At 43.8% G+C, this 72,089-nt stretch overlaps 1 long non-coding RNA gene across 2 annotated transcripts; it reads left to right on the forward strand.

Annotated features, from left to right (window-relative positions):
• The first annotated feature begins 8,759 nt into the window (after positions 1–8,759).
• LOC146821792 (uncharacterized) lies at positions 8,760–27,211 on the forward strand. Of its 2 annotated transcripts, none has more exons than XR_014962776.1 (3): positions 8,760–9,066; positions 26,100–26,207; positions 26,739–27,211. It is a non-coding gene; the product is annotated as an uncharacterized LOC146821792 (long non-coding RNA). The 2 variants fall into 2 exon arrangements; XR_014962777.1 differs by having other exon boundaries at positions 26,156–26,207.
• Positions 27,212–72,089: the final 44,878 nt, after the last annotated feature.

The following is a 72,089-nucleotide window of genomic DNA, read 5'->3' on the forward strand; positions in this document are numbered from 1 at the left end:
CTTACCGCATGCCGTAGATTTACAGATGTGAGGCGTGTCTTGAAAACGGAGGCAAAATCGGAAATCCAAGCTGTAGAGGTAGATTGTGAAGTGCATATGATCTTTAAGAATCCGTTGACGAATGCCTTTCGCGTTGAGTACAATAACTGTATCTTGAATAAATCGGCGGCAATAATTTTGTAGTAATCGACGAGTCAGAGGTACTGGAAGAAGTGGTTTATTGCTGAAGATAAACAGCGGAGGCAGCAGACTGGAGAAACACCACTTACAGCAAACAGCTTTCCATGTTTCAAACAGTTACAAAGAATGCCCACACAGCGTTCCCAGGCAACTGCACTAACATTCTTTTCTTAAAGAACTACCACATGCGAACTACAATGTGGGGTATATAACACATTCCATGAAGGAAATGCTCCCTATTCTAAAGAACAGGACCAGAATTTAGAGTTCATAAAACTCATGAAGAGTTTGAATTCAAGAGAAACAATTGAGATAGGGAGAGCATAAAGCTCAAAATCTAATGAAAGCTGCCAAACTTCCCATTAAGGGTAGTTCATGAAACTTTACCAAGTCTATAATTCAAGCAAAAGCATAAGGTTGCAGTAGCAATCTGTCAAAAGTGAGCATCCATGATAAGGTCTTGGTTCACGTCAATAGTGGTTCGACAGTTTGAGGGGCCATTACAGTTAATGGGTATCACATCACCATGCTCTCAGTCTTTTCCAAACAAATGATCTCTGCTGCAACTGCTTTAAGACAGCCGGGCAGTCCTGCGGCAACAGGGTCAAGGGTGGTCGAGAAATATACCACAGGCTTTCAAGAATCACCATGCATCTGAGTTAGCACTGAGAGAGTGCAGCCTTCCCTCTCACTGCAAAAGAATATAAACTCTTTACTGTAATCTGGCATAATAGAACTCATGAAAAGTTCTAATTCTAAGGAAAAGAGTGCGATAGAGATAGCATAAAGCTTGAACTCCAATTAAAGCAGCCAAACTTCCCAATGACAGTAGTTCATCAAACTCAGCCGAGTCTCAATAATTTGAGCAAAAGGAACAGTTGCAGTAGCAATCTGTCAAAATAGAGTATCAGTAATAAGGCAAAGGAAGAATAGCAGCAGTGGTAGCCACAACTGTCAAAAAAGGGATATGGGAGTGGGTCTCTGGGAGTAGCTGTGTGGGAAAGCAAAATGTGTAGCAGGTCTCTCTTACTCGGATCCAATCGGAAACAAGCTTTCGCCTGAGAGTGAGGTCAGCTCATCCTTTCTCATGAACTAACATGCAGCTTGCAAAGTTTTATCACAAAGTTTGTTACACACTTTTACGTACATAGTTTTTTTGGTTCAGAGACCTCCGTTCCCATAGGCATCGGACACAGTTCATCCTTCTAATGTTAATGTTTTATTGCATGAACAATGAACTATACTAAAGAAAAGAAACATCAACTGGTAAAAATACTGTTTAGAAATGCATTTAATTAACACAAACAAGAAATACTGTTTTGAAATGTGCCCCTGTTCTATTCAAGCATTATGTGAAATATGGGGTAAATAAATTTAATTATCACACTCAAATGTTTCTTAGCAAACTTTAATACATTTGTCAAACTGGAACATTCTGCAGTGATAAGAAACATTTATAAGCATATCACATTATGGTCAAGTTTCTAAATTGTATCATGCACATTTCACAATTGTCAGATTCACTTCTAGCTGAAAGAAATATAGCATTTTAGAATTTCCGTGGCCTATACTAATAAATATGTCTGCCTAGTGCAGTCTGCATATTTCAAATGAGTGACATTTAATTTTGTAATTTTATGTTAATCATTGCACATATAGCTGTTATTCAAAATAATTTGCATCTTAATAAATTATCTTTTTTACCTTGCTTAAGGAATCCATCACCACCTGTAAGATTGTGCCGGTCATGAGTTGAGGTACTGACTTTATTCTTTTGCAGTTTGCCATACCAAACAAATCAACCTTTCTTGCCTCTAAGTGAGAGTAAGAGTAATCCTCGATTCTGACCAACAGCAGAGGATCCAGGTGTGACTCCACCATTAGGAAACCACTCTATGCTAACCTCAAAAAGAGATGGATAGATGAGGTAGATAGAAGTGACAGTCCCCATTTTGGTAGCTGTCCTGTGGCCACATTTCTCAAAGTTATACCCATTATTTAGACTTCATAAAGCATCTTTAAGACTGGACCTACTACAGATGATTATTTTAATTCAATAGTCCTTCTGCACTATCCATCTTGAAAATTGTTATGTTTCCTTGTTTGAGTCAAACTTGTCAAAATATGTAAACAAAAGATGTGTGGGCTGTGATTTTGAGCTTAGCATACCTATCCTGCAAACACCTCAGTCTGAGTCTTAATTCACAGATCTGTATGCAAACCTAAGATGCACAAATTTATATCTTTTAAGGACAACAGCTCAACTATTTAATCACATTATAAGAGTAGATAAGACTGCTGTAATCAGAAAAGGAATCTGTGAATATGGAAATGATGTCAGTGTAGTACAATTCACATTTGAAAATGTGTATTTCATTGGTACTATCGGGGTTCCAAGTAGGTCAAATCTGAAAGAGAATGTGAACAAATGCAAGCTCATTGATTTGTGAATATTCACTTTCCCAATACAAGTAGTTTCTGTACCTTTAATTACTAACAAATTCGATCCTGTTCAGGGCGGGATACACAATTTTTCAAAAGAAATTAAAAAGGAAGCTTCCCCAAAAATACTAAAGTGTAGAAAAAGGTGCTTCAGATGGAACAAAACATTTCCCTCTGGTGAAGCAAAAAATGCAAAACAGTTAAATGTAATAATGCACATTTGTATTAGATTTCTAACCACAAAGGTTTCCCCCAGCTTGTGTTGTACATGCATAGATTTCACTCGATTATTTACAGATAACATGTAAGTTAACAATTTGTTCTAAATGTGTTTGTAATCTTACAGGACCAGACCTCTTACTTTTATTTCCTACCTTTAGTGAATCAAGTGTCATGTTCCGTTGATATCCTACAAGATTATAGACCTTTTGCCACAATGTCAAGAGACCGCGTTTCAATGCTGGAATATCAATGTGCTAAAAGAAGTCATCAGTGCATAAGAGGTACATGCTATATATTATCACATTAAATTCAATAAAAGATTGTGAGAGGTCTTCTGTATTGCTATCTTTTTAATTGTCTTGCAAGGAGGTTTCACAATTGACATATGTTTCGTTCTGTAGCTGAAGACCTTTTCCAATGCAGTAATGCAATTTATACAAAGGAAAAAATAAACAAGGATGCACTAAAATGTGTGTGTGCTCAGAAGTAAAATACAAACATTTGACAGGGCATACCTTTCCTTTTCACCAGAGAAGTCGGCTTTAGGTAATTATTATGTAGAGGAAATATTAACTCTGAAGTCAACCACATTGCTAAAAAAAAGACCACATATAAAATTCTTGATCATGCTATCACTTTTCATCTTTTCAATTTTCAGAAACATTGAAGTTTCTCAGGGACTTAAATGTTACATATTTAGGTTATTATGTTAGTTTTTTTTAGTTCAGTGATTATTGCTTAGAAACGATGAATGGAAAGAATAGCACATGATAGGCTATCTCAAAGGTATTTGTTCCCTCTCATTGCCAGGAAGCATCCATGTTATAACATTTACTCATATCTTTACTTATTATGAAATGTCTGCACATTCAGTATAGGTGTGGATCTATACTTTTATAGTATAGGTCTGATGAGTCAATGGATAGAATTTTACAAGAATGTGCAGACAAGTGATGCCCTACTGAGGGTACAGGCCTATATATGGAATTACAGCCTAGATGCAGGACCTGAATATATCACCTGCACTGTTCAATAGCCTCTTCCATACGGCAACAACCACCCCCCATATACACTTCCTTGAATCATGGTGGCATGTTGATGTTGTATGCTATCTATTATGTGGCTGAAGGGGTAGCTAGTGACAAATAGAGTGATCGCTTTTGAATGAAGCAATAACATATTCTTTGTTTCGGCTGCAGGGGTGATGCAGCAGCATCTTCTGCATCCTTAGTTTATCAGCCTGGCAATTCTCTTCACCCCTGCATCCATGTCTGCTGTGACCCCTTGTGTGGCAAGTTGGTCCTTTAAAAGCAAAACATCTGAAAATAGCAAAAATAGCACTATAAAATCCATTTCTGTCCTGACCAAGCTCCGATGAAGTTTTAAAATGTTTGCTGAGGCTGCATGCCTAGATAAAAAATATAAATTCCAGAGAGTGTTCATTCTAGTTCCAGGAGACTCCTAGGGTCCTATTATGTAAAGAGTCCCTGGTGGTAGTGCAGTGGTGTGAGGCCACATTATGCTTGGCAGTGCCGCTGCGGCCAACACAAGCATATTATGATTTTCCTTACTGCCAGTATTCTCATGGCGGTGTTCACGTCATGAAACTGCTGACAGTGAGGAAACTAAGAGGGCCTACAGGGCTCCCTGTTGCCTCAGGCCACGGGGATGCATGCAGAGGGGCACATGTTGTGCCCCCCCTGTGTGCATGCACCCCTTTCCTGCATGGCATGGACTGCAGGGTCCATGCCGTGCAGGAAGGGGCTTCAGCATTCCCATTCTAGTGCCTTTTCCAAAGGCACAGCCGTGGGAACGCCGAAAGACTGCCCACCAGACACAGAGAAGCCCAAAATCTGGAGGGCGGCCGGTGGTGAGCTTTGGCAGTGTGGGAGTGGGGCGGTGGTGTGCTGCCCACTCCCGCACCGCCAAACTGAGAATCAGGCCCTTAGTCAAAAAGCCTTCTGGATTCTTGCAGCATGAAATAGCAAGGAGAGCATCTATGGTATGCAAGTAAACAATAAATATGAAATGAGCAGACCTGTAGTATTTTTTAAATCTGGGTGTGACTCTCAGATTTAGAATTAGAAACTGTAGAAAAAGAAATTGTTGTTCTAAAAAACACAATTTGCATGTAGATGACTTTCCCTATTTGGGAAATAGGTAATTGATGGTTAATATCAAGTTGTTTATCAATTTTTACTCATTTATTCAGATAATCAAAAGTATACAGGCCCTCGCTCTTTTTTTTAAAAATGATGCTGAGGTTTAATACAAAGCTATTCGTCAATATTGGCCTAGTTCAGAAAACTATTTTGCATATTTAACCGAAATTTTGAATCGTTGTGGTCATGAAACCCCATCTATGATGACAGTGTAGAAGCCATTTTCTGTATGATACCAAATGCAGTAAGCTTCTAGGCTCTGTTAAGTTGACATAATAAACACTGCACACTTGCACCTTTTTCTGCTTCAGAGAAACAGCTTTAGTAACGCAAGGCTTGCTCGAAAACAAGATACGTGGCAAGGGAAGATGCTCGCTTAGGCACGTACAAAGCAGCATCTCCCATTTCTCAATATGTTTTTGGTCATTACTATTATGTTGCAACTATTAACTGGAAAAGCACCAGACTTATATCTTACATTACAGTGGAGAGTCCCAGAAGCTGCCCACTTGGGTCACGTGGTCGGCAACAGTACATTTCGGACCTTAACCCCTTCCATGCTGCGCAGATTCCGCCGCTGTGCTGACGGAATCTTGCGCGGGCGTGGTCATGACGGAACGGTTCCGTCATGAGCACAGCTCAACCGTGACTCATGACGGAACCGTTCCGTCATGAGCACCGAAGGGGTTAAATGGTATATAACTGTTTAGGCTCTTGTTAATTGGTCAAATGAACTATGCTTAATTTGTGCTACGTATGTTATGATGCTACATCCTCTGCGGGTTGGACCTATAAAAGCTGTCAGGCACGTCAACTCTTTGGACATTCAGTGACTTTGCTGATGTCTCCGTGCTGCACGTTAATCTGTTTTTGTTGGTCTCCAATAAACTCTGCTATCTTATGTGCTCACTGAGAGTCGTATTTGTGGAATCATTTCTTATTTCTTATTTCAGCCTCTACAACAGAAAATCTGTCGGAAGTGGTAAGTATGGCTGGGGGGCTCATGTATGAGTTTTTGCTGTAGGGCAGCACCGCAGACCTTCCTGCTGCGCTGCCCTGCAGCAAAAGAAAGGGCAGGAATGCATCGTATCTATGCTGAATGGGGTGCTGTGCACCAACGCAGGCACCTTATCACCATGGTGCAAGGGTGCCTGTGTTGCTGGGATGATCATTTTTCTGCAGATAGTGAAACCGTCCTGCACAAAAACTGTCACAAGAGGCTTTTTCCTCTTTCTATTTTTGCTGCAGAATGCAGCAGTCATAGAAAAAGTAAAAACGAGGGAAATTAAAATATTTCTCCTCATTTTGACTCCCTTACACCTCCCCTGGGGAGGTGTAAGTTTTTGGCGTTACCTCAGATATACGATTTCTCGTAATACTGGGGCAGTGTGAAAAAGCCATGGATGTTTTTGGGAACACCCCCTGCAACACCCATTGTACACCCCTTTAACACAGAAAACTGCATTAAAAGGAACGATATTTACGAGGCAGCATTAAGCTGAACAAAAGTGGCCTAGTGCTGCCTCATAAATATGGAGCAGGCTTCTGCGCCACGGAACGTCACAAAAAGTGACGCTCCAGTGGCGGCTCATAAATTAGGCTCCTAGTTTTGAGAACATGACTGTTCTCAGGGAAGGAGCAGCAATGGCCATTACGAATGTGGAAACCAATCTTAGTGTTGTCACTTAGTGAATGTGCTGCATCATTCCAATATATTTTCTTACTCAATTTGCATTAATCACTTCAGTTTAAAAAAAATCTGTATTAATTGTGTAAGTTGAATGTGAAAGTGTCCTAAATACCACCACATGTTAAGTACATAGATGAAATGACTGCCTAACATAGATACATATGTTCCTTTAGGATAACAATAAAAGAAAAATGAGTAAGCTATATTTTTTGCCACATTTTCTATTGACGTTTTTACCTGCGTTGTGAACAATTTACAGCAATGCCCACTGGGGTAATAGGAGTACACCAGGCAAACTTCTTGGAGATGCGTAACTCCTGAAAAGTGAAACAAATTATGCTAATTGTAGGCGAGAACCTATATGCAGAGATTGTACTCATTTGTTTGAGACCCTCATATATTAACCGAACTGTGTTCTATAAGGAAATGATTAATTGAAAGGCTGCATTATATCACTGCTTAAATAGATTGTGGCTATCCATTTGAAAGGTTTTCTTGCACGGAATATTCTTTGTTGTAGTCTTGTGTTGGCGCAGATTTATCACTTATAGCTGAAGGTTGTTTCAGAAGGCCAGTAAAAGGCTCCTTAAACTATTTTTCACTAACTGACTCTGCTTCATTTTCCAGGATTCTTCAAATCTAGAGATTTCCAGTCCTGCTAAAACTATGTGTGCATTCATTTTATAAAAGTGATTGCAAAAACATTCACAATCTTAGTCTTTAGAATTCGAAGCCAGTCTACAAGGTTGCTTATGTTGTTTTGTTAATCTGTTGTTTGGCTATACAAATAATTTCAGGGACAGATGCACCATGTCTTCTCTTATACTTACCTCACAACCAAGCAAATTATCAGTGGTGGATATTAAGGGATGTGCATCATCAATCTTCTGCTCCAATGTATTATTTGTTTTTACTTGTTGTACAAAGCAGTGTGCATGTCGCATTTTATATAACATTGAAGACGTTTAACTCCTTCCTCTTTTGAGGCATGGCAATCAGCTTGTCTTATGAGTCTTGGAAATTGTTTCTTTGGAAAATTGTTATATTTCCTCATTTAAAAAAATACACCTAATGATAAAATCTTAGTAGACATTACGTTTTTAAAAAGCACTTGAATTATAGATTCCAAGTTATGACTCTGGCCCAGATGTTTTCTAATTGTAGGAGAAGGAAATGGTATGTTATCTGTCACCGAAATTATCCCCACTGTACACTTCTGACAAAACACAGTAATAGAAAATATTGAGATTTTGTAGCTATAAGTTCTTCCATGTTTTTGAGCACTGTCTCAGAAGCAGTATTTCCACCTGAGACATGAATTGGGTTATTTTGATCATCAAATGTCTAAAGCAGTTATATTATATATATTTTTTTACTTATCAGCAATAAAATGGAATATGTCTTTGTTCCTTCTTAGAGAGTTAAATGCATTAGATCATTCCAAAACACTCACAAGATTGTGAGAGTATTCCATCAAAGGAAGGATGCCCGTCAATGCCTTGGTTATAAATTTAGTTTTGGTGGGGTGAGCGTTGTGATTTTATGGGTTCATATAGTGTGGGTAAATCACATGATGAATGTATTCTTGTTCCTTAGTTCAATATTTGTTTTACTTTATGTGCAGAAAATGAGCAAGCGCATGCATTATTACAGAAAACTGTAATAATGCATGCGCTTGCTCTTTTTCTCTATGTTACTCATAATTTTGGTCCAAAGTTAATTCAATCCCTAGCAGTCGCTTTATTAAATAACACTGAGGAGTCCTCTCAGGTTCACCAGTCTTAATTACACCCAGGTCCCTCCTGTCCTCGTCCCCTTCATTAATAATAAGTGAGATAATCCTATCTCAGCAACAGAAAAAAAGAACAAAGGAATGCTGGCCCTACCCCTCCCCCCTCCCACTGGGAGTACATAAATGTACTCTATCCCAGCATTCCTTCTGTTCTTTTTTCTGTCTACTGACAGTAGGAAGGACGCGCAGGAGCCTGGGGGGCTCCTGCATTCTTAGCATTTTATCTGCTGCTGGGTGGCGGGGACGGGCGCTGGTTCCTGGACTCCTTTCCTGCCGGGCTTGGGGGGATTCCTGTTGACCCCTCCTGCGACGCTGTGTCCATGTGGTTACTGACATTCTTCTTCCTGGCTGATGGAACATGCAGGTGCAGGGGTCTGCGCCGTGCCTCCTGGGTTGCTGGGCAGGTTGGGGGCGTGGCGTTTCTGTGTATGGAGTCCCGATTTATCCCGGTGGCCCTTTGGTGTTTGGGCGCTTCCGGGTCGGAGTTACCTGACTTCCGTGAAGGTTGGAGATGGATGTCAGGCATTGCGGAGCGTTTCGGCGGCCGGCTGCCATGCACTTGAAATAGCCAGCCTGCCGTAAGTACAGCATAGCCGTTTCTTTGCTTCTTTGTCATTTTGCTGTGTTGTTGGGTGTTCCTGGATGCTGGTTTTGCCTGCACCTTTGCTGCCTCTTCCAGTTCAGTGCCTGTGCGATTTCCTTTGGCTGGGTGTGTGCTGGTAGTCCTTTCAGCCCCCTGCTGGCTCTTGCTATCTTTTGCTACTGGCTGTTGTGGTCAACTGGAACAGTGTTTTCTGGCCTGTGGGGGGGTTGGGGTTCTTGGTTTCCGCGTTTCCCCTGTGTGTCCAGTCATTTGGGGCACGGGAAAACATACCAGAAAGAGCAGGCATGTGGACTATTCCTCCTCTACCTCTGAGGAATCTTCTTCCTCGCCCTCCCCTGCATGCTCCAAATGCCGCAAGGAGAGTGATGATGCCAGGATTAAGCGTTTGAATAAGGAAACTCTGCAGGAGATGGGTAGTGGTCCCTGGTTCAAAAGCTCTGGGCATGATCCTCTTTCTCATTCCTCTGACTCGGAGGAGGATTGGAGGGGGGTGATAAACATAAGGGCAAGTACAAAGACAAGGATATGTTGCTAGACTTGCTGAAGCATGTCAAGTCCAATATGGGGTTTCCTTGCGACAAGGCCCCTGTTACTTCTGAAGGTTTATTGCTTCGACAGGTTCAGAGCACTGCAGAAGTTGATGTCCCTGTTCATCCCTACATCCATGAAGTTCTTAAACGGGAGTGGAAGGACCCTGGTCGCATCATATTTCCCAGGTTCATGGCTAAGCTCTACCCTCTGCAAGAACTGGCCAAGGATTTACCTGACTCAATTCCTATTGATTCTTTTGTGGCGAGTCTGGTGGGTCGTACTTCATTGGCTGTGGATGCAGTGGTCAGGGATCCAGTGGACAAGAAGGTGGATGCTTCCCTTCTGAAAGTTTATTCTGGTTCCCATCTGGCTCTGCGGGCCGGCATCTATGGGACTTATGTTGCTCAGTCACTGATTTCGGATATTAAGGCTCTGTATGGTTATATGGATGACTCTTATGACTGTTCGGGACTTTTAGAACTTATTGAGAGACATGTGAAGTTCCTATCTGAGGTTTCTTTCGACGTCGTGAGAGCTCTGGCCCTTTCAGGTGGGGCTTGTATGGCGGCCCGCTACAATTTGGTTCTCAAAGACTGGATGACAGATTCCACCCAGAAGTCCTCAGCCCGTCGGTTGCCCTTTCAGGGTACCATGATGTTTGGTGAAGAGTTGGAAGGGATGAATCATAGGCTTTTTAAGGAGAAGAAGCATTCCACTTCGTTTAAGCATTCTTCCTCTTTGGTGGCGCCTTCTAAGCCCAGGTCCTTCTTCCATCCTCCCTCGAGACTTCAGTTTACTCATGGTCATGGGAGGTTTTCCTCTGGTAGGGGGCGGTACAAGAAGGCTAAGTCTCCACCTGCAATGCCGCCTACCTGACTATCGGACGGCCGACGCTGGAATATTGGTTGGAGGTCGGCTTCAGCACTTTCTCCTGGCTTGGGTGCACTCCTGTTCTGATTTTCGGGTCCTGGACATTGTGAGGCTGGGTTATCTCATCGAATTCTCTGAGCCTCCTACAGATTCTGGCGTCTGCCTGACTCCGTGGCCAGATTGTCTGGTCAAGAGATCGGAACTTTGTCTGAGGATCCAGGCTCTGTTAGATAAGGGGGCTATTCAGGAGGTTCCTCCTCTGGAGAGGGTGGAAAGGTATTACTCCCTGATTTTCCTGGTGCCCAAGGTGAAAGGAGGGCTCTTTCTGGTTCTGGATTTGAAGGGGCTCAACAAATCTGTGTTGCGTCTGCCCTTCAAAATGGAGACCCTCCAATAAGTGATTCCCCTGGTTCTCCCGGGTCATTTCATGTGTACCCTGGATCTCCCGGATGCATATTTTCATGTCCCTGTTCACCCGTGTTCTCGCAGGTTCCTGTGGTTTTGTCTACAGGGCGTCATTATCAGTTTCTGCCCTTCGGCCTGAGGTCGGCTCCAAGGATATTCACCAAGACTGTGGTTCCCTTGGTGGCTTTGTTCCATCTTCAGGGGGTCCTGATGTATCCTTACCTGGATGATTGGCTGATCCATGCTGCTTCCCGGGATCTGTTGTTGAAGGATCAGGAGTTGGTGTGTTCAGCTTTGAGGGCCCATGGGTTTCTGCTTAATCTGCCCAAATGTCAGATGGCCCTGTCCCAAGACTTGCAATTCATAGGGGCTCATTCCAGGACCGATCAGAATCGGGGTTTTCCTCTTTGTATCTCGGTCGGTGACCTTGTGTTCCCTGGCTTGTCGGTTTCTGGTGGGGTGTTCCTTCCCGGTTCGTCTCTGGTTGCAGCTTCTGGGTCTTATGGCTGCAACGGTGTTCACAGTGCCTTGGACCCGGTTTCATATGCGGCCTCTTTGGTCACACTTGTTGTCTCATTGGGATCCTTTGTACTTCAATTTGTCCCTCCTGGTTCCGGTGCCTCTGTCTGTCCTCCCTGCTTTATGCTAGTGGACGGTGTCGGACAATCTCGCCAGGGGTCTGCCTCTGCAGCCCTCTCCTCCGGTTGTCCTTACAACGGATGCCAGTGCGAGGGGGTGGGGGGCTACATTGGGGTCAGTGTCCCTTCAGGGTCGTTGGTCCCTTCTGGAGGCTAGGCAGTCTTCAAATTTGAGGGAGTTATCAGCTGTGTTCTGGGCTGTCATGGGTTTCCGGGATCAGTTGTTGGATCGCAATGTGGTGGTTCATTCGGACAACATGGTGACGGTGGCCTACCTCAATTATCAAGGGGGTTTGTGGTCCCGGTCCCTGAATGGGGTGGCGGTCCAGTTGTTTTGTTGGGTGGAAGGCCACCTGTTGTCTCTGTCAGCTGTTCACATCTGGGGGTGGACAATGGGGTGGTGGATGCCCTCAGTCAGTATTTCCCAGCCTCCCAGGAGTTGTCTCTGACTTCGGTGGCCTTTCATCTGGTGTGCATGAGGTTTGGTCTTCCCTTTCTCGACCTCTTTGCTTCCCAGTACAATGCCTTCCCACTTTTACTCCCGGGTCCATCAGGTGGGGGCCGGGGGGGTTGGATGCCTTGACCCTTCAGTGGCCTTCTCGCCTGCTTTATGCCTTTCCTCCGCTGGCTCTGATCCCCAAGTTTCTGTCTCGTCTGTTGCTGGAGGATCGGGAGGGGGTGGTGCCCTTATGGCCCCAGTGGTCTTGGTTTCCCACTCTTCGGTTTTTGGCTGTTCAGGGTCCTTGGTTGTTTCCATTGCTCCCGTCTCCTCTGTGGTCCTCTCCGATGTTGTCCCTTCAGCGGCTTTGTCTATCAGTCTGGAAGTTGAGAGGCAGTAGTGGAGGAGTCAGGGTCTCCCCGAGCATTTAGCAGTAGCCATTCAGCGGTCTAGGAAACCTTCTACTCTCAAGTCCTATGGTCGACATTGGGGTTATTTTCAGCATTGGTGTCTGGCTCTGGAGTTGTCTGCTCGGCATTGTCCCCTGCCTGATGTCCTTCAGTTTCTCTGGGAGGGGTTTGAGAAAGGTTTGGCTGTCTCCACTTTACGTGCTCAGTGGGCTTCTATCAGAGCTTTCCGTTCTCCTTGGGGGAATTTGTCTAATGTGGACGATTTGGTTGGTCAGTTGCTTCGCAGTTTTTCGTTATCCGGTCCTCTGGCGAGGCTTTCTTTTCCTCTTTGGGACCACCCCTTGGTGTTGCGTGCTTTGGTGGCTGCTTACTTTGAGCCATTGTCGGACGCAGATATGAAATTTGTGACTTTCTAGGTTGTCTTTTTGGTGGCCATTACTTCGGCCAGGCGCCTTGGGGATCTTGGGGCCTTGATGGCTCGTGAGCCCTTTTTGTCCTTTTTGGACGATGGGGTGGTCTTTCGGTTGGAATCTTCCTTTGTTCCAAAAGTTTTTTCTCAGTTCCACTGCTCCCAGAAGCTGGTGCTGCCTGCTTTGGGATCATGGCAGGTGGCAGTTGGTGATCTTTCTTGGGATTTGCTTTGCGTTTGCAGGGCATTGTGGTTCTATTTAGACCGCACAGGTTCTTTTCAGTCTGACTCCCTTATTGTAACATTTGGTATTTTGGTGTTTCTTCCCGTGGGTGCCGGGCTTCTTCTTTGTCCATTGGGCGCTGGTTGAAGCAGTTTATCATGCTGGCCTACCCCCTTTCTTGCTCTCCTCCTCCGGCTGGGGTTTAGGGACATTCTACTAGGGGGATGGTGGCCTCTTGGGCTGAGGGCCAGGGTGTGCCCCTGTCTGAGATCTGTCGGGCTGGTACTTGGGCTTCTTCTAATGCCTTTGTGAGGTATTATCGCATTCAGAATGTTTTGGGGGATGATGCTAATTTAGGTTTGGGGTCCTTCAGGCTGTATGCTCCTTATTTCCTTCTTTCTGTGCTTTTTTCAATAAATCACTGGGTTTGCTGCTGGCTCTGTGTCCTGGGGGTAATGTCCTATTACTTACCGGTAATCTATATTACTCCTGGTCCCGTTGTCCTCGTTCCCTTTATTACATACCTCCCTCCCTCCCTGACTTGGCGGCCCTCATCTGGGGCTTGGTGGTTCAGGAGGAATGCTGGGATAGTGTACGTTTAAGTACTCACAGTGGGAGGGGGAGGGGTAGGGCCAACATTCCTTTGTTCTTTTTTCTGTCGGTGAGATAGGATTAGCTCACTTGTTATTAAGGGAGGGGATGAGGCCAACAGGACCAGGAGTAATGAAGATTACCGATAAGTAATAGGACATCAACAGCTGTGTACCCCAAAACTATACTCAGGAAGGAACTTCTTAATGTGCCACCTAATATAAACTCAACTTCATTCATAACAAGTAGTTTCATACTCAATCTATGTCATCATGTTTAGTAACTGGTGGTTGTGGTCCCAATTGTCTCAAAAGTTTATTTTTACTAAATGCAACCCTTACTTCTGAAGAGCCACAGGAGTGGGGTGAAAGAGATTCAAGGTGTGACTCTTAAAGCTCCATCCTCTGGTGTCTTATTCCATAAAAGTCCTAATCCTCCTTCCTAATCAAGGTAAGAGTTGCTGTTCATTGTTGCCAGGAACCACTTTTCTAGCGCCTTAGTGGTGATGTTCTTCCCCTTTTTTCTTTATTTGAGGGATACCCCTCAAATATTGATGCCAAGTTTGAGTCCCAGTTAGGTTACATTCATTCACTCTACCATAAACCTTCAACACATTTTACATTAGCAAATATTCTCTGATATGGAATAATTATTATTAAAAGTAAGGAATAGAATTCATTTATTTAGCTATATTAATGTAAAACATGCTGTTACACTATTTTTAAAATTCTAAGTAGAGTACTAAAATATTCTATAAATCAATAATAAAATGTGCACTATTTTGTATATGTTAATCTTAGATTAAATGTATTTATATGTTTAACAATTTTAAAACACTTATTCTAATTTAACATTATTTTCTACGGGGCTTTATTTTAATTCCCTACATCTATTATTTTCTACAGGAGGGTGTTTCAGTACCAGTGGTTGGCTGTGTATGGTGTTGGACTCATTACGTTTTTTTAGCAGCAACTTACCATCAGATTTTGTGAATAAGTAAAAAGTAGTAAATTTACTCAAAAATGTAATTTGATCAAAAGTGTAAGTTACCTTTGTGAATCAGCCCTAATGATGTGCTTTATGTCGCTCATGTCAGTTTTCTTTTGCAGTCCACTTTTGTCGAAAGGGGTGTGCAGGGAAAATCATCAGATAGAAATACAAGGGACAGACAGATTGGTTGTTGGCAATAGCTGCACCTCTGGCCCAATTCATTGACTTGCAATAGTAAGCCTAGAAAAACCTAGGATTGAAAACGGATTGTTTGAGAGTAAATTATTCACATAACCAAATATATATGGTTCTCAGAATGACATACACATTTTCAGATTTTAATAACTAATATTTCTGGGTCTGAATGTGAAGGCCAGTGGATTGATCAATTAAATAAAGAATACAGAAGTCTTAGATGACTGTGGGAAAAAAAGATCATCCAAGAGAAATGTAAGGGTAATGGCACGGTAGGCCAGAAGTCTTACTTGACACTAGCATTCCTAATTAACCAGACACCTGTGTGCCTAGCAAAACATTGGTTCTGTAGGCCAGACTAGCAATGCAGATGCTTTGTTTATACTTCTTTCAATAGGCATTTAAGGACTCATGTTCATTAACTAACCCATCTGACGTGTTGAATATAGACTTCTTGAAGTTTTGGGCATGTCAATCAGCACTCTTTCATCCTAACAAGAAAGAGACAAAATTGTATTTTGTTGACCTTCCACTCAACTTTAGCTGCACGCTAGGTAGTGCTTTTGGAGCAGGATGGGCAGTCATGATCCAACTAGGCTCTACTGTAGTTGCGACCTCCTGCAGTGTGGAGTGGTTTAAACCCTTTTTTCCAAGACTGATTCAGGTTTCCAGTCCAGCTCTATCTGCAGCAAAAATAAGCTTTCATGTAGGAATACCACCACAATGCACTACTTGTCAATGTTAGTGATATAGCTCATTGAGCCCACTAGCTTAGTTCAGAAGGATGCAGATTATTGCATGCAAGGATGAGAAGGTTGTTGGTTTGGAGTCACTTAAATGTGGAGTAGAAGGTATTGTGTGGGTGTACACTAACAGAAAATATTGTTTTTCATATCCCCTTACCAAATACTGACTCCAGGATATTGACTGCCACTTTCTGATGATGGTACATATATATATATGTGATCAAGACCATTGCGGTCGAAACCCGTTATCCTGCCCGAATAAAACAAAATTACTAACCGCATGCCAGAGTGGTTCGTTCTTTCACTAAGAATCAGTGGATACCCGGGGTGTACTAAGAATCAGTGGATTTCTTTCTGGAGATATAGATATATATATACCCGGGGTGCCCCTGTCCACTTATGAGCCTTTGATCTCTTTCAGTGAATATATCTATAAATATATGTTACCCACAGTTACGTGAGGTCATAAGCAGTGCATGGTAGGCGCAAGTTCTAGTTAGGTTTGCTAACTTTAACTGGTGTATTTCTGTGTTTATTTTAGTTCAAAACGTGAATGTTGTCACTGACATATGCACCTAACTATAATGTTACTTTAACCTTTGTTTTTTTTGGTGACTATATGTGTGTATGTGTGAGTGTGTATAGTCAAGGTACATAAGTGTTTAACTAATAATTGTAAAATGGGGTTGGGTCTCGGCTTCTTCTTTTGTTATCGTTTTTCTATATCACGAAAAAAGGATGGGGGCTGTGTGGCCCCTCATTCCCGGTCTGATTTTGGCTCCCGGGGCCTGCCCTTTTAAAAAACATTTTGTAATTTTATTTAAAACATGGGAAGGGGGCTGCACAGCCCCTGAACCGGGCTGATTTTGGCACCGGGAACCCCGTCCCCCAGGGCCTGGCCACACTACTGGGTGCCCTGGCCCCACCCAGGGCACCCAGTTGCTCATGTTGGGGACCACGGGGGAGCCTGAAGGCCCCGCAGACCCTGCCAGCATCTCACATCCTGCCAGAGCTGGCATTGCTTTTGGACAGAGGGAGCAGCTAACATGCAGCTGTCTCTGTCCAAAAGCAATTCTGCTCCGGTTCGTGCAAGCAACAGATTTTACATGCTCTCGCTTGCACGAAGCGGAGTAGTGTTTGGCTTGGCAGGAGCACCATAGGAAACAAGGGGTAGGCCTCCTGGAACATTGCAGGAGCCAGCCCTTGGGGGTCCCCAGGTCCCGAAGGCCCTACTTTGTTTATAGATAAAGCCATGCTGAGGTGGCGGTACCTGGAGCTGCAGGGGGTCTGCACATTCCCTGCATTATGTAAATTGAAAGCCCAGGGGAAGTAGCAGCCCCTGGAGCTGCGGGGGGTCCGCGCGGCCTCCCCACGTTGTTTATAGATGGAACCCCAATCACAAAAGTCAAGCTTTCTGGACCAACATCTAGCTTTCGGACAAATTGGTGTAATTCCATTCAGCTGTTCGTGATTTAGTCCTATAAAAAAAAATAATAATTCCCATAGGCATAACATGTAGAAAACACGTTTTGGGACCCCCATTTTGTCTCGGCCCCTGCTTGATGGATCACCCCAATTCTTCCAATACAGCAGTTGAACCAAAAAGGGGACGTTTTTTGAAAATTTTGTGAAGATTCATTAAGCGGTGCCAAAGTTACTGACAAAACAAAAAATGCTTTCCCTATGGAAACAGTGGTCCTAACTATAACTACCTACTGGTGACCACCAGTAGACAAATATATATATGCTGATTTCTCACCTTTGTTAAGCCTCTTTCTCCTCATTGCTGATCTTTATTCTGCCTCTTTCTGCTAATTTATGACCTTTTTATGCCTGCTTTTGCTCGTTTCTCACCTTTATTCTGCCTCTTGCTGCTCATTTCTTACCTTTATTCTGTCTCTATTTGCTCATTTCTCACCTTTATCTTGCCTTTCTCTGACCTTTATTCTGCCTCTTTCTGCTCATTTCTGGACTTTATTTTGCCTCTTTAGGCACTTTATGGGGCCTGCCGGGGGGGAAGCCTCGAAGCCCCTGTGGTCCCAGTTGGCTCCCTGCCTCCTGCGGAAGCCGGCATTGCTTTCACACAAAGGGAACTCCTAAATATGCAGCTCCCTATGTGTGAAAGCAATTTGACTGTTTCCCTGCTCACATGACAGCAGGCAGGGAAACAGATGAATGCTCCACTTCCCAGCATGTGAGAGCATTTTCACTACTCTCAGTTGCTGGAAGCGGAGTGTTTGTTGTGGCTTGGCGGGAGTGGTTAAAACTCCCAGCAAGCCACGGCAAACAGCTATGTTCTTTTGGTGGGCACCCCAGGACATAGCAGGAGCCAGTCCCAGGGTGGGTGGCGATCCCCCAGGCCAATTATGGCTCCATGAGGGGAACCCCACGGCTCCCCTCCATTGTAAAACTTTTCCCCGGGGAGGTGGTGGTCCCCAGGGCAGTGGGTCTGCAACACACTCCCTACATTCATTTATTTCAGCCCCGGGGAGGTGGCAGTCCAGGGGCCGCAAAAAGCCACGCAGCCCCCCCTTAAATGCAATATATTTCCCTGCCGAGGTGATGGCCCACCGCATTTATTTAATTTGACTAGCCCCAGGGTAGTCCCTGTACACGGGCGGGGCCATCAGGCCCCCACCACTTATATATATGTGCTAAAGCCCCGGGACCTGTCAAGAAATTAATCAATCAATCAAAAGTCATTTATAGAGTGCACAGCTGCTGAAAGCAAAACTTATGAAAAGGCCGGCCAGTTAGACTACGCCTGACTAAAGAGCCAAGTTTTTAAGTACTTCCTAAAACCCCGTTCTGTCTCTATCAGGCGAAGACCGTTTGGACCGGCCGATCCGTATGGGTAGGATCAACTCTTTGAATCTGCTAAGGGAACCGGCACTAGGACTCAGTGTCGACGGCGACCGGTACTGTTATGGCCCGGATCATAAGCAATGAGGGTTAATACTTGATTATCTTTATTGACACCAGAGGTACCCCCACATTTTTTAGGGTGCTGTAAGGGTGGTCACTTTTCACTTATAGTGCTGGGTGTCCACCACCAAAAAATGTGTAGGTAGTCTTCAATTAGGTCCTGAGGAATTGCCATCGATTTGATAATAGGGCAAGAAACATGTCGACCTCAATTTTTTGCGTATAAATACACAACATAGAGTGACTATACGCGACTCTTTAATTTTAATTAGGGGAGTAGCCAACTTCATTAAAAATCATTTTTGATTTGACTATTTTTCCTATTTTAACTTCACTTTACACTTCAGATTCACCTACACTAGGACCCTCACTCACACTTCACCTGCCGGCTTCGGAATGAAGATCTCCGTTAAGTAGGCCCCATCACGGGTGCCTGATCGGGCATTGCAGCGCCGGCCCGAGTAGGAGCAGACCCGATGATGAAGCAAGACACCTTCTTGTCAGGTGTGTGAGGGTCTTTTTCCAATAAGGAGATCACTCTCCTGCATTGCACTGGTGTCCACACCACAGTTATTACCTGTCATCTTTCTTTCTGTTAGGAACTGCATACTCATTGTTTACACATAGTCTATTGGGTACGTATGCTGGACCTCATTATAAAAACCCTTGTCATTCCTTCCCCTCGTTTTGATTCCCCTCAATGAGGGGAACCCCACGGCCCCCCTTGATTTTAAAACTTTGCCCCGGGGAGGTGGTGGTCCCTGCATTTATTTAATTTGACTATCCCCAGGGTAGTCCCTGGACACGGGCGGGCCATCAGGCCCCCACCACTTATATATATGTGCTAATGTCCCAGACCTGTCAAGAAATCAATCAATAAATTAAAAAGTCATTTATAGAGTGCACAGCTGCTGGAAGCAAAACTTATAAAAAGGCCGGCCAGTTAGACTACACCTGACTAAAGAGCCAATTTTTTAAGTATTTCCTAAAAGCCCATTCTGTCTCTATCAGGCGAAGATCGATAGGCAGTGTGTTAAGACCAAACTTAAGTTTAACTGAGACAAAATCCTAACTTTACGACTTTCAGTATTCACAAAGGGCCTTTAGGAGTACTAAAGTTAGGATTCCTAACTTTTGTACTCCTAAATGCATTTTGTGAATACTGAAAGTCGTAAAGTTAGGATTTTGTCCCACATTCCTTTTGTGAATCAGGCCCATAGAGATCTGCTGGATTTGTCCCATAAAAGAGTGAGCAGTAGCCAGCCTGATTCCCAGATTTCTCGCTGAGGCAGCCGGGATTGGCAGTGGATTCAGCTCAGCTGGCCACCAAAGATGGGATGGGGAGGTGAAGCCTGACTAAAGAACAAGACGTCAGTTTTATCTGCATTAAGATTCAGATAATTACCATTTTCCAGTTAGAAATATCTTTCAGGTACTCCTTGAACTTATGAAAAACCACAACAGAGTGTTCTCTAAAAGAAAACACCAGCTGGATGTCATCCACGTAGGAAACTACCTTCACGCCCCAGAATTCACTGAGGGTGGCCACAGGGGCAAGATATGGATTGAAAAGCAACAGGCTCAGGGCCGAATCCTGTGGCACTTCGCAAAACAGTGGTTTGGATGAGGACGAGAAAGGTCGAAGAAAGACCCGTTGGGTGCGGTCTTTTGAGAAGGACGGTAGCCAGGATAGTACCGTCCCCTGGACGCCTAGGTGACTTAATCTCTCCAGCAGGATCAGGTGTGCAACCGTATCGAACCCTGCCAACAGGTCTAAAAGTATCATGGCAGACGTGCCACAGTCCAGTGCTGGTCTCACTGATTTGGATACTTCAAGTAGTGCGGTCTCCTGATTGAGAGTCATGTAAGAGGCCATCAACTTCTACAAAGTCAGCTAACTGTTGCTGAGCCAACTTCTCTAAAATGTTAGTGAGTGCTGACCGCAGAGAAATGGGTCTGAAATTGCTAATCACTCCTGGATCAGCGTTAGGTTCTTTGAGCAGTGGCAGCAGGAACGCCTGTTTCCATGAGACCAGAAAGAGGCAAGTTTTCAAGGAGTTGCATGGGGGCCACGTGGCCCCCTACTTTGTTTATAGATAAAGCCATGCTGAGGTGGCAGTACCTGGGGCTGCAGGGGGTCTACGCAGCCCCTGCATTATGTAAATTGAAAGCCCAGGAGAGGTGGCAGCTCGTGGGGCTGGCGGGGGTCGCGCGGCCTCCCCACTTTGTTTATAGATGGAGCCCCAATCACAAAGTCATGCTTTCTGGACCAACATTTAGCTTTCGGACAAATGGTGTAATTCCGTTCAGCGGTTCGGGATTCAGTCATGTTAAATTAAAAATAAAAATTCCAATCGGCATAACATGTAGAAAACACGTTTTGGGATCCCCCTTATGTCTCGGCCCCTGCTTGATGGATCACCCCAATCCTTCCAATACAGCATTTGAACCAAAAAGGGGGCGTTTTTTGAAACTTTCGTGAAGATTCATTAAGCGGTGCCAAAGTTATTGACAAAACAAAAAATGCTTTCCCTATGGAAACTTCGGTCCTAACTATAACTACCTACTGGTGACCGCCAGTAGACAATATATATATATATACACACACGCACGCACGTACGCACGCACACACACACACACACACACACACACACACAGAGGGAACTGCTAAATATGCAGCTCCCTGTCTGTGAAAGCAATTTGACGGTTTCCCTGCTCACATGACAGCAGGCAGGAAAACAGGTGAATGCTCCACTTCCAGCATGTGAGAGCATTTTCAGTACTCTCACTTTCTGGAAGCAGAGTGTTTGTTGTGGCTTGGTGGGAGTGGTTAAAACTCCCAGCAAGCCACAGCAAACAGCTATGTTCTTTTGGTGGGCTCCCCAGGACATAGCAGGAGCCAGTCCCAAGGTGGGTGGCGATCCCCTGGGCCATTTATGGCTCCATGAGGGGAACCCCACGGCCCCCCTCCATTGTAAAACTTTGCCCCGGGGAGGTGGTGGTCCCCAGGGCAGTGGATCTGCAACACACTCCCTACATTCATTTATTTCAGCCCCGGGGAGGTGGCAGTCCAGGGGCTGCAAAGGGCCACGCAGCCCCCCACTTAAATGCAATATATTTCCCTGGGGAGGTGATGGCCCACCGCATTTATCTAATTTGACTAGCCCCAGGGTAGTCCCTGTACACGGGCGGGGCCATCAGGCCCCCACCACTTATATATATGTTCTAATGCCCCGGGACCTGTCAAGAAATTAATCAATCAATCAAAAGTCATTTATAGAGTGCACAGCTGCTGAAAGCAAAACTTATTAAAAGGCCGGCCAGTTAGTCTACGCCTGACTAAAGAGCCAAGTTTTTAAGTGCTTCCTAAAACCCCGTTCTGTCTCTATCAGGCAAAGATCAATAGGCAGTGTGTTAAGACCAAACTTAGGTTTAACTGAGACAAAATCCTAACTTTATGACTTTCGAGAAATGGGTCTAAAATTGCTAATCACTCCTGGATCAGCGTTAGGTTCTTTGAGCAGTGGCAGCAGGAACGCCTGTTTCAATGAAACCAGAAAGATGCAAGTTTTCAAGGAGGAGTTTGAAATCTGATTCAATATTGGATCTAGCCAGGCCATCAATCTGAAAAACTGAGACGGAGAAGGGTCCCCGTAGAAACAGACTTGCACTTCACAAGTTCCGCCAATGAGTCCTCTACTAATACTGGAAGAAATCCCGCACAGGAAACATGGGGGCTGGTAGGAGATGGTTGCTGGTTAGGAACAGGTCCAGCATCTGGCAGGAACAAAGAGTTAAGTTTTTGAAATTTTTCATCAAAGTAATCTGACAGGCTTGTGCAGAGAGCAGGAGAGAAGTAAATGGCACTGTCCATCACTGCTGGAGCGGTAAAGGATTTTACAATGTTGAAGATTTCTTTAACAGAGTTCTCTGTACTCTCAATACCTATTGTGAAATATTCCCTCATCTTAAACCACATACATTTGTTGAATTTTTTCAGAGCCTCCTCGTAGGGTCTTTTTGCTGCAGGGTTGTAAGACTTCCTCTAGTAGCTCTCCAACCTCTTACAAAGGCTCTTCTCTGCTTCAAGTTCTGCTGAGAACCAAGATTTAGATCTGTTAGCTGCGAATTACTTTAAAGGGGCAACTGTTTCTAAGGCATTTGTGACCCACGAATTGAAACTGGATGAGTCACTATTGGGGTTGCCCGTCAGCAGTAGCACAGCTGCTTGAATGGCCGGCCCCAAGGCCTCTTTTGTGACTTTCGCCCAGTTCCTCCTTATTTTGCGCTTTTTCTGCTTAATGGTAGACTAGCCTCAAAGATAAAATGGAAAAGGACAAAGAAATGGTCCCTCCATAGCAGGCGAAGAGGGACCTCAGCTCTCAGATTTTGCATATTTGAGAAAATTAAATCCAGCATGTGGCCTGCACTATGGGTCGGTGCGGTTACCAGCTGAGTGAGGTTAAGACCTTATAATTTCAGCGTTAGCTGAGATGCCTGGGGGCAAACTGGATCATCGACATGCAAGTTAAAATCTCCCAGGACTATAAAATTGGCGTAATGTAACACCAACTGGTCAATAGCGTTGCATCGTTCTAGCGTACAGCTGTTTGGGCAATCAGGTTGCCTATAGAGCATCAAACAAGCACAGGAGAATGACAGTGAGATTTTGATACAATAGATCAGGCCCTCAGTGTTACCAATTAGGCCCAGCCTGGAGGAAGCAACCTCCCATGTGTTTTTTAGAATGATGACAATGCATCCCCGCACGCTATCTCCACCCCGGTTGGCGCACACAATCCAAAATCCGGGGGGATAGCCAAAGCCAGGTCAGGGTTTGAAACATCATTCAGCCAGGTTTCTATTAGAAACATAAGGTCCCAGATGTTATTCAATAGCTGATTCCCAGGGGCCTATTAGTGAAGAAGCGCAGGAGCCTGTTCTTCTTTTAAAATCAAATTCAGCAGGAGCTGCAGCTGCAGTGCTGCTCCCGCTGGATTAAACAAAAATTAGTTTTTACCTTGGTGGGGTCCCTCTGGGACTCCCCCAAGAGGCTTAAGGGGGTTAGGGTATTCCTACCATGCCCTCTTCTCTTTTATTTACGTGTTATGTGAGACTCGGCTGAAGCCGAGTCTTAAGATGGCTGCCAACTCTTTCTGATTTGATTAACTCTGTGGATGTAGAATTACTGTGTGATATTTTGCACAGTATTCCCTATTCTGAGGGGTTTAGCACACACATTTGCCAATTGCCCTGAGCAGCCATTTTACAGGCTAGCAAAATCCAGGATGGTATTCCCACACCCTCAAAAACTGGGGGCTAGAACCCCAGGACAGTTGTGATCAGGCACTTGGTGCTAGTCGATGTAGAGGATGTAATATTGTGATATGTCAATTTCACAAGTACGACATAACATACATAAACTGTAAGCGTTACAGGCCAATTTTTAATGTCACCTTCCTTTTGCTTCTCTAGCTGTCAATGCCTACATCCTATAACCTTTATCTTTCCCTTTTTCTGGTCGTGCCAGCCAATTCTTATTTTAATTCTGTCTTTTCCTTGTATGTCTGTCAGTGATCCCTTTGCCTTCCCTTTTGAGTGTCATCTTTTTATCCTAATGGAACGGTTGGAAGCTGCATGTGCAGTCCCATATGTACTGGCCTGGTTAATTTGTTATTCTGCACCTTTTTGAAAGCATCACAATTTTATCAAGTGCCTTGCAAATAATTTAGTACCCTGGAATCTTTGTACACTGTACTTTCTAAGTAAATCAGCAGTGAACTACACGGTTGGTTAGCTTAAGAATCTGCTTTAGACACAAATGGAATAAAAGAGGCCAATCCAAATCTGAAGCTAAACGTAAAGTGGCATGACAATGCAAAGTGACAAACATTCAACCATACTTTTATGCATATATAAAAATTATAAGGATGTTTTCTTTCTAGATGCAGTATACAAACGATGGCCATATTTACAATAAAAGTGGCTCAGTGTGTGCCACAAGCCATTTGGCAGTGCCGCACTGAGTCACTTTCAAAGCACAGGGATGCAATGTATTTACAACAATATGTCACATCTCTGTGCTTTCCCCTGTGCTGGCGCACAATCAGCTGCCATGTGCCAGCGCAGGCACCCTAGGATGCCTGCGTCGTGGGGAGATTGTTTTTGTGTAGGAAGAGAAACTTTGCTGCACAAAAACAATCAACTGAGGTGACTTCTTTCCATTTATGCCGTAGAATGCAGCACGCATTGAAAGAGGAAACAAACTAGGAGAAATGTAAAGATTTCTCCTCGTTGCGCCTTGCTATGCCACCTCTGGGTTGGTGTAGCATTCTGATGCATTTCCAGGTTTACGATTTATCGTAAATCTGGAAATGCATCAGAATACATGGGTGTTGCGTGGGAACACCCACAGCAAAACCCATGTAATGCCCCATACACGCAATGTGTTGCCTGAGAAGGGGTGATATTTAGAAGCACGAGTAAACCCATGCAGGGTGGCTTTACGTTTCCTTATGAATATCAGGCATCAGGTTGCGTGGCTGGTGCATTACACAACATGACGTACCAGTGGTGCAAGGGGCTTGTAAATAAGCCCCAATGTCCTTATAGTTACACAAAAATGGAAAAACATATTTTGTATATTGCAAAGATAAAGACATGGTAAATGTTCCATTTTCATTCCATGAAACCAGAAGCATCTTGTTGGGTGTTTTGGGTGCATAGGATCAGATGTACAAAGCTATTTGGGCCGTTTGCGACCACAAAAAAACATTTTTTAATGTACAAAGGCCCAATTTGCGATTCGGTGACCTGTGACCAAATTGCAGTTTGAGTTTGAGAGTCAGAATTAGGTATGGGCGTGTTTAGGGCGTCCCTTCCTAATACCAAATCGTAGATGTATGTGGGGATGTTTTGCGACCAAAATTCATTTGCATGACATTCACATTTTACCACCTATTTGAAGTATGTGGTAATCAATTCGCAATTTGTGAATATTTAGAAAAACATTTTCTAAGAACATGCAGTGGTCCCAGGGACCACTTCCTGCTTTACAAAAATGAAAAGGAAACTTAAAATAATATTTGGAAAAAAAAAATGATAATACACTTTACATATATTTAATTTATCCATTTTTACCACAAATACATGCATGTTTTTTATTTTCTCTATATAATTTTCTTTACAAACAGAAGGAAAAACTTTTGTTGTACAATACATTTTACATATTTATTTTATTATGATAATAAATGTAATGTAATTTCTTTTATGTCAAACATGGATACATAGTTCCCATTGTTACATATTGCTTCACACACTTTTTAACATATAGATTTTTATTGGAACAATAATTACTAAGCATTTGTATAACATGATTTGTTGATGTAGAAAAAACATACTTTTAGTACTATTAGTTAATTATAAGAATTGTATAGGTGTATAGTACTATTAATTAATAATAAGAATTGTATAGTTATATATAAAGCATTTTTAGCAAATAATGTTTATTGTATTTTTCCACATTTTGAAACATTTTACCAAAATTTCCAAAACATAGATTTTATATGTTTATTTTTTTAAGTTTCCCTTCATTTCTGTTACAAAATAGTCAACACATTATTTTCTTATTTTCAGGTAACAGCCACTTTTTATGGCTACTTATATGTTTTACTCTATTCAATCACTGTTAGGCAATTTCTGTTCCTAGAGGTCACTGTTCCCTGCTGCTGGTCTATGGACAAGGTAAGACCACTTTTAAATTATTGTTTCGATTTCTGAGGTTAGGAGAGATGTGGGTAGGGTAATTAGTGTAGAATATTGTATTCATTTGTTTTGTTAGTATAGTTTTGTGTTAGGTTGTGTTTTGTAGTTAAATAGTAATGTGTGCATTAGTATGTTATGTGGAGTGTAGTAACTTTAAATTAATGATTTCTATTATGTGACTAGATTTTGTAAAAATATTTTGTATGATGTTATATGTTTTTGGGGTGTCTGCTATGTGAGGGTGGATGCTTTGTGTTTTTTTTACAGGATTTTGGTAAGAGTGGAAGTCTTTCCTTATTTTTAGATGTGTTCATATAAAAGGAAGGTATTTTGATTATATTTTAACCAACATTACATTTTAAATTTCTTCTATGTTTCATTAAATTAATTTTTCGGTTTCTTTATGGTTTCCTTGGTTTGTGGAATAATTTTGTGAAATGTACTTTTTATTTGTTACATTTTTGTATTTTTTGGGGTTACTTTTTCCCTGTTTTTGTGGATTCGTTTTAGGTGGATCGGAAAAGTACTATCGACTGCAGTTACAGAACCACAAGTTGGTTTCAATATTTTATTTTGTGTGGGAAATGAGTAATTTCATGGTAGCTCCTGCTATGTTCTTCTCCAGCACAGCAAATCCAATTCAGTGGCTCCTCGCAATATGGGTATCCAGCCTCGTAGAACCTTTGTCAGCAACAGCCTGCAGTTTTGCCCTTCTGGAGATTTTTGACTAGGTCCGAATGTGGAAACCTTCACCACAAATTCGTCCAGCGGAGCCACAACAAAAATGCCTTCTCTTCGGACACCTCCAGCTGCCTTGTCCCACTGATTTTTACCTTCTCAGAGCTTTTTGTTTTTAATTTGCTAAGGTAAGCCGAGACAGAGCCCAATCCATTCCATGTATATCTCCATTGCGATTGCCCATATCTTTCGACTTCGCCCATATCTTCCGCAATTAGATGTACGCTGCTGGTACATTTATCGTTTAGGCGATAGTTTTTACAAAAAACATTAAAAATGTATAACTCTGGATCTACGGATTGGATCTTTGTCATTTTGGTGTCAAAATAGTTATTCAATTATACTCTATGTTCTAATGTGGTGTGTGATTGTTCTTGTGTAGTGTTTCCACTTTAGTACTGTTTAAGTGCTGTGTTACAATTGGGTTCTGCCCATTCTGTACGCCTGCTTTTTGGAACACCTAATGTTGGACCTTTTACTGTAGGTGAGCATCACTACATGGGTCTCGCCCATGGTAATCATATGGCAAACGAACTGCGCGTGTTTATCACCTTTTAAGATAAGGTCAATGCGATGCAGCAAGGGTAAGAGGCACTTAGCTGGTTACACGTGAACATGTGCCCACATGTGTGGACTGTGCATGGCAGACTACTATTGTGCACAGCACAGTAACTGTGCACAGGTACCCTGGCACAGTAGGGACTCTGCAGAACTAGATATTGAACTGGGGTTGGCCTTATAATATTAATGTACACTAGTAGGGAAAATAAGTGTGATTTACTGTTTTGTCTGTAGTGACACTCTATTGCACATATAGGTAGAAAACTGCCATAAAGCGCAATTTCACTCCCCCTTGGCCTATACATGCCAGTGACGTATCGGATTGGGGTGTAACCTGTGCGGGTAAATCAATTTGGAAAGTTCTGTGAAGATATCTGTGCAAATTATGGGTCATGCAGAAATTTCATATTTCTCTGGCTTAGCTCAGGATCAGAGCCCGGGCCTTTTGTCACCCTGCTATGCCCAGTTAATTACATTTTCTCCAGCTGCAGGAACAAAGGCCTCCCCAATCAAAGGGAGAAATTAACAGTGCTTCACTCAGCTCCTGAAGAGGCAAGAGGTGGGGTGGAATGATCTGCATCAATCAGCTGTCACACTGTACCAGGGATGAGCCTGCCCAAGCCCACAGAACAAAGGAGGGAGTCCAGACCTCTGGAGACAACACAGGAGGGAACTCCCCTTTGAAAATCTAGTGAGAAAAGCCCCCGCAGTGATGTCAGTGAGAGGAGGGGCTGTGACTCCCAGAGGAGATGTGACTACTGAATCCTGGATGACACCATTTTCCACTGTCCCAGCATGCTATTCAGGAGGGTGGGACAGGGGTGTAGAGGTGACTGGCTGCACTAGTATTGGCCAGGGGTGGCTAGCTTCTGGAACCTTCCCTTCCCCTTTAAAAACGCTTGCACAAGGGGGAGACTTTCTCTTGCCTGGTGATTCTCATGCGTTTCGTTGTTGGACCCTGGAATCATCATGTGGAACTCGAAGTAGGACAACCCTGATGCCTGGAAAGGACTAAGGACTCTTCTCAGTTGACCCTAGGACTTGAGGGTCTTCCCTAGGGCCAGTGAGGTTGGCCCCCTTATGCCCCCTTAGGACCAGTTGGGGAAAAGCCCTGGGCTTCTGCGCCCAGAACTAAAGATCAAGAGGAAGGCTAATGCAGTGATCCAGGGGAACCAGCTCCCTGAGGATTGCTCCACTTTGGAGGTGATGATGTCTGCTGAACTGCTCCTGGTAGGAAGAGCTTACTACCAGGAGTATAATGAGCCCAAGATCTTCATAATCAGCCCAATGAGGCCCGAGGTGTGGCATTTTAAAATGTGGCAAGATTTGCCATTTTTGGCCAAAAAAGCACATGGGGCTCTGCCACCGTTTATTAATCTACCCCCGGGGGCAGCCCAGGATTTATTTCCTTGTTGTTCTGCAAGGCGTAGGCATGCGTGGGGTCACTTCCCGAGAATCTTCTTTGGTCTGGGGATCTCATTCCCTTGGCCGCACTTATGAGGAAGATGACCAGAACCCCATCCCCGAATGCCAGCAGCAAGGGTGGAGCACTGTTGAGCCTTCCTCGGTAGCGGTTCACCTGCCTTGCTTCCCGTGCCCATTTCTGGGGGGAGTGGGCGGCCACTGTGTCCACTAAGGAGATCCCTGCCCATGCGGGAGCTGGCGGGTTAGCAAGGGGTGGGCTTCCTCAGCTGCCACCAACGTTGAGGAGGCATGGGGGTGTCTGGGTGGGACTGGGCATGCCCCCACAAAAAAGAGAAAAACAAAAGAAAAGTTTTGCTGCTCTTCCGATAGCAGGGTAGTCCATACTAAAATATTCAGTGATCCTAGCTAGAGTGCCCATAAAGCCCTGCAGGGCTTCCTTAATTACATGTTTTTCTTGCCTTGTATAGACCCCAGAAGGACAGGGGGCACCACCAACATCTGAAGGAATCATGAGGGGATGCAGGATCTCACCCTATGCTTGCGGGGTCCTTGAAACCAAGACCTCTCTGAACTTTTTCTAATGGTTTTTATGCACTCCCAAGGTTGGAACTTTTGCTCTACAGCTGAGAGTGCAGTGCCCCTTAAGGGTTTACTTTATGGTTACATTTATCGTGGCCTGATAGTGAATTATAATAGAAACATGTATTGAAGCATTCTCTAGGGTTTAAGTTTATGGTTACATGTAATATATTCAAAATATGATGCTCTCCATGGACAGCTTTTAAAATTGCATTTACATGGTTGAAAAGTTTATAAATATCCACAGACACGTTTATTCATTTTAATGCTTCATTGAGATAAGGTTGACAATGATTATTGATCCCCTGAATATGCTCTATTAATGTAATAAGTGCATTTACACATGATTATTGATATTGATGATTGCATTTTCATACAAAATTATGTCTTTAACATGATTTACTGCTCCTGAACCTTTGACCAAACCAGTAGACAGAGCTTATATGGTTGCATGGCACCTTTAGGAGAACAACGGTGATTATGTAATGTCATCTATGGTATTTTCCATCTACCAATGTATACCTTTGTAAATTACTGCATACTATTAAGTGGTGTGTGTGTAATAAATGTACTTTCCTTTTTCTAAAGAAAAAGTACCTAATTTGCAATCATTATTGAGTGTTATTGTTGCGTGCCAGCAAATAGTGATTGCTAGTCCACACCACCTCCCCTGGGTAGACCTTGAACGGCTCTGCATCGCTAGCGCAAGAGAATAAGCACTACAATGGGGTGCTTGATTCCCAGTAAAGATAACTGTTATACTATTACTTGTGCAGGCCACAAAACTAATAACTCAATTTCCTACATGCTCCATAAATGCTTTACACATTACCTCTAAGTTAAGCCTGCATGCATGCTTTTGCACCAAGCTACCAGAGTGTTAAGCACAGGTTAATTTAGTGAATTTTGTGGTTTGCCCTAACAAGAAATGTGGGTGTTGCTTGAGAAAGGTTTTCACCTCCCTCAATCAAAAACCCAATTTCTATCAATATTGTTCAGTTGGCTGTAGGCTTGCTCTAAAACCGTATTGTAAATCTCAAATTATGTTATTTCTTCAGCACAACGTAATAGCCTATTTGAAAGAACTTTTCCTACCACCAGTTGCTGCTTTATGTGGCGTGAACTTGACCCGCAGGTATCAGGGAGCTTTACATGAGCAACAGTTGCTTATACAAGGACACATTCATTTTTGTGAGGCACAGGGAGATTAAGTGATTTATCCAGAATCACAGGATGTTGAGTGTCATTGCCGAGACCCGAACCAGGTTCATCAGATTTGAGATTGACCGCCATACCCCTTAGGCTACATCATCTCCCCACGTTTTAACCACGTTTTGCCTTTCTCACAGGATAGTATTTTATGCATTTTTCCAAGCACTCTTATGGACACGTTTTCGTTTTCTTTACCACATTCTATCAATTTCTCTGCTTTTGCAAATTTTTGCAAATTTTTATTACATTGCTTTTATTAAATATGTGCTTTAGCTAACTTGGTTTGGACCTTTTAAGAGGCATATCAGCAACAAGGCGATAAAAAATTATGGCCGCTTTTGCGTCCGTTGTCGGGCGAAAAGCAGCAATAATTTTATCGCCTTATCAGCAAGGTCACGCTATTGCGTGAAACCTTGCATTAGCGCCTGAATTCTGAACGCCCAGATTTGCATCTCTAATGAGATGCAAAGTGGGCGTTCCTGCCCTGACATGACTGGAGAAATGTTGCTAAGCGACATTTCTCCTATCATCAAGCCCCACGCTATGAAGCATAGCGGCAAGAAAAGTAGCGATAATCCCTGTCATTGCTACTTTCCTTATGCCTGCTTCAGGACTGATTTAGCCATGATATCCTATGGAAGGTGGATATCATGGCTAAGTTTGGCCTGCCCTATCATCAAGCTAACGCCATACTTCGTGAGATTATCGCTGGGTTTCCAGCGATAATCTCACATTGGCGGTTAGCGCTAGGATTTTTATCGCTTTTGAGATAAGCGTTGCTAATAGCACTCTATCTCTGCGATAAAAATCCACGTTAGCCGGCGATAATTATCCTAGCGCTAAGTGCGCTTAGCGATAATTATCGCCGGTCCTTCGGTGATATGCCCCTAAGTTTTTATTTTCCTTTATTTTTTGTCTAGCTGTTGCTGGATATGGCATGTATTTTGTATTTTATTTTAGAAAGACCTTACCTTTCGCCAGCAGTTCTTTACAGAAACCAGTGCACTTTTTAGTGCTCATATTATTTTCATCAAGACAGTTGTTTCTCTCCCGTTGCCTAGCAATCCGTTCCCTACACTTACAATTTCGAATGACGAATGTAAAAATACACTTGGTATTGAAAACAAAGAGCTGCTAACTGTGCTGGAGCAGCAGGGACCACTTTCCCAAATCGATGAAAACTAGATTAGATGCTGCAATAAAATTCATGATTTGTGTAGTAGCACACTGGGAAGTAATGTTGTGGTGTTAGCAGTAACAATGAATGCATGCTATTCAAACGTAGGGCTTGAACATCCAGGGTCATATATTACGAGTCCCCGGTAAACCTCCCTGTAACTCTGCCTTCCTGGAGTTAACCATACTGGTGGTAATATTACCAGTAACTTCAGGGTGAAGTTACCAGAGGATGTCAAGTGGGACCCAGTGCACCCTCTTACAAATGAGAAATCACCTGGGAGAATCCATAATTACAGCTAATTCCCTTGGAAATTCCCCATTCGCCCCTGGAGTTTTACCCAGAGTTCCACTGTTGAATCTTCAAGTGAAAGAGAATGGCTCTTGTGAGTTACCACTGCCCTTGTAATTCTGATGGGGGTGGGGGGCGGGAGCTCTTGCTACAGAGACACTCCTAATGAGACACTCATTATCGTAGAAGGAGGTAGCTTTTCTTTCGTAACCTAAAGAGCAGTGCTTAATTTAAGCCGGTGATTTCCGGTCCTCGGCACCGGCACTTAATTGTCATCAACACACTCATTACACTCCCCCACATGGTGCTGCTGCTGAGCAGATCAAGGGTTGTTTATTAATACAATATACCTAAAAAAAATGCTGATACCTGCCCCCCCCCCCCAGCCTTTCCTTTAGCTTCAGAGACCTGGAATAATCTGAACTGTCGCACTTGCAGGCGAGAGGGATGGTTAGTAGTTGTTTTGGAACTGCCATTGGCAGCGATGAGGAGGCAAGGGTTGGTGCAAGCTGCAGTGGCCTCCTGGTCAGGGCCCTGGCACTTACTGTTTTACAAAGTAAGCACCGTAAAGAGTGTGATTCAAGAGAAACCCTGCACAACGCATACTTTTGTTTTTCATTTATTACATGTCTCTGCGAGTGACAAAGTTATTTCGGTATAAAAACTGAATAAAAGGGGGTTGCAAATATTACTTAACAACGAACACAATTCAGACTTCAGATAAGCCGATAAAGTAAAATACATTTATAATTTGTCAAATTGCTGGCTATATCACCGTTTCTAGAAATGCGTCAAGAGACTTTCATTTGGATAATAAAATCTCTGTTTGTTTGGAATGAGGAGACAGGTTATCTTGGGATGCTGGTTATATCACACAGCAGCACAAAAGGCAGGTGCAATGACAGGTTTCCAATTTAGAATGCAATCCCAGCACCTTGACTCCCTACTGATTGCAACTGTGGCTGGGGGCCATCTTTGTTACTTCTGAGATTTTATTCACACTCTCAGTTGCTGGTAAATGGATTAAATGCTCGGCAGCATGATGCTGGTGCTTCCCGCATCACTTTATCTCTTGAATTTTATTTATACCCCCTTCCCTAGCGTCCTTACTGTAGAAGTTACGTCACTTCTTGCAATGGAAGTTTTTACTTCAGTAGATTATGTTCTAGAGATTTTATGGGAAATGAAAGCAGACAAACAAAAAATCCATGGCGCAGGAAACTATGTAGGGAAAAAAGAAAAAGTGTGATTAGGAAATGATACTACCTCAATAATGAGTTTTAAATATCTATTACCAAAATATCTTGAAGGTACGTTAATGTAGGCAAGTAGAGATCTATGCACGTCACTTTAAAGTATGTAGATGTAGAGTTATGAATAGTAAATAAATACTTAACCTCTTCGGTGCCCGTGACGAGCTGGACTCGTCATGGGCCGCGGTGGCGCTGTGCCCATGACGAGTCCAGCTCGTCACAAACCCCGCCCGCTAATGCAACGGCCGGCACAGGGCGGGGAAAGGGGCGGGCACCGAAGGGGTTAACTACATCTACTTACCTTCACAATATTTTGATTTGGTTACAACATTTTGCTAGCACAATATTCTGACATTCAACCATTCTCTCTCACTAAATATAAAGTATACCATTGCAAGTAATTACAAGTTAAAGAACTGTAAAAAAAATGTATGTCCTATATTACATAATATTTGGCACTAAGACGATTTTGTACGACAGCTGATTTGCAGACGCATTATCAATACATAGTCTGCGTGAAAGCTATTAATATAGTGGACTTTATGTACCCTACAACATTTCACGTTACTTCCAAGGTAAAGGGCTGTGTACTACTATTCAAAAAAGGACATTTTTTGGGCAGAGGTAGCTGAGAGAAATTAGATGTGAAAGCTCAATTGAATATAGCGCTCTAGACAGGCTTACCACAACTAGTACTCTGGAGCTGTTGTTTGACATTAGAACGAATACCTTTGCTGTGCATGTCTTTACCACGCATCATTTACCACTCAATACCTTTACCATGCAAGTCTTTACCTCACATATGACTTTAGAATTTACATGCCCTTGCATGCCTTTACAATGAGTATATATCTGGTAAGTGTACAAGTGTGTGTGCGTGTGTGTATATATATATATATATATATATATATATATATGTCATCAGTGATGTCATTAGTGATGTCACTGACCATGTCATGAATGATGTAATATGTGACGTCATCAGCAGTGCATTGCGGGGGTGCGAGTTATAGTTAGCTGAACTAACTATAACGGGGGAATTTCACTGGTTTTGTACGAGTGAAATGTCCAACTAACTATAACGCCCCTGAAACCTATGGTTTTTTCAGTGAATTTCTAAGGTTTTTTTAAATGCTCATTTCTAACTATAACGTGCCTGAAACATATGTTTTTTTAGTGAATTTCTAATGTTTTTTAAATGCTAATTTCTAACTATAACGTGCCTGAAACCTGTGGTTTTTTCGGTGAATTTCAAAGGTTTTTTAAATGCTAATTTCTAACAATGCCTACAGAGGTAGAACATGTGCTAAAAGAGGAAGAATTTAAAACTACCTCTAATATTTATATTAATATTTATTAAACAATATTATATACTTTTCTGAAAATTGCAATTGTTATTTAAAAAAAAAAAAAAAGTGGTAAAATGTATAATTATTTTTTTTAAAATTTAGTTTAATATAATTATGTCATTTATTTTTTTTAAAATTATATATTTTTTCCCCAAATTTTTTGGGGGGAGTCACGCACCCAAAGCACACCTACCACTGTGGGTGCGCGTGTTCTAGCCGCCATTTTGGAAAAGTCATAAAGGATCCGCGTACGGTCTGCGACGGGTGCGTGGCTTCCAGTTACGTTATATACATATGATATCACGTGGCATGCGCGATAGGTATGTGACTGATGCACGACTCCTTCTCCCGCATATTTGCGACACTTGCACATTAAGGTACGCAACGTTTGCGCGGTGGCGGGCCACGCGTGATGTCATATACGTGCTGGGGTGCGCGACTCCCGTAAAAGTTTTTAAATTCTAAAATAATATGTATGTGTCTTTAATGTACATATTAGGGCAAGAGATTATCTAAGGTATTCATAAAAATAATAAATTTGTACTTGTAATAAACTTATATTATTGTTTAATATATTTTCACGAAGTTGCGTCGGGTGCGTTCATCGTGAGCGCAGGGTGCGCGAATCCCATGTGACCTTAAAAAAAGGGGTTTGATTGGTTTATAACATTTCCCATTGCAACAGTTGAAGGACCCCACCCATTTTAGTCATTCTGTTTGGACCAATTGATGAGAGACATCTCTTCTCCTTCAAGAGCTGTTTTTTCAAATTTTTTGTGTTTTTCAAATATTGCATTGGAACAATGGCATCTGGTTCCCAAGCTTCTCATCATTCTTCAGATGAAGATATCTTGGAAGAAGATCCACCCAAGCAGAGGCCTGAGTCAGTGGTCTGGAAATTGTTTACCTTTCCTGCCAGACAAAAAAAGGTAAATGCAACAAAAGTCACATGCTCGCTGTGTGACAGGGTCCTGTCGCGAGGCAGTGAAAAAAAAAATACTCCTGTGGAACTGCGAGTATGTACAAACCTTTACGTACCATTCACCCCCGGAATCTGCCACGAGAAGAGATGAGACGTGCAGCAAAAAATCCACCACCAGGCATTGATAGCACCTCCGGAGCGTCCACATCAATAGCTCCGATAGACATTCGTCCAGAATTTGCATTTCTCCAGCAGCACTGCACTAAGTGCAAAGCCATCATCTGCTACGGTGAACAATCCGTGGATGCTGTTTACGCAGCACAGCGAAACCATAAATGCGATTTTTTGGAATGATGTTTAATTCCAAAAGCTACCTGTTTACTTAGTTCCTTTTTTTTCAGTTTTTAGAAAAACACCCAAAAAACGACAAAATTATTCAAAAACTACAAAAAAATACAAAACAATAAAAGAAGAAAAAAAAGTTCTTGTCAAAACTATCTTATCTGGTTAAAAAAAAAAACTATAATTGCATGGTAATGTCTGAAAGTTTGGTTGAATATATAGTAGTGTACGGTGAATTTATAGGGGCAGATCTGCAGCGTGGCACTGCAACCCCTTTGGCTGTACCGCGCTGCGACACTTCCGAAGCACAGGGATGCAACATATTTACATGAATATGTTGCATCTCTGTGCTTCCCTCTGCAGTGGCGCACAAACTGTAGCCATGCGCTGGCGCAGGCACCCTTGCACCATGGTGCAAGGATTCCTGTGTCGTGGGGAGATTGTTTTTGTACAGGAAAGGACACCTTCCTATACAAAAAAAATAACTAAATGCATTTTCCTCCTTCAATGAGTGCTGTGGAATGCAGCACGCATTGAAAGAGGTAAAAATTAGGAAAATTAAAACATTTCTCCTCGTTGCGCCTTGCTACGCCACCTCTACGGTGGTGCAGCATTCACACGCATCTCCAGATTTACGATTTCTCGTAAATCTTGAGATGTGTCTGGTTCCATGGGTGTTGTGTGGGAACATACACAGCAACACCCATGGAACGCACTTTCAACACAAAGTGCTGCGTGTGAAGGGGCCATATTTACCAGGAGAGGAAAAGCCATGCATGGTGGCTTTTCCTCTCATTGTAAATATGGAGGTGCCCCCAGTGCCACCACTACATCACAAAAAGTGATGTACTGGTGGTGCGGGGGGCTTGTAAATCTGCCCCATAAGGTATTGAAGGAGTGATACGATAAGAACATAGTGCTGGATGGGTGATTGAGGAAGTACATGAGACTGACAGGAGGAATCCTAGGCTGTATGAGTGCTACTTTAGTATTTAGTGGAGTGTACCAATAGTATGTATGTGCTTAGATGATTGCAGGGATTGTGGACAGAATATTGTAGGTGTACTTGTGTTAGTGACTAGGCCACTCCATAAGTACATGACTAGTAATTGGAATGATCACAGTGCTGCAAAGAGAGTGCCTGGTCAATTTATAACTGCATAGCTATTGGCGGATTGATAGGATAAGAGGATAGTGCTGCATGGGTGATTGAGGAAGTGCATGGGAGTAACAGGAGGATTGCTAGGCTGCATGGGTGGTAAGTGGGAATTTGCATGAGTGTATGAATAGTATATACCTGGTTGGAGGTCTGTATGCATACTGTACAGAATATTGGAGGTGTACTTGTGTTAGTGGCTACGCCACTCCATAAGTACATTACTAGTAATTGGAATGATTGCAGTGCTGCAAATAGAGTACATGGTCAATTTATGAGTGCTTAGGTATTGGCGGAGTGATAGGATAGTGCTGGTATTGGCAGAGTATTAGGATAAGTAGATCGTGATGGATAAGTGATTGGAGAAGTGCATGGGATAGACAGGAGGATACCTAGACTGCATAGTTAGAGTACTGGTAGTTGACAGTAGGGTGATTTTATAAGTGCTTGTGTTTCAGCACAGAGATTAAATAAGGACATGGTTCTGTCAGGATGACTGCAAAAGTGGACAGAGAGTGACAGTGTGATTGGGGCACTGCATGAGTAGTACCTAGATTATTACAGGACTGAATCAGTAGTCTGAAGGGGGTTAGAGGCCTGCATAGATTGTGCACATTTGGCTGTAGCACTGCGTGTGTTAATGCCTGAGCCATTGTACAAATTCATGGACAGTGACTGGTTAGGTAGAGTGCTGGTAGTTGACAGTAGGGTGAGTTTATAAGTGCTTGTGTTTCGGCACAGATATTAGATAAGGACATCGTTCTGACAGAATGATTGCAAGAGTGGACAGAGACTGACAGTGTGATTGGGGCACTGCATGAGTACTACCTAGATAATTACAGGACTGAATCAGTAGTCTACAGGGGGTTACGGGCCTGCATAGATTGTGCACATTTGACTGCAGCACGGTCTCTCTTCATGCCTGAGTCATTCTACAAATGCATAGCAGTGACTGGGTAGATAGAGTGCTGGTAGTTCACAGCAGGGTGAGTTTATAAGTGCTTGTGTTTCAGCTCAGAGATTAGATAAGGACATGGTCCTGTGAGGATAATTGCCAGAGTGGACAGAGAGTGACAGTGTGATTGGGGCACTGCTAGAGTACTATATGGATTATTGCGGGAGTGAGTCAGGAGTCTGCAGGGGGTTAGAGGACTGCATAGATTGTGCACATTTGACTGTAGTACTGCGTCTGTTAATGCCTGAGTCATTGTACAAGTGCATGGACAGTGACTGGGTAGGTAGACTGCTGGTAGTGGACAGTAGGGTGAGTTTATAAGTGCTTGTGTTTCAGCACAGAGATTAGATAAGGACATGGTTCTGTCAGGATGATTGCAAGAGTGGACAGAGAGTGACAGTGTGATTGGGGCACTGCATGAGTACTATCTGGATTATTGCAGGAGTGAATCAGTAGTCTTCAGAGGGTTAGGGGCCTGCATAGATTGTGCACATTTGGCTGTAGCACTGCGTGAGTTAATGCCTGAGTCAATGTACAAGTGCATGGACAGTGACTGGGTAGGTAGAGTGCTGGTAGTTGACAGCAGGGTGAGTTTATAAGTGCTTGTGTTTCCGCACAGAGATTAGATAAGGACCTGCTTCTGTCAGGAGTATTGCAAGAGTGGAGAGAGAGTGACAGTGTGATTGGGGCACTGCATGAGTACTACCTAGAGTATTACAGGAGTGAATCAGTAGTCTACATGGGGTTAGGGGCCTGCATAGAGTGTGCACATTTGACTGTAGCGCTGTGTCACTTAATACCTGGGTCTTTGTACAAGTGCATGGACAGTGACAGGGTAAGTAGAGTGCTGGTAGGTGACAGCAGGGTGAGTTTATAAGTGCTTGTGTTTCAGCACAGAGATTAGATAAGGACATGCTTTTGTCAGGATGATGGCAAGAGTGGATAGAGAGTGACAGTGTGATATGGGCACTGCATGAGTAATACCTAGGTTATTACAGGACTGAATCAGTAGTCTACAGGGGGTTAGGGGCCTGCATAGATTGTACACATTTGACTGTAGCATGGTGTCTCTTCATGCCTGAGTCATTCTACAAGTGCATAGACAGTGACTGGGTGGATAGAGTGCTGGTCGTTCACAGCAGGGTGAGTTTATAAATGCTTGTGTTTCGGCACAGAGATTAGATAAGGACATAGTTCTGCCAGAATGATTGCAAGAGTGGACAGAGAATGACAGTGTGATTGGGGCACTGCATGAGTACTATCTAGATTATTACAGGAGTGAATCAGTAGTCTACATTGGGTTAGGGGCCTGCATAGATTGTGCACATTTGACTAAAGCACTGCGTGTCTTAATGCCTGAGGCATTCTTCAAGTGCATGGACAGTGACTGGATAGTTAGAATGCTGGTAGTTGACAGCAGGGTGAATTTATAACTGCTTGTGGTTCTGCATAGTGATTAGATAAAGTCATGGTTCTGTCAGGATGATAGGAGGAGTGGACACAGAGTGACACTGTGATTGCTGATCTGCATGGCTCCTACCTGGATTTTTGCAGGATTGAACCAGTAGTCTACATGTTGATAGGGGCCTGCATAGAATGTGCAAATTTGACTGTAGCACTGTGTCTCTTAATGCCTGAGTCATTGTACAATTGCATGGACAGTGACTGGGTAAGTAGAGTGCTGGTAGTTGTCAGCAGGGTGAATTTATAAGTGCTTGAGTTTCAGCACAGAGATTAGATAAGGACATGATTCTGTCAGAAGGATTGAAAGCATGGACAGAGATTGACAGTGTGATTGGGGCATTGCAAGAGTACTATCTGGATTATTGCAGGAGTGAATCAGTACTCTGCAGGGGGTTAGCGGCCTGCATAGATTTTGCACATTTGACTGTAGCACTGTGTGTCTTAATGCCTGAGTCATTGTACAAGTGCATGGACAGTGACTGGGTAGGTAGACTGCTGCTGGTTGACAGGTGAGTTTATAAGTGCTTGTGTTTCAGCACAGAGATTAGATAAGGACATGGTTCTGTCAGGATGATTGCAAGAGTGGAAAGAGAGTGACAGTGTAATTGGGGCACTGCATGAGTACTACCTAGATTACTACAGGACTGAATCAGTAGTCTACACGGTGTTAGGGGCCTGCACAGATTGTGCACATTTGACTGCAGCACGGTGTCTCTTCATGCCTGAGTCATTCAACAAGTGCATAGACAGTGACTGGGTAGATAGAGTGCTGGTATTTCACAGCAGAGTGAGTTTGGAAGTGCTTGTGTTTCAGCTCAGAGATTAGATAAGGACATGGTTCTGTGAGGATGATTGCAAGAGTGGACAGAGAGTGACAGTGTGATTGGGGCACTGCATGAGTACTATCTGCATTATTGCAGGAGTGAATCAGTAGTCTACAGGGGGTTAGGGGACTGCATAGATTGTGCACATGTGACTGTAGTACTGCGTCTGTTAATACCTGAGTCATTGTACAAGTACATGGACAGTGACTATGTAGGTAGACTGCTGGTAGTTGACAGTAGGGTGAGTTTATGAGTGCCTGTATTTCAGCAAAGAGATTAGATAAGGACATGGTTCTGTCAGGATGATGGTAAGAGTGGACAGAGAGTGACAGTGTTATTGGGGCACTGAATGAGTACTATCTGGATTATTGCAGGAGTGAATCAGTAGTCTGCAGAGGGTTAGGGGCCTGCATAGATTGTGCACATTTGGCTGTAGCACTGTGTGTGTTAATGCCTGAGTCCCTGTGCAAGTGCATGGACAGTAACTGGGTAAGTAGAGTGCTGGTAGTTGACAGCAGGGTGAGTTTATAAGTGCTTGTGTTTCAGCACAGAGATTAGATAAGGACCTAGTTCTGTCAGGATGATTTCAAGAGTGGACAGAGAGTGACAGTGTGATTGGGGCACTGCATGAGTACTACCTAGAGTATTACAGAAGTGAATCAGTAGTCTACATGGGGTTAGGGGCCTGCATTGAGTGTGCACATTTGGCTGTAGCACTGTGTCTCTTAATGCCTGAGTCATTGTACAAGTGCACGGACAGTGACTGGGTAAGTAGAGTGCTGGTAGTTGACAGCAGGGTGAGTTTATAAGTGCTTGCGTTACAGCAAAGAGATTAGATATGGACATGGTTCTGTCAGAATGATTGCAAAAGTGGGCAGAGAGTGACAGTGTGATTAGGGCATTGCATGAGTACTAACTGGATTATTGCAGGAGTGAATCAGTAGTCTGCAAGGGGTTAGCGGCCTGCATAGATTGTGCACATTTGACTGTAGCACTGTGTGTCTTAATGCCTGAATCATTGTACAAGTGCGTGGACAGTGACTGTGTAGGTAGACTGCTGGTAGTTGAAAGTAGGGTGAGTTTATAAGTGCTTGTGTTTCAGCACAGAGATTAGATAAGGACATGGTTCTGTCAGGATGATTGCAAGAGTGGACAGAGATTGCCAGTGTGATTGGGGCACTGCATGAGTAGGTACCTAGATTATTACAGGACGTAATCAGTAGTCTACAGGGGGTTAGGGGCCTGCATAGATTGTGCACATTTGACTATAGCACTGCGTGTCTTAATGCCAGAGGCATTCTACAAGTGCATGGACAGTGACTGGATAGTTAGAGTGCTGGTACTTGACAGCAGGGTGAGTTTATAACTGCTTTTGTTTCTGCATAGTGATTAGAGAAAGTCACGGTTCTGTCAGGATGATAGGAGGAGTGAACAGAGAGTGACACTGTGATTGCTGATCTGCATGGCTCCTACCTGGATTTTTGCATGAGTGAATCAGTAGTCTGCAGGGGGTTAGGGGCCTGCATAGATTGTGCACATTTGGCTGTAGCACTGCGTGTGTTAATGCCTGAGTCATCATACAAGTGCATGGACAGTGACTGAGTAGATAAAGTACTGGTAGTTGACAGCAGGGTGAGTTTATAAGAGCTTGTGTTTCGGCAGAGATTAGATAAGGACATGGTTCTATCAGGATGATTGCAAGAGTGGACAGAGAGTGACAGTGTGATTGAGGCACTGCATGAGTATTACCTAGATTATTACAGGAGTGAATCAGCAGTCTACATGGGGTTAGGGGCCTGCATAGATTGTGCACATTTGACTATAGCACTGCGTGTCTTAATGCCTGAGGCATTCTACAAGTGCCTGGACAGTGACTGGGTAGATAGAGTGCTGGTAGTTGACAGCAGGGTGAGTTTATAAGTGCTTGTGTTTCGGCACAGAGATTAGATAAGGGCATAGTTCTGTCAGAATGATTGCAAGAGTGGACAGAGCTTGACAGTGTGATTGGGGCACTGCATGAGTACTACCTAGATTATTACAGGACTGAATCAGTAGTCTGCAGGGGGGTTAGGGGCCTGCATAGATTGTGCACATTTGACTGTAGTACTGCGTCTGTTAATGCCTGAGTCATTGTACAAGTGCATGGACAGTGACTGGGTAGGTAGACTGCTGGTAGTGGACAGTAGGGTGAGTTTATAAGTGCTTGTGTTTCAGCACAGAGATTAGATAAGGACATGGTTCTGTCAGGATGATTGCAAGAGTGGACAGAGAGTGACAGTGTGATTGGGGCACTGCATGAGTACTATCTGGATTATTGCAGGAGTGAATCAGTAGTCTTCAGAGGGTTAGGGGCCTGCATAGATTGTGCACATTTGGCTGTAGCACTGCGTGAGTTAATGCCTGAGTCAATGTACAAGTGCATGGACAGTGACTGGGTAGGTAGAGTGCTGGTAGTTGACAGCAGGGTGAGTTTATAAGTGCTTGTGTTTCCGCACAGAGATTAGATAAGGACCTGCTTCTGTCAGGAGTATTGCAAGAGTGGACAGAGAGTGACAGTGTGATTGGGGCACTGCATGAGTACTACCTAGAGTATTACAGGAGTGAATCAGTAGTCTACATGGGGTTAGGGGCCTGCATAGAGTGTGCACATTTGACTGTAGCGCTGTGTCGCTTAATACCTGGGTCTTTGTACAAGTGCATGGACAGTGACTGGGTAAGTAGAGTGCTGGTAGGTGACAGCAGGGTGAGTTTATAAGTGCTTGTGTTTCAGCACAGAGATTAGATAAGGACATGCTTTTGTCAGGATGATGGCAAGAGTGGATAGAGAGTGACAGTGTGATATGGGCACTGCATGAGTAATACCTAGATTATTACAGGACTGAATCAGTAGTCTACAGGGGGTTAGGGGCCTGCATAGATTGTACACATTTGACTGTAGCATGGTGTCTCTTCATGCCTGAGTCATTCTACAAGTGCATAGACAGTGACTGGGTGGATAGAGTGCTGGTCGTTCACAGCAGGGTGAGTTTATAAATGCTTATGTTTCGGCACAGAGATTAGATAAGGACATAGTTCTGCCAGAATGATTGCAAGAGTGGACAGAGAGTGACAGTGTGATTGAGGCACTGCATGAGTATTACCTAGATTATTACAGGAGTGAATCAGCAGTCTACATGGGGTTAGGGGCCTGCATAGATTGTGCACATTTGACTATAGCACTGCGTGTCTTAATGCCTGAGGCATTCTACAAGTGCCTGGACAGTGACTGGGTAGATAGAGTGCTGGTAGTTGACAGCAGGGTGAGTTTATAAGTGCTTGTGTTTCGGCACAGAGATTAGATAAGGGCATAGTTCTGTCAGAATGATTGCAAGAGTGGACAGAGCTTGACAGTGTGATTGGGGCACTGCATGAGTACTACCTAGATTATAACAGGACTGAATCAGTAGTCTGCAGGGGGGTTAGGGGCCTGCATAGATTGTGCACATTTGGCTGTAGCACTGCGTGTGTTAATGCCTGAGCCATTGTACAAATTCATGGACAGTGACTGGTTAGGTAGAGTGCTGGTAGTTGACAGTAGGGTGAGTTTATAAGTGCTTGTGTTTCGGCACAGAGATTAGATAAGGACATGGTTCTGACAGAATGATTGCAAGAGTGGACAGAGACTGACAGTGTGATTGGGGCACTGCATGAGTACTACCTAGATAATTACAGGACTGAATCAGTAGTCTACAGGGGGTTACGGGCCTGCATAGATTGTGCACATTTGACTGCAGCACGGTCTCTCTTCATGCCTGAGTCATTCTACAAATGCATAGCAGTGACTGGGTAGATAGAGTGCTGGTAGTTCACAGCAGGGTGAGTTTATAAGTGCTTGTGTTTCAGCTCAGAGATTAGATAAGGACATGGTCCTGTGAGGATAATTGCCAGAGTGGACAGAGAGTGACAGTGTGATTGGGGCACTGCTAGAGTACTATATGGATTATTGCGGGAGTGAGTCAGGAGTCTGCAGGGGGTTAGAGGACTGCATAGATTGTGCACATTTGACTGTAGTACTGCGTCTGTTAATGCCTGAGTCATTGTACAAGTGCATGGACAGTGACTGGGTAGGTAGACTGCTGGTAGTGGACAGTAGGGTGAGTTTATAAGTGCTTGTGTTTCAGCACAGAGATTAGATAAGGACATGGTTCTGTCAGGATGATTGCAAGAGTGGACAGAGAGTGACAGTGTGATTGGGGCACTGCATGAGTACTATCTGGATTATTGCAGGAGTGAATCAGTAGTCTTCAGAGGGTTAGGGGCCTGCATAGATTGTGCACATTTGGCTGTAGCACTGCGTGAGTTAATGCCTGAGTCAATGTACAAGTGCATGGACAGTGACTGGGTAGGTAGAGTGCTGGTAGTTGACAGCAGGGTGAGTTTATAAGTGCTTGTGTTTCCGCACAGAGATTAGATAAGGACCTGCTTCTGTCAGGAGTATTGCAAGAGTGGACAGAGAGTGACAGTGTGATTGGGGCACTGCATGAGTACTACCTAGAGTATTACAGGAGTGAATCAGTAGTCTACATGGGGTTAGGGGCCTGCATAGAGTGTGCACATTTGGCTGTAGCGCTGTGTCACTTAATACCTGGGTCTTTGTACAAGTGCATGGACAGTGACTGGGTAAGTAGAGTGCTGGTAGGTGACAGCAGGGTGAGTTTATAAGTGCTTGTGTTTCAGCGCAGAGATTAGATAAGGACATGCTTCTGTCAGGATGATGGCAAGAGTGGATAGAGAGTGACAGTGTGATATGGGCACTGCATGAGTAATACCTAGATTATTACAGGACTGAATCAGTAGTCTACAGGGGGTTAGGGGCCTGCATAGATTGTACACATTTGAATGTAGCATGGTGTCTCTTCATGCCTGAGTCATTCTACAAGTGCATAGACAGTGACTGGGTGGATAGAGTGCTGGTCGTTCACAGCAGGGTGAGTTTATAAATGCTTATGTTTCGGCACAGAGATTAGATAAGGACATAGTTCTGCCAGAATGATTGCAAGAGTGGACAGAGAATGACAGTGTGATTGGGGCACTGCATGAGTACTATCTAGATTATTACAGGAGTGAATCAGTAGTCTACATTGGGTTAGGGGCCTGCATAGATTGTGCACATTTGACTAAAGCACTGCGTGTCTTAATGCCTGAGGCATTCTTCAAGTGCATGGACAGTGACTGGATAGTTAGAATGCTGGTAGTTGACAGCAGGGTGAATGTATAACTGCTTGTGGTTCTGCATAGTGATTAGATAAAGTCATGGTTCTGTCAGGATGATAGGAGGAGTGGACACAGAGTGACACTGTGATTGCTGATCTGCATGGCTCCTACCTGGATTTTTGCAGGATTGAACCAGTAGTCTACATGTTGATAGGGGCCTGCATAGAATGTGCAAATTTGACTGTAGCACTGTGTCTCTTAATGCCTGAGTCATTGTACAATTGCATGGACAGTGACTGGGTAAGTAGAGTGCTGGTAGTTGTCAGCAGGGTGAATTTATAAGTGCTTGAGTTTCAGCACAGAGATTAGATAAGGACATGATTCTGTCAGAATGATTGAAAGCATGGACAGAGATTGACAGTGTGATTGGGGCATTGCAAGAGTACTATCTGGATTATTGCAGGAGTGAATCAGTACTCTGCAGGGGGTTAGCGGCCTGCATAGATTTTGCACATTTGACTGTAGCACTGTGTGTCTTAATGCCTGAGTCATTGTACAAGTGCATGGACAGTGACTGGGTAGGTAGACTGCTGCTGGTTGACAGGTGAGTTTATAAGTGCTTGTGTTTCAGCACAGAGATTAGATAAGGACATGGTTCTGTCAGGATGATTTTAAGAGTGGAAAGAGAGTGACAGTGTAATTGGGGCACTGCATGAGTACTACCTAGATTACTACAGGACTGAATCAGTAGTCTACACGGTGTTAGGGGCCTGCACAGATTGTGCACATTTGACTGCAGCACGGTGTCTCTTCATGCCTGAGTCATTCAACAAGTGCATAGACAGTGACTGGGTAGATAGAGTGCTGGTAGTTCACAGCAGAGTGAGTTTGGAAGTGCTTGTGTTTCAGCTCAGAGATTAGATAAGGACATGGTTCTGTGAGGATGATTGCAAGAGTGGACAGAGAGTGACAGTGTGATTGGGGCACTGCATGAGTACTATCTGCATTATTGCAGGAGTGAATCAGTAGTCTACAGGGGGTTAGGGGACTGCATAGATTGTGCACATGTGACTGTAGTACTGCGTCTGTTAATACCTGAGTCATTGTACAAGTACATGGACAGTGACTATGTAGGTAGACTGCTGGTAGTTGACAGTAGGGTGAGTTTATGAGTGCCTGTATTTCAGCAAAGAGATTAGATAAGGACATGGTTCTGTCAGGATGATGGTAAGAGTGGACAGAGAGTGACAGTGTTATTGGGCCACTGAATGAGTACTATCTGGATTATTGCAGGAGTGAATCAGTAGTCTGCAGAGGGTTAGGGGCCTGCATAGATTGTGCACATTTGGCTGTAGCACTGTGTGTGTTAATGCCTGAGTCCCTGTGCAAGTGCATGGACAGTAACTGGGTAAGTAGAGTGCTGGCAGTTGACAGCAGGGTGAGTTTATAAGTGCTTGTGTTTCAGCACAGAGATTAGATAAGGACCTAGTTCTGTCAGGATGATTGCAAGAGTGGACAGAGAGTGACAGTGTGATTGGGGCACTGCATGAGTACTACCTAGAGTATTACAGAAGTGAATCAGTAGTCTACATGGGGTTAGGGGCCTGCATTGAGTGTGCACATTTGACTATAGCACTGCGTGTCTTAATGCCAGAGGCATTCTACAAGTGCATGGACAGTGACTGGATAGTTAGAGTGCTGGTACTTGACAGCAGGGTGAGTTTATAACTGCTTTTGTTTCTGCATAGTGATTAGAGAAAGTCACGGTTCTGTCAGGATGATAGGAGGAGTGAACAGAGAGTGACACTGTGATTGCTGATCTGCATGGCTCCTACCTGGATTTTTGCATGAGTGAATCAGTAGTCTGCAGGGGGTTAGGGGCCTGCATAGATTGTGCACATTTTGCTGTAGCACTGCGTGTGTTAATGCCTGAGTCATCATACAAGTGCATGGACAGTGACTGAGTAGATAAAGTACTGGTAGTTGACAGCAGGGTGAGTTTATAAGAGCTTGTGTTTCGGCAGAGATTAGATAAGGACATGGTTCTATCAGGATGATTGCAAGAGTGGACAGAGAGTGACAGTGTGATTGGGGCACTGCATGAGTATTACCTAGATTATTACAGGAGTGAATCAGCAGTCTACATGGGGTTAGGGGCCTGCATAGATTGTGCACATTTGACTATAGCATTGCGTGTCTTAATGCCTGAGGCATTCTACAAGTGCCTGGACAGTGACTGGGTAGATAGAGTGCTGGTAGTTGACAGCAGGGTGAGTTTATAAGTGCTTGTGTTTCGGCACAGAGATTAGATAAGGGCATAGTTCTGTCAGAATGATTGCAAGAGTGGACAGAGCTTGACAGTGTGATTGGGGCACTGCATGAGTACTACCTAGATTATTACAGGACTGAATCAGTAGTCTACAGGGGGTTAGGGGCCTGCATAGATTGTGCACAATTGACTCTAGCACTGTGTGTCTTAATGCCTGAGTCATTGTACAAGTGCATGGACAGTGACTGGGTAGGTAGACTGCTGGTAGTTGACAGGTGAGTTTATAAGTGCTTGTGTTTCAGCACAGAGATTAGATAAGGACATGGTTCTGTCAGGATGATTGCAAGAGTGGACAGAGAGTGACAGTGTGATTGGGGCACTGCATGAGTACTACCTAGATTACTACATGACTGAATCAGTAGTCTACACGGGGTTAGGGGCCTGCACAGATTGTGCACATTTGACTGCAGCACGGTGTCACTTCATGCCTGAGTCATTCAACAAGTGCATAGACAGTGACTGGGTAGATAGAGTGCTGGTAGTTCACAGCAGAGTGAGTTTAGAAGTGCTTGTGTTTCAGCTCAGAGATTAGATAAGGACATGGTTCTGTGAGGATGATTGCAAGAGTGGACAGAGAGTGACAGTGTGATTGGGGCACTGCATGAGTACTATCTGGATTATTGCAGGAGTGAATCAGTAGTCTACAGGGGGTTAGGGGCCTGCATAGATGGTGCACATTTGGCCGTAGCACTGTGTGTCTTAATGCCTGAGTCATTGTACAAGTGCATCAACAGTGACTGGGTAGATAGAGTGCTGGTAGTTGACAGCAGGGTAAGTTTGTAAGTGCTTCTGTTTTGGCACAGAGATTACATAAGGATATGTTTCTGTCAGGATGATAGCAGGAGTGGGCAGAGACTGACACTGTGATTACTGAAGTGTATTGCTACTACTTGGATTTTTGCAGGAGTGGCTCAGTAGACTGCAGGGGGTTATTGGACCATATAGACTGTGCACATTTACCTACATACTAACTACGAAATTAGACTTTATAGAACCACAAAAACACTTCTCTCGCACCTATACAATCACATATTCACTACCTTTGCACTTCTGTAATCTATCAGGTACCTCTCATTAATTCAGTAAATATAGATACAACTATATAAATACAATCTAATCAAATACATGACTCATTACATACTATCTACTTAAGGAGACAACTACTACATTCCAGAAAGAGTAAAATGTAGTGGTTTTCTTTTGAACTACATATTGCCAATTAAATCTAGAAATATGCAACATCATCAAACTGTACCTCTCAAAAGACTTAATTAAGAAGAGTGATCAACAACACCTTTTTTAATGAGGATTTCTACCGCACAAACTGTACAAACTAATAACAGTATTGTATTCATCAATATCTTATATGATCATCTTGCAAACAGCACAGTTGTAGCAAATTTTACCAAACTAGCTATAATAATGCCATTTTATTAAACTATACCTTTTTACTGAGAAGAAATATGCATGCCTAATAAACTGCACCTTAAATAACCATTTTTTGAAAAGACACATTCTTCATGCATATTTAACCAATTAATAATAAATAAGAAGCATCATTCAACTATACCTTTCAAGACACTTAATAATATATATATTAGTGCATATACTATTTTTTAAACAAAGTTCAAATACAATAGAAATTATCCCAAAATATATCTGTACATTTAATAAATTAATTTAACCAGCAGAGTTTCATAAAAATGTCAAAACTATATTACATAAATCTCTTAAAAATATAACACACCTTTTAAATAAATCTGTTGAATGAAAAATCTCACACACTCAGTCAGGATTTTCTTTTTCACACAGAGAATGTAGATAAGCACACTGTCCAATGTAAAACCAGTAATGGCAAACTTTCCCTCTAATTTTCCATACATATACACATAACCCACAAATGCCATTGCTTCCCAGTGTTTTTGAAATTGAAAAACGAATTTCCATTGGTCATAGAGAATAATACTTTTCAACTGACATCTTCACCCCATGTCCTTAATATCATTTTCCATAGCAACAGGTCATGCAACATTCAACTTAGCTGCCAGGTCACAAGTTCACCACACAATGTTGCAAATGACAACAGCAGGTGTGGTTGGCTTTGGAAAGCATGCCCTTATCCTTTCTGCTGTACCTTTCAAACTTTTCTTAATAACCAATAAGAAACTTGCTGTCTAAACAAAGTAAAATGCACCCTATATTTGAAAGTAGAGTGTTCTTAAACAGCCAATCAAATCTCTACTTTCATAAAAACAGCATGTTGTCCACCATTTTAGATAGATTTCATTCTACCACCTGCCTACCTCAGCTACAGACATCTTCTGATTACCTACAGAGTTCCCCTCAAGATGCTTTCAGTGTGGATTGTTGGGCACAGCTGTTTTCAGGTGCAAAAGGTATGCTGAAAGCAGAGATATTGACAAATACCTAACTTTGCAAAATGTAGATATTAAATGGATTGGACAGAGAGGATTGAAGTGGCACCAATTGATGCCATTGGTTAAAACCTTTATGCAACTCCAACCTCCTGACCTCATGAGTGTGCACTGTGGTGGCAATTACCTAGGCACATTGACTGGGGTAGGTCTGGAAATGCTAATGAAGAACACCTTTGCAGAATTGATGTTGCTTTTCCCCCAAACTGCCTTTGTCTACTCTAACATATGCCAAAGACAGAAATGGAAGTGGTCCAATCAATTTTGTCCACAGATTGAGAAAGCTAGAATAAAGCTGTTTCTGCTTATTTCAGAGACCATGGTATGGGGTCCATATACAACAACAATCTGCGTTTTCATATGGATGGCATATACAGGAGAGATGGTGTACATTTCACAGATGAGGGAAACAGAGTCTTTCTCAACAACTTCAGACTCTGCATCTGCACTTACATGTAGCTACCATCTTCTCACAATAAACACAACGGCTCTTTTTAGAGCCACCCAAGATCTAAATATACAACCTAGATGTATCATAGAAATAATCATAATTTTTTTTCCTGGTAGTCGTGCACCCAGCGTGGCCAGTAGTCACGCACCCCTTGCGCTCACACCAGGGGGCCACGCTGGGAGTCGCGCACCCCTCGCGGTCACACCAGGGGGCCGCGCTGGGAGTCGCGCACCCCTCGCGTTCACACCAGGGGGCCACGCTGGGAGTCGTGCTCCCCTCGCGTTCACACCAGGGGGCCGCACTGAGCGCCGCGCTAGGGTCGCGACTCAAAATTTTTTGATAAAAAACCCCGGCTCCTACCAGTAATTTATATTCGCCCCGGCCACCCCATCCCGCGGGGCCTATGCACTTCATTGGAGACCGTGGGGGGAGCCCCAATGCCCCCACGGTCCCACCGGCTCCCCGCGTCCTGCGGGAGCCGGCATTGCATTTCCACATGGGGAGCTGCTGACATGCAGCTCCCCGTGTGGAAAAGCAATTCTGCTTTGGATTTTAGAAGAGGAAGTAGATTTCCCATGCTCCCACCCTACCGTAGCAAACAACAGTGTCCCGGGGGTGGGCACCCCGGGACACTGTAGGAGCCAGCCCTGGAAGGTGGCGGTCCCCAGGGCCATCATAGGCTCCAGGAGGGTGCCGCGCAACCCCCCCTTCCAACAATTCCAAAGCCCCGGGGAGGTGGTGATCCCCAGGGCACAGGGGTCCAAAAAGGACCCCCGCATTTTAACAGTTAGTGCCCTGGGGAGGTGGTGGTCCCTGGGGCATGTGGGGGCTTCCACAGGCCCCCGCCTTACATTGTACAAATCCCCCCGGGACCTGGCCCACCCAGGGGTTAGAAGTAACGAAGCAAGGAAGCCCTTGCTTCTTTTTTTATACATTTTTTTGTCCGGATCCGCGCACCCAGCGCGCATTCCGCTGTGTTTTGAAAAAAAGAAAATGCTTTTTTTGGCCCTGGGGGTCCTTGTGGGAACCCCTGAGCAGGCCTAGGGGTTCAGGGTGTTTCTACCCTGCCCCCTTTTCTTCTTTGTCACCTTTATTTCCCTGGGTTCTTGTGCCTCGGTTCTTTCGAGGCACAAGATGACTGCCAACACTTCCTGGTTTGGAGTGTTGACAGCCAATTAGAATACAGCTCGTGGTCAGGAGGGTGCGTGGATCCTCCGTGCCTCTAAATATCAAAACTTTTATTTTTTGAATTTCTCAGGAACTACTGAACGGATTTACACCATTTAAAAAAAAAGGTCTCTTTCTGAACCAAGGGCTACCTTTTTGCCAACTTTGGTGTAATTCTGTTCAGCAAGTCAGGCTATAGGAGAAAACACGTTTTGGGCCCCCCCTTTTTTCTCGGCCCCCGCTTGGTGAATCACCCCGAAACTTTCAGCATAGGAGCTGACTGGAGCGGGCCATAAGTTTTGCAAGTTTTGCGAAGATTCGTCTACTGGCGCCAAAGTTATTGGGAAAACAAAAAACGAGTTTCCTATGGAAACTAGGTCCTAACTATTATAACTACCTACTGGCAACCGCCAGTATGTAATATATATATATATATATATATATATATATATATATATATATATATATATAGGCACCCACCACAGTCACTGCTGACAGCAGTTTCCATTTCGATGCTAGGTTTGACCATGACATATTACCTTGGTATCTTGAGAAGTGCAATGGCCGGAAAGATGCATTAAATGGGTCTGATTCAGGGCCACTTCTAACCTACACAATCGAAGCCCACACCAGAATTGTAAAGCCTGACTTCTATCCACCTATGAGAGGAAAATGAGATACAAATACACTGGAAGCACACACAAGGCAATGATGCAAACTCACTCTCGATATAGCAATAAATGACCTTGTTGCTACATGACTTAGGTGATGTTCTTTTTCCTGATCAGTTTTGCTGTAAGAATTTCGTAGCTCTTCAATCACCTCACGCCCTCCAAATATCTTCCAAATGCATCTTTTTTTAGCTGGGCCTTGAGCAGTTCAGATCTTTCTGGGATCAGGTCACCTTCCCTTGGGTGCCTGAATCCAGATCCTTATGCAGGTAAGCTTTTCTTCACAATGCAAGTTGATGCATCAAGGCAACTTCACAGGCTTCCCAAGTTTAGGCCCAGCCAAGAGGAAGAATGGCAACTATACAGAGGTGATAATCCTGGTCCTGTTGATTACTCTCCTACAATTTTTGAAGGCCTTCTCAGTCTGCAGATGTTAAACCAATTGATCCAGGGTCCCATTAAATATCTGTCCTGGGGGGCAGGTTAGTAAGCAGAACCAAGGGTGTGCGCATTCAAAATTGGGAACTCTCCTGAAGCACAGCATTTTGCTCAAAATTGTTTAGAGACATCCCTTCCACCAGAAATGAAAACAGTTGCCTGTAAACTTGCCACTATACCAGGATGTCAAACGCAGGGTCTGTTGCTGCTTCCAAACTTTCCAGGTTATTTTCTTCCTTCTAGTCACTCTTAATATTCCCAAGCTACAGTTGACACCTTCCAGGATACCAGGGCACATATGAGAGAAGAAGTCAGACTCAACAACTCTATTCAGTCACATCTTTGGCAAAGGTGCCAGTTTAAACTGGTCTGCTGTTTCCTCTATGAGGACACCCTCCTTGTCATGCATGTCCCTGGGACTACAAGAGACCAGCTGGAAAAAGGTGGGCTGCCCTCAGTCTTCTTCACAGACAGACGCGGACAGTAGGTTTTCCTCTTCTGTTTTCCCCATGATATAATACTATTAAATACTCCTCGTGCCTGCCTGAACACTGCAGAACTGTGGGCAGACAGCACACTTCAGAAATCGAGCCAGACTATTGTTGAAGACCGCGCTATACCAAGGGGATCAAAACTGCATGCTGATAGAAGCTGGCGGCTCCGTATTGAATACTGCTGTGCCCGCAGCACTCATGACTCCCCCTGCATCGGCTGCATTGCCTGTGCCTCCTGCCGAAATTAGAGAGGAGACTACTTTCTGTTGAGACCACAGTTTGCTCCCCCCCTACCAAACTGCCTGTATCTCAGAGCCTGGTGACCCGCCCACTTTCTACTGTCAGTGGCCCTGTACGGGCAAGCCAACAGCGGAGACCTGTGGGGCAGCATGGCGGCGGACTGCCATATTGTCGCCCTCCCTTCTTGGGGCTTCACACTACGTGCTGGGGCTGGCTAGGGACAGATAGCGGCCCGCATTAAGGACAAATAGAAATTAGGGGCATAGAACATGGGGGCCTGTGATACTAGTCTACTTCTGGGGCACAGGGGCCCCTGGATCTATTCACCCCCCACCCTTCCCGTTTAACTCTCACTAATGGGCGTGTGTGGCCGCCCGCTGGTGCATGTTGCCAGTGCTCCTTGCAGGACCGATGGACCCATCTGCAGAGATTGCTTGAGCTGGGGGCGAGTGATGCACTTGTTGGAGGTTGCTACCAGTCTGGCTATTCTGCTTGGGGGGGGTGGTGGTCGGCCTGTGAACACCATGTTGGCTCTACGTGGCGTGGATGTGAGGACAGCTGGGTTCTGCAATGCAGACAAAAACTAGATCTCAGGCAGTGCTGGGAGAGCGCGGGGTAGGGGAGGATGCCGTTGCCCACATCTGCTGGTAAACACTACCCCTCTCTCTTTGAAGGCTGCACTGGTCCCTGCCGGTTTACTTTTCAGTGCTAACGCTGTGTAGTTGCTCCATATGGTCATACTTTGATTGCTGCTACTTGTGGTGGACTGCCTACTTTTATCTCCCTACGCTACGGGCCGTTCCCAGAGACTTAAGGATGACGCCTCGACAGGCTCCTCCTAGGAGCAGGGCTCCTGGGGCAGAATGGCCTCTCAGTTTGATGACAAGTTTAATGGGCTTATGGTGGTAATCGATGCCTCTGGGAAGCGGTTGGAGGGTAAGATCAATGTAATAGCGGTTAACTTAGGTCTTATCTGGAAGAACCTTTAGACCCTACTGCCAGAGACTATGTGCATTATTTTACTGCCTCGCCAATCTGGAGGCTCACACTTGTGGCTAGAGGCCAGGATTGATGACCAAAAAGGGGGGGTCATGTCGCAACAATATCAGGATTGTTGGCCTCCCGCAAAAAGCAGAGCATGAGCCCATGCTTGGTTTTCTGGAGTACTGGCTCCAACAGGTTGTGGCCCCGGAGCTTATCCCTATGTGCTAAAACACACACATAGAGTTCCAACCTAACTGCCCATTGAGTGGCCCCACACCGTCCAGAAACTACATTTCCGGGACAGAGATTTCCTTTTACAACAGGCACGTAGCTATGGGCCCTTTGCCTTAGAAAAATGCTAAGGTCTCCTTTTACCCAGACTTCACCAATCAGGTTCAGAACCAGAGGGCATCCATCAGAAGAGGCTTCTGGAGCTTAGTTTGCTCTATGCTCAGTTGTTCCAGGCCCGCTGGAGGGTGCAGGCGGAACGTGAGACCCACTTCTTCTCAGACCCTGCAGTGGCATGGGTTCTCAGACCCTGCAGTGGCATGGGATTGGCTGGAACTCTTTGACAAGATGACCGTGCAACCACCCCCCCCCCCACTCCCCAGAGAGGCCTAGATCACTCCAACTGAGGTGACTGAAATCCCATAAGTGAGGGGAACCCGACCCATTAAGCAACAAGCGGCTGTGGAGCATACGAGAGCTTTGGAGGTGGAGGCCTCATTGGGATCGGGAGATGGTTCATCACTCCCCAGGCAGGCAATCTACCTAGAGTTCTGCAAACTTGGTGATTCAGGGTCTGGAACACACCCTTCCAGGAGTTACCCCGGACACAGCTGATGCCCTCATTTGACACTCGCTGTCAGACAGGGCTGCTTTTCTGTTGACTGAATTATACCTCTAGTATTGTGTTCATGGTGTTGTTGTTTTCTTCTTGTATAATCTACTCTATTCATGGTGGGGCTGGGGAGAAGTTCAGTGTGACGGGGAACCAGCATTTTATAGATTCCTTATTGGATAATACTCAGACGGACACTATTGGGCTAGCAAGTCTCTCCTTTTACTGAACTTTCTGTAAATGAACTTGTTGGCCTTTCTAACTGGGCTTTAGTTTGTGGCCATTTCCTATATATGTTTGGACAGTATGTGTTTATATCACAGTCTGAGGAGGGTGTGGTGGTTATCCAGATGGTTATTTATATTTTTTGTTATGTTTCTTTCTTCATGGGTGCGGGGGCAGTGAGCAAGGCTATGGGAAGCGATTGGATGGTGGTGCTACAGATGAGTGACTGGCAGGGGAGACCCTGTTGTTCAGGCCCACAGTTTTTAATACAGCAATGGCTGACTATATCTGAGTGATTACCTGAAATGTGAGGGGACTGAATACACTATCAAAGAGATATAATGTTCTTTCATGCATAAAACATAGAGGGGCACGGATAGCGTTTCTACAAGAGACCCACTTAACGGACAGCAAGCAAGGGCTCTCGGAGAACGACCTTTACAACGCTGTTGTTACGCCACTATAGCTTTACAATGCAGTCATTGCAACGCAAGTCGTGACAACGATTTGCACTGGATGGCGCTCTAAACTAAGGAATAGTAAGATTTACTATTCCAACACCTTCCCTACTGTTACGTAGACTGTAGTTGGAATAGTAAATCATACTAAATCATACTATTCCTAAGTCCAGCACCCTCCAGCACAAGTCATTGTAACGACTTGCATTGTAATGAACGCGATGTAAGGAGGAGGTGGAGAAGGCAACTTTATTACACTGCCTACTCTGCCTTTGCACCGGGTGCCTTGATCTGAATTAGGCCTGGAGTACCATTCCAATTGTGTAGGGTAATGGTGGACCCTGAGGGAAACTAAGTTTTAGTAATGGTCCGACTGGATGGTAAGGATATTGCTCTACTCCTTCTGCTGTAGTTTGCACAAATTGGACATGCACTTGGATGCAATCTTTTGTTATGATGCGTTGGTTGAGTGAGTAATGGATGCGGAGTACTTAGTAAGGACATAATTAGATCATAATCCCTTACTTTGCACTTACCTATGATCACCCTGCAGGGCTAGTGTCCAGACATGGCACTTGGATCCCACCCTTCTGGAAGACCTGGTGTTCTAAGCATCTCTTGGAGAGGTGATTCGTAATTACTAGCTGGAAAATGCAGGAAAGGTGTTCTCACTCTTGGTGGATGTGGAGACACTCTAGGTAGTGGTGCGTGGGCATTGCAGCTCCAATAAATTGAGCGTACACACCCAACTACATGCTGACATTAGACAACAAGAGGGGTAATGTAAGATCTACCCTTGGACCTAGGAGGGAAGGTCGAAGGCAGGGCTCGATTGCTGGAGGGAAGGGAGAAGTTATTCTCTTTGGTGGAACGTCTGAATCAGTATGATTAAAGGGAGTACACTGCATGGGCCCATGCAGAAACAGAGGAGCATGCTGACATAGAACCTACAGGAGGGAAATGGGGGCACATAATGCTCCAGATTCTTGACCCCTCAGACCAGGATGTGTTCTCACAGGTAAAGATTAATGGGGTGTTCACCCAGTATTATCACCTATTGTATATGGCGAGTGCAGTGGTTGTAGTAGCAGACCTATTGCAGTATATTGCAGATTCCTCCCCCACTGCCCTAAGACTGCGAATCGAATAGGTGCTGCCATTACTGTCCAGGAGGTGAGGATGACAATATGGGGATGGCTTGGGGCAAGGTTCCTGGGTTAGACTTGGTCTCCATTGAGTTCTATGCCATGTATGTAGCAGCACTAGCCCCTCAGTTAATCGATGTCTATAATGGGACACTGGCACGGGGTCTGCTCCCACCTTCCCTGCGTGATGCTGTGATTGTATCCTTGCACATTAAAGACAAGGATCCAGGACTTGTATATTCCTATATCCTCCTCACTATGCTTAACATGGGTTACAAAATCCTGAGAAAGATTCAGGTGATCCGGATTTTACCTCAGGTAGGCTTGCTGATACACCCGGACCAGATAGGGTTTGTGCCTACTCTTAGTACTATGCCTAATACACGCAAACTGATCCAAGTTTTGGACATGAATGAGCATTTCCCACAGAACTTCCTACTTCAGTCAATGGACATCCAAAATGTGTTTGATTACCTCTGCTGGGACTTCATCTATGCCACTATGATTGGGATTGGCTTTGGGCTTCAATTTTTCAAATAGATATGGCTGTTACATACCATGTTGGAGGCAAGGGTTTAGATAGGGTCAGTGATATCAGATTCATACCTGGGTGGTTGGGGTACTTGGCAGGGTCCTGTTTGCTTTGGCTATGGAGCCTTTGTGGCAATTATGCAGCAGGGAAGCTTTAGAGGGGCTGCAGATTGCAGTGGATAATTTGTATATATCACTGTACGTGGAGGATATGCTTTTGTATATGCCTGGTGAGAAGTCTGACATGGAAGTGGCATTTGCTGCTCTCTTCTCGTTTGGTGCGATGTTGGACCTCTCGGTCAAATGGCGTAAATATCATACCTACCTGCTATATCCTGACATTGAGGAACAGCAGGATACCTGGGTCGCACTGGCGCTAGGGGTGGACAGAGTTCGGGGGCTGTACAACGCGGAATTCCATGGAGTTACATAAAAAATCTGTGGAATTCTGCAGAGTTCTGCTCCGCCCTGCTGGGAGTAAAGTACTGCTAAACAATGGATGTGAGCTGTGGGATGCTGTTAATTTACTACAGGATGCTATTCTTACTGTGCAGTCGAAAACTCATCAACGCCTGCTTGCTCCTTCATTTCACGCTCCCTCTGCTCCCTTCACTCTACGTGCTCTGAAAGGGTCTGGGAGCTTCACATCTGTGAGCCGAGCACCCAAGGGGAATAGCAAGAAGCAATCATGATGAACAGGAAGGCTCTAAAGGAGGATAAGGATCTAGGGAGACTGCAAGGGAACCTATCCAAGAGTGAACCGGAATGATAGTGTTTAAATGGGACACTAGTTGGCAGGCCGAAAACATTTAGGATTTGGCCTTTCTTGGCTCATTTCCATGGTTGAGCTTGATTAGTGACAGCCATGTTTCTTTACAGTATGCTCGTTCTTTGAATGTTTTTTTCGTGTCGCTTTACAAATCAAAAATAATGTGTTCCAAAACTACTACCACACCTTTGTTCCTATAATTTACAATATATTTAAGGTCACAAAGGAACAATTTTGTCTGTTATATTTTAATAAGTCAAAAATTATTAGACACAACATAGGCTTTACGAAAACGAAATCAATTAATCGTCCGTTTGCCAAATCGTTTCACTAATTCATGATTTATGAATTCATGTTATACATTGTGCTAGTATTGTATTCGGAATGATGAAGAATGCAACAAAAATCAGTAAAACCAATAACAAAAAACAACCTGCTATTAAACTATGGGGCGCTATTCTTACCGTGCCATCGCAAACTCATCTATGCCCCCTTGCTACTTTTTTCATGCTCCCTCCTTGCTTTGTGCGTCCCGAAACGGCCAAGGAGCTTCCACTATGTGAGCCGAGCACCCGAGGGGAGTAGCAGGAAGAAAGAGCGTGAAGGGAGCGGAAACCATGGGCGAAGCTCACACAGTGTAGAGAGTGAGAGAGTAGTTGTCAATATGGGTGGGGGCAGCAAACACTGCTCCACAGTGGTCGGTGGAGTTTTGCAGAACTCCACATTCCAAACAGAGCGCGGAGTGTCCAAAATTCTATGAACTCCGCCAACGGAGCAGAGTTCACCACCCACCCCTAACCAGTGCTGCGATGGGAGGAGGCTACCATTAAATACTTAGGTGTGGGGGCCGTGGCTAGCACACGGAGAAGATGGCGGTGTTCCTGTGACCCGCTCGGTAATGGCGGCGGGACCGAGAGTCTTTCCATACCGTCTTCACGACGGAATTCCCTTAAACTGAGGGAGCACAGGTCGGAATACCCAGCGACGCCGATGGAGTAAATTTCGTTGGCAAAACTGGCTGTTTTCATCAACTGGCTTCATTTTCCCTTCTCTGACGGGACTGACACCCGCCATTTTGAATTTGCCTAACGAGATGAAGCGAGCGGCGGTTACCGCATAGCCTGTCTTTTCACACCCAAACAAACACGGAGCTTCTTCTGTGACATTTGAAGAGCGGAAAATGAGCTTAGTGCCATTGGGGCATTTATAAAACGTTGTTATACTCCTTTCTCATATGCATGGCTAAGAGAATTTGTTATCTCCCGCGCACTTGAGCATATCTTAACCCCTGCTCACAGAATAGCGTGCTTTGCTTCTTGAGGCAAACTCTCTACTTCACAGCTGTCAGTCATGGAAATCATCAATTTCGGAGGAAAAATATGTTTTTGTAAATGCAACCATCGCAAAGCAACATTTGACCTTGAGTCTTATCTCGTATATGGTAGCTGTTCATCCTGTTGCATAATACATAAAGCCCATGCACACCAACTACTTTTCCAACTTATTGTTACTAAGTCACAGGTTTTACCGCCAATAATACAAAGGAGGTGAGATTTTCTGTTATTTTGAAGCCTCACACAGCTTTTGAGACTTTTCAACAGAATACCATTGTGTTGTATAGGCAGATTGAAGAAAGTAAGACTGGTGCTGGTATCTGTGAGTCGTACATATATCATTCGCCCACAGGTGCGTGCATCTTTTGTCCAAATGGAAGATTCTGTGACTCCGTCACCTAAAATGGCTTCTTCATCTTTTTCATCTTCCAGAAACGCTTCTTCCGCAGTCACTAAAGCATCAACTAAAAGGTTGAAAAAAGATCCTCCATCCCCACCAAAGCAACCGTCATCTGTATCCATGGATCTGCTCCTGGAGGAGATACGAGCTCTACGTCCGTTTGTTGAAGAAACAAATTCCAAATTGCAAGTTTTAACGGATGGCTGGACAAAAATGGAAGAAAGAATTACCAATGTAAAACAAAGTGTAGAAGAGATGGGCTCATCCCTAGTCAAAGTTGACAGTCCTCAGTAACAGCTCACCTCTCTGCAGAAACAGGTTGAAAACCTCAAAAATAGAAATCGACGAAATAACCTCCGTATTTATGGTTTGCTGGAGGGCTAGGAAGGTTCCGACCCTATTACTTTCTTTAAGCAGTTTTTGCCAAAAGTGTTACACTTACCTGACGACACTCCTCTCAACATTCAACGTGCACATAGATTGGGTCCTCCGCATTCAATGTCTTCAGGTATGAGGAAGCCAAGAGGGGTTATTTTGTACTTTCTTGAATATACATATCTTCTTAAGGTGCTGTAAGCAGTTAGATCCATCAAATGCATCTCTTCCTCAGGAAATGAGCTATTCTTCTCACAAGACTATGCGAAATCCCCGGCAGATAGGCTCAAAGAATTTCTAGCAATGAGACCAGCCTTACGTTCAATTGGAGCTTGGTTTGGCTTACTTCATCCTTCCCTCTTCAAAGTTACTTTTAATAAAAACATCATCAGATACGAAGATCCAGTTAATTTACGCAGCTTTCTCAATATGCATTGTCCGGAAAAGATGGATTCAGCACACGTTTGAAGTGATTCTTTCCAGGCTACTTTGAATCTTTACTCCTCCTCCACTGACTCTGAATAACTATTATAATGACTTAGTTTAAGTACAAGTCTAGTATAGTATATTCATTTATCTGTGTTGATAACATTTTGTTTTTCAGGTTACGCTTTTATAACATTTACCTTAAAGTTTTGCTAAATGTTCTTATTCAATAATGTTTTCAATGCTACTAATACATTTTTTTTTCCTCTCACAGGCCCCAGTCTCGTAGGCCTGGGCCAAAATTCCGTTCCGTTCGCGGAAATTGCGATAGTTTGGCATTTTCGCATTCCGCGGAAAGCACGAAAATGTCAAAATTTCCGCATCTTAGCGATAATTTGTTTCTTGCTCGCGCTGTAAAATAATATATTCTCGCGTGCGCGCGATCGCCTTACCTGAATCCCCGCGTTCGCCGACAAGTTTTCCCGATCCGGTCGCGTTCTCAGATAGCGAAGGTAAATGGTTGCTTACTAATCTATTGATGGGGAAAACTCCCATATCCTTATTTAACTTATATGCCCCCACCACTGGTGATGTTTCCTTTTGGTCCCGCATATCCCAAATACTCTTACAACATCCCACAGGAAATATCATCCTTGCAGGTGATTGTAACCAAGTGATAGATCCCTTTCTGGATCGGAACTCTAAGGTTCCTTTCATCCCAAACAAATCACACAAAGCATTTTTGCGAACAATAAAACAGAGAAACTTAGTTCAAGCCTGGAGACTTTGCAACCCATCCTCAAGAGAATACTCCTTCTTCTCTCCACCACACCAGACACACTCCAGAATTGACTATATTTTCTTTACACACAACATCTCCCAATCTTTACTCTCAGCAGATATAGGATCCATACTAATTTCTGATCATGCTCCTGTTATGCTTCAACTAGATATTCTCCAACAATCTGTGTCTACCAAGAAATGGTGCTTCAACAACTCCTTACTTCTTGACCCCAACTTCAATACTTCTCTTATCTCTTTTGTCGTGGAATGTTTTCAAACCAATCAAACTGACGATCTCTCTTTTCACACAATTTGGGACGCTTTTAAAGCAACCGCTCGGGATTTTATTATTAAATACTCGTCAAACAAACGCAAATCATTTAGGACAATTCATAATACACTTATTTCTAAAACCAAAACACTAGAACATATCTTTTACACATCTAAAACAAAGGCCAGTCTAGAGAATCTAATAAATGCAAAGGTAGCATTCAATAAAACTTCGGCCGAAAATGCCTCTTTATTTTTATTTAAAACTAGCGCGAAATACTATGGGGCCAAAATAAATCAGGCAAATTATTAGCCAATTATCTCAAGATTAAGCAAAATAGGCTTCACATAGACACCATTATCACTGACAATCAAATCAAAATCAAATCAAAGAAAGCTTTATTCGATTAAAACAAATAATCATAAAAGCACAATATCAATTCGTTACAATCAGACACTGACAATCAAACATCAAAACATAAAGACCCCGATATCCTTCAGGAATTTGTATGTTTCTATAAATCTCTTTACACACCAGAAAATATACCATCAGACTCAGCTATACTCCAGTATTTTTCCGATATACAGAAAAGCGATACTTCCCCCTCTAATCTAGATATTTTGGGAGCCGATATTACACAAGATGAACTACTAACTTTGCTAAGGAATCTCAAAAAAGATAAATCCCCAGGCCCGGATGGATTTACAGTTGAATTTGCCTTACATTTTGCCCAAATACTTATTCCCCATTTACACACTCTCATTTCTTCATTCACTTCTTCTTGCAATTCATCAGGTTCATTTTTGGAGGCATTGATATGTTTAATACCGAAAGAAGCCAAGGACTCCAGATACTGCAAAAATTATAGGCCCATTTCATTAGTCAATGAAGACTATAAAATGTTCTCGAAAGCGTTAGCTATAAGATTCGTTATTAGATAAGGAACAATAAGGTTTTGTCAAAGGTTGTAATATCACAGATAACACAAGACTATTTTTCAGCATTTTACCCAAAATGCCTCATCACTCAGATTCACTATCTGCAATTGCCCTTGACGTGGAGAAAGCCTTCGATAGAGTCTCATGGCCATTTATTTTTCATGCCCTTAAATGGTTTGGCTTTGGTCCAAAAAGTATCTCCCTGATTGCTTTACTCTATTCAGAACCCAAGGCGGCTCTTTCTACTAACGGTCTTGTATCCTCCTACTTCACTCTTCAAAGAGGTGTTCCCCAGGGTTGTCCTCTATCCCCTTTTCTTTTTAATCTAGCGTTAGAACCTTTTCATTCTCGGAAGTGACAGAATCACTCTATTTCGGGTTTTACATCCGCATCCCAACACATCAAATTAGCAGCATATGCGGATGACATATTGATCTTCCTCTCTCAACCCCACTCCTCACTCCCTGCTTTCTTAAAGGAGGTTGAAGCTTACGGCTTATTATCAGGGTAAAAATACTGACAAATTTGAGATTATGCCTTTAACCAAATACACATTTAAAGATGATTTTAAGATCTCCAAGTTTACATGGAACTCCAAACACATAAAATATCTTGGAGTTTGGTTTTCTTCCTCCATAGCTACAACTATATCTCTTAATTTAGATAAATGTATGGATAAATTAAAAACGCTTACTACAAGATGGCATCTGCTTTACCTCTCTTGGTGGGGATGTTTAGACACCATTAAAATGATGTTTACCCCTATAATTCTCTATATCATTTTTAACATACCGTTATCTATACCAGGCAAATACTTTCACAAGATCAATTCTATATTGACAACATTCTTATTGAATATCAAAAAACCAAGAATAGCATTACGAAACTTAACATGACGAAAATCCGAGGGGGCATTCCAACTGAAACATCTTTCACATTGGATTTCTGACCAATCATCTAACAGCCCATTATAGGTTGATTTCGAAGCTTCATTGATAGCACCCTTTTCATTTCAAGAATATCTTTATTTTATCCGCAAGCCACAAAAAAATTACACACCAGTAATCAAACATTCATGCAAATTATTACAAGCCACCCTTTCTTTGATCCCACATGATTTTAAAACTTTTCACAATTCCACAATTTGGCATAACAAACTTATACTCATAAAAAATAAACCTATATACTGGAAAATATGGAGAAATAAAGGCTTAATTTGGGTACACCAGCTATTTGATCAAAGCACACCTCTTCAATTCTCACAGGCACAAGACTTGCACCACCTACCTGCCTCATTCAAACATAAATCTTTAATCCTACAATGTGCGATCTCCGACACCTGTGCCCAGCTCCCACATACACTTTCTCCGTCTTCTATATCTCATAACACATAGAATAGCTTTCTATATGTACATCCTAAAGCCTCTAACATTTATTATCTCGCTTAGTACAGCCTCCTGTAAATAAAGAAAAATCTAAAATAGAACTCTCTTGGGAAACTGATTTAGGTGTTGAATGGCCTATCTCTTTAAGGAACAAACTATGGCTAAAAATACGGAAATCCTCTAGAGTGAAAAACACTATCCAAACTATTTTTTTTATTTATAATAGATTACTTTTTACACCTGCACCTCTTCACAAGATACATGCTGCCACTCCCAGTACATGCTGGACTTGTTCTCATGACACTGCTGACTTAAAACAAATGCTACTTACATGCCCATATGTATTCAAGTTTGGGAACAGGTTTGGTCTCAAATTATCACCATTTTCTATTCTACAGTTCCCCTTTACTTTATTAATATTATCTTGGGTAGCTTATCCACTGACTTGCAGGACAGACACTCACACATACAAATTATAGATTCATTATTAGCAGTTGCCTTTCAACAGATAACAAAGAATTGGAAAGACACCTCCAAATTATCATATCTTGCCTGGTGGTAGGCTATTTGTCGGATGTATGACGTTACAACGCATGCTGTTACAACGAAACTGTTACAACGCAAGTGGATTTACAACGCATGCCATTACAACGCAAGTCTTTACATCGACTTGCGCTAGATGGCGTGCTAACATTAGAAAAGTGTAATTTACTATTCCAACTCCAGTCCACTTAACAGTAGGGAAGGTGTTGGGATAGTAAACTACACTATTTGTAATGTTAGCACGCCATCTAGCGCAAGTCGATGTAAAGACTTGCGTTGAAATGGCATTCGTTGTAAATCCACTTGCGTTGTGACAGTTTTGTTGTAATGGTAGTGCGTTGTAAAAGTAGCGTTGTAAACGTTGTTCCCCCTATTTGTCACAATCACAGATTAGACACGACTCTTGTTCACCCAATTTCGCTTGCCACAAAACAATTACAACTATGGTCTCCAGTCACACAATTTTTAGATGATAGTGCAAAACAATCTTTTATTCCCCCACTTTCGCTACAAGAAGTCACTAAGCCTCCTTGACTTCCTTCATTTTGTATTAACATTGCTTAATATTTTTTTTCAGCAATATGTTTATGATACTTTTTTCCTTTGACTCCATTGTAACTGTGTATTATCAATATCCCTTAGTTCTTTTCCCTCACATATGATATTTATCACTTTTATTGATTATGTGTACGAAGTATTGTTGATTGATTGCTATTCTTAAATAAACTTTTTTTGGAACTCAAAAGAAAATAAAAAAATACTTGGGTGTGGTGATCTACAGAACAGCTGAATTGCGTTTCAAGGGAAATTATTGGCAAGCCTCTAGCCACGCTGCTACACTCAGCCGCCTTTTGGAATACCCTCCCCCTCTTGGTGACTGGCCAGATAGCAGTCTTGAAGATGGTGGTACTTTTGCATTTTCTTTCCTTGTTTGAGGCTCTGCCGGTGGAACTCCCTGGGAGGTTCGTTCGGGAACTGGATGGTGTTCTCTTGACTCTATATTGGGGCTCCCCCAGCTAATGGGTGGCCCTATGGAAGCTGTGGCTTCCAATGGACGAGGGGGGAATGGTGACCCCATGAGTTCCACTACCTGGCTGCACAATTCCAGTGGGTGGCCAGTTGGTGCTCCCATTTATGGGATGACTTAGGTCATGGAGAATGTGGCCTGCCATCTCACGACCATTTGACCCAGATTTTGCTGAAACCAACTACAGTGTTGATGGTGTGTAATGAGAATATACTGATTAGAACAGCAGGGCATGTCTGGGCCATGGTATTGCAAAGGACACTCACGAGAGCCCCATATACCTCAGAACTCCCCCTGCTGACCGTGAAATACTGGCCCACACTGGGGAACTGGGTGGCCCTGCACATGTGGACCGAGGCGGGATTTACTTTACTGGGTGACATATATACAGGGGGCGAACTCACCCCCTTCATGGAACTGCGAGACCCTTATGGCCTTCTGGCTGGGCAATTTCTTTTGTACCGGACATTGACCAGTGAGGTGTGCGTTTGGTGTGGCCCGGGGTCCACGGAACCTCCAGAACATGAATGTCTTTGTTATTTATTCCTCATAACGGGGAAGACAGGGGGAGGTACTCTCCTTTATAGCGCCCTTTTAAAGGGCGTTCGGACAGAAGACCTGTCTCCACTACACCAGCAATCGGTGACAGACCTCAGGCCCTCTTTTGATGATGCACCCTGGAGGAGGACGTTGGCTTGCACCCCTTAAGTATCATGCAATACTTGGTTTAAATTGATTCAGTTTTAGCTCTGCACAAAGCGTATCTTACACTGTGGTGTATTCACACAATGTTTCCCGGAGCATGTTTCTGATGCCCATGCAGTACCCCAGAGGATGCCGACTTCTATCACATGGCGTGGAGCTGCTCTGTGATGAACCATTATTGTGACATGGTTTTGTGGGTTGTCCTTAGAAATACGGACTGATATTTTGAATGCATCCCTCAGTTGGGCCTGCTGGGTATCCACAAAAGCAGCGCCGTTCATAAGGTCACTGATCGGTTCACACATTTGGCAGTAATCCTCACTCGTAGACAGTTGACGATCAGCTGTAAATCGGCTGGGGGCCCAGGTCTGTACAGGTGGTGGAAGGACATGTGAGTAGATGGGTTGACTACAAGAGGTATGCAATCTGGAGGGATGAGGATAGAGAGGTGCGTAGAAAACCAATCCTTCCGATGTGGGATGCAGTACTACTGGCTTACCCTAAATTGAATCCCCAGAGGAGCATTGTGGTGGAGCATCGTCCGGGGAATCCCCGGTGGTCAGGACAACACCCCCAGGGCATCATAGCAATGCAGAGACCCCCTGAACTGTGAAAGGCTCCGACCATGGGACACTGATGAGCCTCTTGAGGATGTGAATGATGAGGTGGATGCATGGAGGCATACATGGCTTAACATCTGTGCTATTAAACATATAAGACTGCTTACCGCCCGAGGTAGACAACACAGTACCAGCTGCACACTACACGTTATTTTATTTTGTCTTTATTGCTATTCCTGGGCGCCTTGATTGCTGTCATCAAACTATCATGAAATCAACATTTAAAATAAAACTTAAGTTCGTTTTTCATCCAACAGAAAATAAAAAAACATGTGGTCCACATTAGAACGCCCCAAACGGAAAAGCTGCAAAACTGTGTGAAATATAGTAACAGTACATACTTGTAAGTATACAGAAAAGTAGTTGCATAATTGTACAAGTAAATAACAAATGTACACATTTCAAAATATTGTGTGTATTTATACTATTACACTAATATCAGGTACAATGACTGAGGGAGCAAAGTACATCACTTCACAGAAAGGAAATACGTTACTAAATCACATAGGCTACACTTAGAGCCAAGAAAGTGCATCAAAAGAAAATATAAACTGGAAATGTACCAAATATTATTCTAATGTATGCTGCAGTATGGCAACTACAAAAGATGATGGTGTAATTTATGTGAGAGACAACAACCATCTCCTAAATGTGACAGAAATAGAAGTAAGGGAGATGTTACACAATATAAGAAAGACAAGCACTAGTTCCAATATGGTCAGGTACAGCAGCCGCTGAGGAAACACTTAATATCTGTGAACCTGTTTGTTAGACCTGGCACCGTGGCGTGAGTCTCCCTTCCACTTTTTGTCGCTGTGCCTCATGTGTTTTGCTGGTGTTAGCTGCTCAGAGCACTGTGCCATTGCCAACCAGTGCCACAGTGCAAGTGCTCCCTATTTAAAATGTATATGTTGGTTGGATTCCATGCTTGGCTTATTTGCCTTACTGTCAGACCCCAGTAAAGTGCACCAGGAGTGCCCAGGGCTTGTAAATACAAATGCTGCTGGTGGGCTTGCATCACTGGTTGTGCCACCCACAGAATCGCCCTAGTAAAATGTGTCTAAGGTCTGCCATTGCAGAACCTGCGTGCAGTCTGGTACTGTCATGCTGACTGGGCAAGTGCACCCACTTTCCAGTCCCTAAACCGTCCCTTAACTTCATATTAGTCACCCCTATGGTAGGCCCAAGGGCAGGGTGCATTGTAAGCATAAGGTAGGACAAGCCCTGATGTGTGTGGCATGTCCTAATAGTGAATTACAGCCATTTTCGTGTTTCACTTTTGCAAGGCTACCTGTCCCCATAGGCCAGAATGGGCTGTTAGAATTGTTACATCCTATGATCCTAACAGACCCAGGGAACATGGTAGAAATTCGAGTTTAGTATGCCTGAACTCAGAATAATAAAATACATATTTTAGTAAAGTTTATTTTAATATTCTGTGTTTGCAAATACCACTTTTAGAAAGTTGGTATTTGCTTGCCTAACCATTTCAGCCCGTCTCTGCTATGATGTGTGTCTGCCTATCTGGTTTGTGTGAGTGACAGGGCTGGGGAAACCCAGAGGGGCAGGGCTAGGTAGCCTGGTGGTGAATAGAGAGATTGACATCCAGATGGATGGGAGGAGTGCACCTGGACTCTGAATAGGGCTGTGCTCTGCCACCACAATGCTGGCTCCACCTCCTGTGGAGCGGCTGATGTCTCTGCCCTGCACCCTGAATAGAAAGCCAGAGTCATGTCAACAAAGTGCTCACGAACTGGTTTGGACTGGGCAAAGGCCCCTCTACCCCAGAGGAACAAAGGAATTAGGGGTATAAGTATTGGGACCCTGCTCCCAAGAAATTAGATCCTGCTTGACAAGAAGAACCTCTGCCTGAGGAGAAGGAACCGGGAAAGCTGTAAGGAGGAGTACTGTCCCTGACCTGGGGGATTGGCCTGCAGTGGTTGCCTTGTTGCTAAAGGAGATGAGAAAGACTACAAAGACTTTATTTCAACTTGTGCTTAAAAAGATCTCCAAGGGCTTGGAAAAGAGCTTGCCTCCTGCTGAAGTCTCAGGAACAACAGACTTCACCCCCCAGCTCCCCAGAGTTCTTTGGAAGTGCCTGCTGCTGTTGTTGGGCCTTCTGAGGGTCTGCGTGTCGCAAGGAGCTGGAAGCGCGACTCAAGAAGGAGAAGCGTGCCGCCGTCGGAACTGCTGTCGTCGCATCTCGTAAAGGGTGTCGCCGCTGCAGCATCGCATCGAGCGGAAGCGTCTCGCATCATCCAAGAAGAGTCTCGCATCAAGGAAGAAGCGTGTCGCAATAGTAGCTGTCGCATTGCACCGCATCAAGAAAAGCGCCTCGCATCCACGGAGAAGCGTGCCGCTGTCGGAGCTGCTGTCATAGCATCGCGTAAAGGGGTGTCGCCGCTGCAACATCGCATCGAGCGGAAGCGTCTCGCAAACGTTGGAGAAGAGTGCCGCTGCCAAGGACACTGTCATCACATCACGTAAAGGGTGACGCCGCTGTAGCTGACGCATCGAGTCGAGTCTTTTCGCAGCATCGGAGAAGCGTAACGCATCTGGAAGATCTTCACATCTTTATTTCTTTCCACCAAAAACTTCATCGCATCGACATCGTTGCAACACTTTCGTTGCCCTGCGTGTCGCATCTAAAAGGTACATTGACTTAAAGTGTCGCATTTAAGAGCTTAAGAGAACTAAGCAAAATTCTACCATCTAAAGTAACAGTATTGTGTATTTTTGTCGTTTAATGGTCTTGTGGTAACTCTATATAAAGAATCCTTATTTTTAATATAAACCTGTGTGGTGTCCATTTGTAGTGTTGTCACTTGGTTACTGTATGTGTTCACATATGCTTAACCTATAACGCTCTGAGATAAGCCTTGTCTGCTCGCGCCAAGCTACCTAGAGGTTGAGCAGGGGTTATTTGAGGAGTGTAACCCCTTACCCTGACTAGAGGAAAGGTTCCATGCTTGTCATAAGTACCTACCTGTGCCAACAAGAGAACCCGGATTCTAACACTGTTGCAGAGCTTTGTCCATTCTGACAGGAGCTTAAGCATCCCATGGAGATTCTAAGAATTCTGTCATCAACATGGGAATACGCTGAGGACACTGTAACACGTGGGCTTTTAAGGGGTCCAGTAGTACATCTATGTCCGGTGGCGCAACCAATGGAAGGGTCAGACATATGCCCAACACGCATTAATATCCGCAGAAAAGGCAGCTTGGCACAGGCAAAATGCAGTCAACCTTGACTGGCCTGAACAATAGGAACCAACGCTCACTTAGCTTCCGAAGCCGAGGTGTGCCCAGATGGAGTACCATACATTCACGGCAACGTTGGAGCAGTAGTGCTTTTTCCATCTCTCAAGGAACTGGGCCGTCCATTGCGTAGCAGAACAAATAAAACCAGGATACCCACTATGAGTAGTAGGGACAGTGGAAGCCCTCCAAAAACTCCTCCCTATACTGAGTGTATAAATGCTGGAATAACTCCAAAGATTGTCTGAAAGTTGCTCAATAGCCTAGAACCTATGCTTTTAAGTAGGAGTACGATCACCCTTGTATCAGAAATGTTAAAGATACGATGAACCATTTCCCCGAAATGGAGCAGGACGTTCGTACGTACTAATGCCTGTATCTACTATGAAGACCTTGCAATATGGAGATCAATAGTCTCTCGGGCTGAGGTTAAGGCCACATCCTTCTACAAACCATGGTTTTCAGTCTGCTCAGAAAATCAAACCGTATAAAGGAAGCATTCACTGAAGGCCATAGCGTTGCCCCCCTAACTGTGTGGGTTGGTGGGAACAATACTTGCATACAACAAGTAACCCTGGAACTTACTGTGACTAGATGTGTGATGCCTGGTACCATCCCACCACAGCCTTGATCATTCAGCATCAAATAGCTCTCATTCAAAAGCAACTTGAACACAGGATGAATCACGGCAGCTGGGGACAGAACAGGTACAGATATGATGGCCCAAATTATTTTTTGTCCACAATGACAGCAGCTGGGGAACCTTTCAAGCGACATGACAGGTTAGCAACTGAAGCATTACAAGCTCCATGAAGCGAAATGTCTGTGCAAACTAGGGAACCACTTAAGGCACTTTCACAGTTTGAACTACTGAGAAAAACTTCAGTGTCCCCATTCCTGCATCTAAATCTGAATGGTAATTCCCAATATTCATGTATGCATCTGTCTCCTAGATGATTCATATCTGCCTACCTGGTGAAACTGGAGACACCATTGAAATTGGAATGTCGTGACTGGTAGTGTAATATAGCCATGGATTAACCATTCTGTGGCGGGTGACTCAGCCACGGTGAAAGGTAATTAGTCTAAGTTTTCAGTGTGCAACATGGTATACTTTGCATCTTTGTGTGCCATAACCATCTGTCTTTCTGTTAGATTGTATACAGAGAACAGAG

Source organism: Triturus cristatus, chromosome 6 (assembly GCF_964204655.1).
Source record: "Triturus cristatus chromosome 6, aTriCri1.1, whole genome shotgun sequence".
Classification (NCBI taxonomy): Eukaryota; Metazoa; Chordata; class Amphibia; order Caudata; family Salamandridae; genus Triturus; species Triturus cristatus.